The 72,089-nt window shown below is 45.4% G+C and overlaps 2 protein-coding genes and 3 pseudogenes across 6 annotated transcripts in view; all 5 read right to left on the bottom strand.

The window, feature by feature from the left end:
- Window positions 1-20,088: 20,088 nt before the first annotated feature.
- On the bottom strand, window positions 20,089-21,641 carry LOC117091352 (annotated as a pseudogene).
- Window positions 21,642-26,068: 4,427 nt separating this feature from the next.
- On the bottom strand, window positions 26,069-39,772 carry LOC117093621 (zinc finger protein 813). The gene is made up of 3 exons (XM_033228990.1): window positions 39,478-39,772; window positions 35,531-35,657; window positions 26,069-30,090 (listed from the first exon to the last, which is right to left on the bottom strand). Exons 1-3 carry the CDS (start codon window positions 39,490-39,492, stop codon window positions 28,382-28,384), a joined length of 1,851 nt encoding a protein of 616 aa, XP_033084881.1. The 5' UTR covers window positions 39,493-39,772; the 3' UTR covers window positions 26,069-28,381.
- A 3,309-nt stretch (window positions 39,773-43,081) lies between these two features.
- LOC117093638 lies at window positions 43,082-44,602 on the bottom strand (annotated as a pseudogene). Its single transcript, XR_004441179.1, has one exon. The product of XR_004441179.1 is annotated as a tropomyosin alpha-3 chain-like (transcript).
- Window positions 44,603-67,892: 23,290 nt separating this feature from the next.
- On the bottom strand, window positions 67,893-69,421 carry LOC117093640 (annotated as a pseudogene).
- A 48-nt stretch (window positions 69,422-69,469) lies between these two features.
- Window positions 69,470-72,089, bottom strand: part of LOC117093608 (zinc finger protein 845-like) — an 18,071-nt gene continuing 15,451 nt past the window's right edge. For 2 of the 4 annotated variants that reach the window (XM_033228952.1, XM_033228954.1), the window contains one exon: window positions 69,470-71,847. In XM_033228952.1, the coding sequence (XP_033084843.1) occupies window positions 69,506-71,847 (2,342 nt within the window). In that variant the 3' untranslated portion in view covers window positions 69,470-69,505. The other 2 variants (XM_033228957.1, XM_033228953.1) reach the window with 2 other exon arrangements.

The raw sequence follows: 72,089 nt of genomic DNA, 5'->3' as shown, positions 1-72,089 counted from the left end.
ACAAATGGGATCTAATTAAACTAAAGAGCTTCTGCACAGCAAAAGAAACTACCATCAGAGGGAACAGGCAACCTACAGAATGGGAGAAAAATTTTGCAATCTACCCATCTGACAAAGGGCTAATAGCCAGAATCTACAAAGAACTCAAACAAATTTACAAGAAAAAAACAACCCCATCAAAAAGTGCGCCAAGGATATGAACAGACACTTCTCAAAAGAAGACACCTATGCCAAGAAAAAATGCTCATCATTACTGGTCATTGGAGAAATGCAAATCAAAACCACAATGAGATACCATTGCACACCAGTTAGAATGGCAATCATTAAAAAGTCAGGAAACAACAGATGCTGGAGAGGATGTGGAGAAATAGGAACACTTTTACACTGTTGGTGGGAGTGTAAATTAGTTCAACCATTGTGGAAGACAGTGTGGCGATTCCTCAAGGATCTAGAACTAGAAATACCATTTGACCCAGCAATCCCATTACTGGGTATATACCCAAAAGATTATAAATCATGTTAATACAAAGACACATTCACACGTATGTTTACTGCGGCACTATTCACAATAACAAAGACTTAGAACCAACCCAAATGTTTATTAATGATAGACTGGATTAAGAAAATGTGGCACATATACACCATTGAATACTATGCAGCCATAAAAAAGGACGAGTTCATGCCCTTTGCAGGGACATGGATGAAGCTGTCCCTCAGAAACCATCATTCTGAGCAAACTATCACAAGGACAGAAAACCAAATACCGCATGTTCTCACTCATAGGTGGGAATTGAACAATGAGATCACTTGGACACAGGGCGGGGAATATCACACACCCTCCTTTTGGACAGTGGGGGCTGAGGGAGGGATAGCATTAGGAGAAATACTTAATGTAAATGATGAGTTGATGGGTGCAGCAAACTAACATGGCACATGTATACCTATGTATCAAACCTGCATGTTGCGCACATGTACCCTAGAACTTAAAGTATATTTAAAAAAATCAATAGTATTCCTATACACTAACAACTATTTGAAAAAGAAATCAAGGCTGGGCATGGTGGCTAATAGACAAATGAATTGCATCAAATTCAAAAACTTCTGCACAGCAGAGCAATCAACAGAGTGAAGAGAGAACCTATGGATTAGAAGGAAATATTTGCAAACCATACATCTGATAAGCAGTTAATATTCACGATATATAAGAAACTCACACGGCCGGGCGCGGTGGCTCAAGCCTGTAATCCCAGCACTTTGGGAGGCCGAGACGGGCGGATCACGAGGTCAGGAGATCGAGACCATCCTGGCTAATACGGTGAAACCCCGTCTCTACTAAAAAATACAAAAAACTAGCCGGGCGACGAGGCGGGCGCCTGTAGTCCCAGCTACTCGGGAGGCTGAGACAGGAGAATGGCGTGAACCCGGGAGGCGGAGCTTGCAGTGAGCTGAGAGCCGGCCACTGCACTCCAGCCTGGGCGGCAGAGCAAGACTCCGTCTCAAAAAAAAAAAAAAAAAAAAAAAAAAGAAACTCACACAACTCAAGAGTGTGAAAAAAATGTGATTAAAAATTGGGACAAAGGCAGGGCATGGTGGCTCACACCTGTAATCCCAGGACTTTGGGATGCTGAGGTGGGAAGATAACTTGAAGTCAGGAGTTCAAGACCAGCCTGGCCAACATGATGAAACCCCATCTCTACTAAAAATACAAAAATTAGCCAGGCATGGTGGCGGGTGCCTATAATCCCAACTACTTGGGAGGCCAAGGCAGGAGAATAGCTGGAACTTGGGAGGCAGAAGTTCCGGTGAGCTGAGATCACGCCATTGCACTCCAGCCTGGGGGTCAAGGGCAAAACTCCATCTCAAAAGAAAAAAAAAAAAAAAATATATATATATATATAGTATATTTGAAAATTGCTAAGAGAATAGAGTTTAAATGTTCTCATGACAAAAATAATTAGTGAGGGGATGGATACGTTCATCAGCCTGATTTAATCATCTCATAATGTATACATATATCAAAATGTGTACACAATAAATACAATTTATATTTGCCAATTATAAAAAAATTTTTTAAAAAGTCAAAAAAAAAACCTACTATAATAAAAAATAAACAAAAGACCAAAGATATCTGGTGTTTCCTTCCACGCAAAAATAAATCCCTTTCTGACCAAACCACACTGGAATATAAAGTGCTGGAATTAATCTCTTCTATACCATCAGATTCTTAGACAATTTGTAGACACTTTAGAAGAGGGTGGGTCAATGGAGAATACACGGAGGAATGACCTGCACAGCCCTGTCCCTCCCTTGGGGAAGAATTAGTGGGATAAATGGCTATTTGGGAAGACACGGACCCAAGGAAAGTAAATAGTCTTAAGTTGTATAAACACAAATCACTGAATGAACAAAAAGGTAACTCACCTGAAACTTGACTTTAGGACTGATACAGTTCTTCTTCCTCCGCCGGGATGCTTTTCCTGAAGGCCAGCTGGCCTGAGGGGAAAAGGAAGATACAATGAGGCACGAGGACCTTTCTGGATCACAAGCTACGTTAGAAAATAGCCAACACATCCAGGTGCGGTGGCTCACGCCTGTAATCCCAGAACTTCGGGAGGCCGAGGGGGCGCGGATAATGAGGTCAAGAGATCGAGACGATCCTTGCCAACACGGTGAAACCCCGTCTCTACTAAAAATACAGAAATTAGCTGGGTGTGTTGGCTTGGGCCTGTGGTCCCAGCTACTCGGGAGGCTGAGGCAGGAGAATCGCTTGAACCCAGGAGCCGAGATCGCGCCACTGCACTCCAGCCTGGGCCACAGAGCAAGACTATGTCTCAAAAAAAAAAAAAAAAACAGGGCACACCTGTCCCCAGACCACAGCTAAAATCATTCAGAAATAAGAGGGCACAGGCATCTGAGTTTTTCAGAGAAATGCTGGAAAGCTCTAGGAATTGGGGTTCTGAAACATGGAGCTGCTCCTCTCACCGCCTCCCATGTCAGGTACCTCTTTCTTCCCCAAAAGGAATTCTATTCCCGAGGTTACTTCCTCTTGTCGTCCAGGCAGTGTGCATGGAGAGCACTTCTGGCTCCAAAATTGTCATCTTGTGACTACTTGTGAAGTCTTCTTCTTGGTCATTTTCTTTTTTTTTTTTTTTTTTTTTTTTGAGACGGAGTCTGGCTCTGTCGCCCAGGCTGGAGTGCAGTGGCCGGATCTCAGCTCACTGCAAGCTCCGCCTCCCGGGTTCCCGCCATTCTCCTGCCTCAGCCTCCCGAGTAGCTGACTACAGGCGCCCGCCTCGTCGCCCGGCTAGTTTTTTGTATTCTTTAGTAGAGACGGGGTTTCACCGTATTAGCCAGGGTGGTCTCGATCTCCTGACCTTGTGATCCGCCCGTCTCGGCCTCCCAAAGTGCTGGGATTACAGGCTTGAGCCACCGCGCCCGGCCTCTTCTTGGTCATTTTCACAACAGTGTCGAGGCTCTCACGTCACTTTGGAACCACTGCTCCCTAGCAGGTACCACGTGGCTGGAAGGCGAAGGCACAGGAAGCCACGGAGACACTAGAAAGACAGGTGACACGGTCGCACACACCTGTGCTCACTCAAAAGGCCACGCATCCAGGCCCGATCCCGACCCGTCACAGCTGCACACTCGCTGGTCCTTTCACACCCACGGACGCTCACAATAGAGAGACACCGCCCGTCCCAGTCAACCCGACAGAAGTGCAAAGGCACATTTCAGAGACACGGAGACCCGTCCGGGCCGTGTCACCCCTGCAGAACCCACCAGCATTGACCTCGCACAGAGCGGAGGTGCAGAGACACAGCCCGGCTGTGGCATCCCTACAGATGCCCTTACAGCCCGGCGCTATGGCCCTCATAGACGTCCATACACGCCTGTGTCACAGTTTAAGGGGACAGAGCCCAGCCGCGTCAACCCCGCGTGCATCACAGCTACGGGAAAGGGGCTTGTTCGCATTACCCCCACAGATGAAGACAATTATCTCAGTCACTGGGCCACGGCGGGGCCCCGCCAGGCAGCCTCTCACTCATTCACACACACACACACACACACACACTCCCACTCCCCTGCCCGCTGCTCCGAAGCCTCAGGCCGAAGCTTTTTCATTTTAGGGCCTCCTCGTCCCGAGTGGCTCCCTCACCGCCATTCCCCGCGGAACCCTGCCCTGCCTTCCTCCTGGGAGGCAAATAGCTCCCGGCTCGAGGTCTAACCACACCCACGACATCAGGAGGTGAAACAAGGTCTCAGGCGCAGGTGGGATATGGTCCTAGCAAAACCATTTTTTTTTTTTTTTGAGACGGAGTCTGGCTCTGTCGCCCAGGCTGGAGTGCAGTGGTGCGATCTCGGCTCACTGCAAGCTCCGCCTCCCGGGTTCCCGCCATTCTCGTGCCTCGGCCTCCCGAGCAGCTGGGACTACAGGCGCCCGCCACCGCGCCCAGCTAATGTTTTGTATTTTTTAGTAGAGACAGGGTTTCACCGTGTTAGCCAGGATGCTCTCGACCTCCTGACCTCGTGAACCGCCCACCTCGGCCTCCCAAAGTGCTGGGATTACAGACGTGAGCCACCGCGCCCGTCCCAAAAACATTTTTAAAAATCCCGCGAGCATGAAGCACGCCTCTCAGCCGGCCACCCGGCTCGCTCCTCATTGGACTGTGCCCCAAGGCCCTCTGGGAAATGTGGTCCGTAACCAGAGAAGCTTCGACGTAGGTGGAAGGGCGCCCGTCAGTGTTTCCAAGCATGCAACTCTACACGGTGCTAATAGAGCCGTGACCCAGAGGCCTCGGGGAAATGTAGTCCGTAACCCGGTAATCCACAGAGTTGGAAGCGGCCCTCAGGGTTTCCCAGCATGCAACTCTACGCGGCCCTAAGGACGTCGTGCCTTGAGGGCTTCTGGGAAATGTAGCCCATAACCCGGGAACCGACGTGTCTGGAAGGGCGCCCCTCAGTGTTTCCCAGCATGCAACTGCACACGGCCCTAATGGAACCATGCCCCAGAGACCTCTGGGAAATGCCCACTGCCCTGGAATCCTTAGCGCTTTAAGCGCTACTTTCAGAATGCGCTTCGTCTGTGTTTCCTTGCACTGTTAGAGCAGCTGCTCCTCATAGACTTCTGGGGAAGAGTATATCAGATTGAGAGAATCTTCAAATGCTGGAAGCCCTGTCGGCCTTCTCTCGCCCTGAAACTTTTCTTGCTCCTAAGGCGCACCACAAAAAATTCCTGGGAAAAGTGGTTCAGGCTCTGGGAGCCTACAGTTCTAATTGCTTACAACTTGCATTTGGGATCCGTCCATAGGGAAGGCGTGTTCCCGCGTCCTGCTGGGAAGGAAATGTAGTCTGAAACGACCAGAAATCACGCCTGTAATCCCAGCACTTTGGGAGGCTGAGGCAAGTATATCAGCTGAGATCAGGAGTTCGAGACCGTCCTGCCCAACATGGTGAAATCCCGTCGCTACTAAAAATGCAAAAATTAGCCAGGCGTGGTGGTGTGTGCCTGTAATCCCAGCTACTTGGGAGTCTGAGGGAGGAGATAGCTTGAACCTGGGAGGCAGAGGTTGCAGTGAGCCGAGATTGCACCACTGCACTCCAGCCTGGGCGACAAGAGCAAAACTCTGTCTCAAAATAGTAATAATACACCCAGAAAGCTTAAAAGCTCTGATTTGGGAAAAGTTCAAAAATTTCCCAGCACGCAACACGGCCCTCCTTCAAAAAGAGCTGTGCCTCCAGAGGGTTCTTGGAAATACAGCCACACGCTGGAAATGCCTCTAGAAAGTGTTAGGTAGGGTGTTCACGCGTGAGATTTTGGGGACGTTTCAGCACTGCTCTTCCCCCCCCGCCCCCCGTAGATTGGGGAGCTCCAGGCGCGTGTGTAGGGACCTTGAGTAGGTCCCACGGGAGTGACCCAGTCCTGACTGGGTCTGTGTGAAGGCTGTCTCTGTAAGGGCAGGACTTTGCGTTTTTTTGGATGTTCTCCCAGGCTTGAGAGCACCACCTGGCTCTTCGAATGTCTGTGAGTGTTATCTTGGTATGGGCGGGAGGGTCCTGGGCTGTATGGCTTGCTGCCCGGTAGGATATTGACAAGATGTTCTTACGATCAGGCGGTTATGCCCTTTTTCCGGTGGGATGTCATCAGGGTGTTCCTTGGACCTTTGCCCAGAAAGATATGATAGGGATGGTTTTTTAGTTGGGCCTTTTCCTGGTAGGATATGATGAGAATGTTTCTTTAATTGGGTCTTTGTCCACCTTGTAGTCAGGTGGTTAGGCAGGATGTTTCTCACTGCCTGAACCCCTGTGAAATGTCTCACTTTGACCAAGGTCTGCGAAAGAGCAGGAGGCTTACAAAATGGTGCAATTTAGACTAACATGGGGGGGGGGGGTGGTGCTTTGTCCTCAAAAATATATGCTGTTGTTGGGAGAGAACCATTGGTGGATGTGACTGGATTTGTGATTGTGTGGACTCATCAGGGAGCCTCGTGGAGTTGAGGAAAGGGAGGGCGCCTGTGAGGTTTTTGGCCATGATTATGACATGGATGAGATTGTGTGTTTCTATGAATGTGTGGGTAATACTACTGTATAGGTCATCCTTGACATAAGTAACTCCATCTTAGAAAAAGACTCCATCTTGTATTCCACAGGGCACTTTGCCAACAAGGACAAGATGTTTTGATTAATAAATAAATAATAAAGACTGCATCCAATCAGATAAGGACATAAACAAGCACATTCTTGCACCATCTGTCCTCCCCAGAGGACTCTGTGGCCATAAAAGGACTCTGTGGCTTGAAATAATCATCGTAACTGACAACCATCCTGCTGTCATTTGTGATGAGCACTTGGCATCTGCTGCTGAAGCCTCAAAGACTTCTCCTTGTGAGACCAATGGGCCTGCCCAGCCCTGACCAAGAGATTCTTTTTGTCTTTGTTCCTCTCCCTAGATTGACTTATTAATCCTTTCTCCTATCTCTTTTCTCTTGGTGTTAAACATTATTTTGTTTATTGTGAAATGTTTAATCTATAACATTTATATATATTTATTAAGTACACTACTATGTATGGTTTGCAATATTGACTGACTTGTGAAGTGTCTTGAACCTGTGTGCCTGCGGCTCTGACTAGCAAGTGAAGGGGCAGTACCAAAGAGAATTGCTCGTCAGGGTTCTCCAGAGAGACAGAACTAATAGGGTATGTGTCTATACGAAAGGGAGTTTATTAGGGAGAATTGGCTTACATGATCACAAGGCCAAGTCCCATGACAGGCCATCTGCAAGCTGAAGAAAAAAGAAGCCAGTAGTGGCTCAGTCCAAGTCCAAAAGCCTCAGAAGCAAGGAAGCCAACCATGCAGCCTTTGGCCTGTGGCCAGAGGCCACAGAGCCCCGGGCAAACCACCATTGTAAGTCTAAGAGTCCAAAGACCAAAGAACCTGGAATCTGATGTCCAAGGGCAGGAGAAGTGGAAGGAAGCATCCAGCACAGGAGAAAGATGAAAGCCAGAAGACTCAGCAAGCAAAGGTATCCCACCTTCTTCTGCCTTCTATGTTCTACCCGAGCTGGCAGCCAATTGGATGGTGTCCACCAACATCAAGGGTGGGTCTTCCTCTCTCCATCCACTGACTCAAGCATTAGTCTCCTCTGGCAACACCTGCACAGACACACCCAGAAACCTTTACCAGCTGCCTAGGCTTCCTTCAATCCAATCAAGTTGACACTTAACCATCACATGCCTCTTTGGGAACTCCAGGCAGCTCATGACTTTTGTGATTGAAATAGCATCAATCAAAGCCTGACACTGTGGAAAGATACAGATGTGTGTGGACCTGGTTATCTCTGGACCACTGGTGGTTTGCTGGGGGCTCGGGCCTTTGGCCACAGGCTGAAGGCTGCCCTGTTGGCTTCCTTGCTTCTGAGGCTTTTGGACTCGGACTGAGCCACTACTGGCTTCTTTCTTCCTCAGCTTGCAGATGGGTTATCATGGGACTTTGCCTTGTGATCGTGTGAGCAAATTCTCTCTAATAAATTAGAGATAAACCAAATCTCAGCAGATTTGAACCTGCGTAGGGAGAGAGAGGACATAAACAGTCTCCTGGTCTGGGCTGAGTCGTCTGTTGATCTTGCAAGGAAGAATCTTTGATGTGGGTAGAAACTTTGGCAGCAGATGTCAAGTGCTTATGACAAATGACAGCAGGACGGTTGGCAGTGAAGATGGCCATGTTGAGCTGCTGAAGCCCAGCTTCTTTTATGGCCAGAGTCCTCTGGGGAGGACTGATAGTGGAAGAATGTGCTTGTTTATGTCCTTATCTGCTTGGATGCAGTCCTTATTATTTATTTACTAAGCAAAACATCTTGTCCCTGTTGGCAAAGTGCCCCATGAAATGCAAGATGGAGTCTTTTTCTAAGATGGAGTTACTTATGTCAAGGATGCTCCGTACAACTACTAACAGCTTTACAACTATTATACAACTCTATACAACAACTGTTTTCATTTTGATGGTTGTGCTATTGTGTGCATTTTCTAGTGGTGTTATAGAACTCTGTTGGGGGATTTGTCCAATGGCATTGCAAGTCATTACTGTCTGTGATGATCTTAGCCCACTCTACCACGTGTGCCTGTGGAATTATATCTCTGTGAGTGTGTCATTGTGAACATAAGCCCAGTCTCATCTGAAATAAAGTGAATAATGCTGTTTCTTTTGAGAACATCAAATTTGTTAAAATTTGGCAAACAAATTCTCAATTTATCTGGCACTAAAGTAGAGATTTCATATTGAATCAATATATTGTATTTTTATGGAGAAGTATGTAAGTCAACACAACCTGTTTTTTAATCTTTAAATAAGAAGATAAAAAAGATGCCACTTTAATCCGAAATAAGCAACATAAAAGCAGCAGCTGCTTTGTCTCTTTCGCAAGTTGTAAGGAGTTAGCTTCCATTTTCCTGTGCCATTTAGGGGCCTGGATAACGATGTTTAAAAAGCTCTGGACTACACATTTAACTTTCCTCTTGGACATAGGTTTAGGGCGTAGAATCAGGAAGTCAGGGACCCTCCTGGATGTTAGGTGAGGCATCTTGATCTTTTCATTCTCTGAACAAGAAAGGTTGACTCAGAAAACACAAGTACTATGTTTACGAGTGTTCAGTTTATCCTTCAGAAACTACTTGCTTTTTTTAAAACCATAGGCAATTAATACTTTTTTTTTTTTTCAGACGGAGTCTCATTCTGTTGTCCAGGCCAGAGTGCAGTGGCGCAATCTCAGCTCACTGCAATCTCTGCCTGCCAGGTTCAAATGATTCTTCTGCCTCAGCCTCCTGAGTAGCTGGGATGACAGGCATGCATCACCACGCCCAGCTAATTTTTGTATTTTTAGTAGAGGCAGGGTTTCACTATGTTGGCCAGGCTGGTCTCGAACTCCTGACCTCAGGTGATCTGCTCGCCTCGGCCTCCCAAAGTGCTGGGATTATGGGTGTCAGCCACCATGCCTGGCCCAATAAATACATATTTTAATGAGCAGTCTGAAATGCAAAACTAGCCTGCCACATCTTAGTCAGGACCTGGATTCTGAAGCCTCCCCAGAAATGAAGAAACGAATATCATGCAATATTTCTCTTTCTGTGTCTTCTTATTTCTCTTGGCATAACATCTACCAGCTTTTTGCCTGTTGTCACAGATAGCGGGATTTCTGTGTTTTCGTGGCTGAATAATATTTTTTTTTTTTGGCCGGGCGCGGTGGCTCAAGCCTGTAATCCCAGCACTTTGGGAGGCCGAGACGGGCGGATCACGAGGTCAGGAGATCGAGACCATCCTGGCTAACACGGTGAAACCCCGTCTCTACTAAAAAATACAAAAAACTAGCCGGGCGAGGTGGCGGGCGCCTGTTAGTCCCAGCTACTCGGGAGGCTGAGGCAGGAGAATGGCGTAAACCCGGGAGTCGGAGCTTGCAGTGAGCTGAGATCCGGCCACGGCACTCCAGCCGGGGCGACAGAGCGAGACTCCGTCTCAAAAAAAAAAAAAAAAAAAAAAGGCGCTTCAAAAGAAATCAGTGCAGCCAGGCGCAGCGGCTCATGCCTGTCATCCCAGCACTTTGGGAGGCCGAGGCGGGCGGATCACCTGAGGTCAGGAGTTCGAGACCAGCCTGACCAACACAGAGAAGCCCCGTCTGTACTAAAAATACAAAATTAGCCGAATGTGGTGGCGCATGCTTGTAATCCCAGCTACTCAGGAGGCTGAGACAGGAGAAATCGCTTGAACCCGGGAGGCGGAGGTTGCAATGAGCCGAGATCGCGCCATTGCATTCCAGCCTGGGCAACAAGAACAAAACTCCATCTAAAAAAAAAAAAAAAAAAAAGTCAGTGCTCAACACTGAACGAAGGATGGAGGGTGATGGAAATGCCCCCACGTTACAATGACTCAAACGCTGCTGTCTTACTGCAGTGTGGTACTCTCTGTGGGATAGACAATTTTCGCTTTGTTCTGTGGCTCTGGTAAATTTCAGGAGTCTAAAATGATTGATTTGAGTGACTTTGCTAGTATTTTCATCATTTTGCCGAGGAGACTTGGTTTCTTGTGGTTTGCATTCATCAATGTCAGAAGCTGATCTCTCTATTCAATCTTGCAGTTTTAAGTAATGCATTGAACAGTCACATAACAGAACGTTGAGCAGGAGAACTAAATTTCTAATGCAGTCAGAATGGCAGGCACTAAAGGAATTATTTTACAATAAGCCTGTGTCCTTTTTATTAACTGTTCAGCGGAGAAGTTTGGAGTCTATAAACTTGTAATAAATGTGGCCTGCAAGAACTACAGATACTGGAAAGCTTCTCTGAGGATGTAATTTCTAATTTGATGAATAAAACATTCTCTTTAATTAACTTGGCAAGGAGAAGGCTTTGGCCGGGTGGGGTGGCTCCCGCCTGTAATCCTAGCACTTTGGGAGGCCAAGGTGGGCGGATCATGAGGTCAGGAGATCGAGACCATCCTGGCTAACACGGTGAAACCCCGTCTCTACTAAAAAAAATACAAAAAATTAGCCAGGCATGGTGGTGGGCGCCTGTATTCCTAGCTACTCAGGAGGCTGAGGCAGGAGAATGGCGGGAACCCGGGAGGCACAGCTTGCAGTGAACTGAGATCTGGCCACTGCACTCCAGCCTGGGCGACAGAGCGAGACTCCGTCTCAAAAAAAAAAAAAGAGCAAAGGGGCTGGGCGTGGTGGCTCACGCCTGTAATCCCAGCACTTTGGGAGGCCGAGCAAAGTGGATCACCTGAGGTCAGGAGTTTGAGACCAGCCTGGCCAACATGGTGAAACCTCATCTCTACTGAAATACAAAAATTAGCTGGGTGTGGTGGCTAATCACACCTCCCTGGGAGGCGGAGGCTGCAGTGAGCCGAGATCGTGCCATTGGACTCCAGCCTGGGCAACAGAGTGAGAGTACATCTCAAAAAAAAAAAAAAAAGAAGAAGGGGGGGCGCCTGAATAGACTAATCATCAGGAAATGCGAATGAAAATCGCAGTGAGGTATCACTTCCCATGTCTGAGGATTGCTGGTATTAAAAAGACAAAAGATATGAGGATGTGGAGGGAAAAAAAAAAAATACCCCTGTACACTGTTGTTGGGACAGTCAGTTGGCAGAGCAATTATTTCTTAAAAAATCATAAAAACCATCGAGTTGCCTCAAGTTATAATCTAACTTTACTCAAAACAATATGAGAATTAAAATTTTTTAATTTAAAAAATCAAAATGACCATACAATCCAGCAATTCCACCTCTGAGTGTGTAGCTGAAGGAAATGAGTATTTCCAAGAGATATCTGTACCCCCGTGCTTGCTGCAGTGTTACTCGCATTAGCCAAGGCACGTCACCATATGAGTGTCCTTCATGATGCACGGATGAAGACGCTGTGAGACAGACAGATTTCTCAGCGGCTGAGAGGGTTTTAGAGCTCCTGACACCCAGAGAGGAATTGGGGACTGAAGAGGATGCAGCTTTTCATTACCAAAGCTGAGGAGGTCCAGAAGGGAGAGGCCAGTGGGCTCACCTCCAGGCGCCTGCTGAGACTCCAGAGCAGGGTCCGTGGGAACGAGTCTGATGTTTCTCAACCACGTGCTTCCTTAGCAGAGAACTGTCTAGATTAGCGGTTCCCAGCGTTTTTGGCACCAGGGATTGGTTTGTGGAGGGCGGTTTTTCCACAGACAGGGGAATGGTTTCAGGATGAAACTGTTCCGCCTGAGATCATCAGGCATTAGTTGGATTCTCATAAAGAGCGTGCAACCCAGATGCCTCGCATGCGCCCTGCACAGTAGGGTTCCCACTCCTCTGGGACGCAGGGGCTTTGCTGATCTCACAGGAGGCCAGCTCAGGTGGTCACACTCTCTCACCCGCTGCTCACCTCCGGCTGTGCGTTCTTGTTCCCAACAGGCCACCCACGGGGACCGGGCCGCAGCCCATGGGTGGGATCCCTGGTCTAGATTAGTGCAGCTTGACTTTGGAAAAGAAAGAAAAACCCTCTGATGTGGGCACAGCAGCCACATCACGCAGACCCATGATTTCCGCCTTCAGAGCTCCCCGCGGGCCCTCACTGGGTAAGGACAGTCAGCAGCCCAGGTCCTGCTCCCCAGGGGACCACCGGCCACCACTTCAGAAAAGCCAGGGGATCTCCCTGCACTCTAGGTCTGAGGCCATTTGTGAAGACGTAGCTCAGGTGCAGATTCAGCAGGCACAGTCCCCGCAGACCCCAGAGCAGCTTTCTGGGCTCACCCAGCTCCGGGGCCTCTGTGCACCATGGTGCAGACCTTCCAGGCCTCGGCCACCCACGCACTTGTGTCTTCCCTGCTGAGGGGGCCTCTCCCAGCCCCACTGGCAGGTCCTTGGGGTCCATCTCTGGATGAAGGAGAAGCTCAGAGCTCCTCCCAGGACGGAGACAGGCCTGCCTCTTCCCTGGACAGTAGATAACGGACCCTGTCAGTGGATGAGACTGGGCTTGAGATGGGGTGCCCGGCCCTGTTCAGCAGAGGGTGCTGCTCTGAGAGTTACAACAAAGACCTGCCCCTTCTCAGATTGCTCCAGATGCCCAGCAGGGAGGACTTTAGACACACGGTGTTAATACATGTTAGATCCTGGGGAAGGAAAATAGGAAAATAACTTGAACGATATACTCAGAATGGTGAACTCCGTCTTTCATTGAGGATGAACATTACTATTGTTTCATGTGAGATATTTGCTGTCTTTTGGATGTATCCTGAGAGTCATGCATTTCTGTAGAACCACAACAAATATTAGGGTGTAATCATCCATATGTGTTTGTATATTATAAAGTATAGGGCCGGGCGCGGTGGCTCAAGCCTGTAATCCCAGCACTTTGGGAGGCCGAGACGGGCGGATCACAAGGTCAGGAGATCGAGACCATCCTGGCTAACACGGTGAAACCCCGTCTCTACTAAAAATACAAAAAAAACTAGCCGGGCGAGGTGGCGGGCGCCTGTAGTCCCAGCTACTCGGGAGGCTGAGGCAGGAGAATGGCGTAAACCGGGAGGCGGAGCTTGCAGTGAGCTGAGATCTGGCCACTGCACTCCAGTCCCGGCGACAGAGTGAGACTCCGCCTCAAAAAAAAAAAAAAAATAAAGTATAGCAAAAATTAATATATATAGTTGTATCCTTCTACTTTAATTCAGAAAAGACTGTCTTTTCAGTCTCTCACCTGCAGCTCATGCAGGACTCACACCCACAAACGTGAAATGCATCTTTATTGAGAAAAGCTTATCTTTTTACGCTTGATGACATCATGGAAAAACCATCTCATTGTTTGATTTTTACTTGCTTTATATATAAACTGAGTCAAGATGTATTAAATGCTTATTGATTATGTTCATTTAGTTTTTGGTTGACTCATATTTTTGCTTGGATTTAAACTTTCTTCTATTTTATAGTTTTAATTTAGCCTATTTTACTATAGGGTATTAAATCTAACATACATATTGTCACTTGCTTTACATAGTTATGTTTTATGTATTTTCCTATTTTCATTTTACATGGTGATCATGCAATCTTTTACCATATAAATGTATATATGTTGATGTAGGGAATATAAAAGTAATTGGGTATATCTTTTCCTTATAATTTCCATATTGTATAGTATGAGATAAATGTTAATATTTCTAGGTATTTTATACTTTAGATAATTACCTATTGATCCATAGGGAGCTTGTTTTGCCGCATGTGTGGGTTACAGAATGTTTTCTCTTCGCTTTTGCTTCATCTCCACCCTGATTTCCCTCAACCCAACAGCGCTTGTTGTGGATATGGAATAGTAGTCATTCCAGTGAATGGGGAACATTGAGGGGTTTATGTTACAAATCAGTTTGAACCCATGACATGGCCTTAAATTCCACACGGCAGGTACTTACATATATATGAAATCATAATTTACAAGTTAGATTTGGGGTGGGGAACGAAATTACAAAATGATAATAAAAGAAAATATACTTTGGAATTTTAACAAATATGTGAAATGTATATAAGAAATAAGTAGAAAATTTCTGAAATACATGAACATACACATAAGAAGTTACAGCATGGACTTGGGTAAAAAATTCAATATTATAAATATCAATTGTTCATAAACTCATTTATAAATTTAATTTGGTCCAAATATAGATACATTCAGTTAGGAATTATGGATGTTATTGCAAGAATCTCATAGATGAAAACACAAATGAGAATAACCAAGAAAACTCTGGAAAAGACTGAAATGAGGGTAGCTACCCCTGCAAGACGTGTTGGTTGATGGACAGACTGATAGATGGGTGGAGCTCAAAACTCAGAAATAGACTGTAGTGCATAAGACACATTACAAAGTGACAAAATAGATTCTTTACAAAATATAGCAAAATAAAACTCTGATTAAAAATAAAGCTATATGGCAAAAAAAAAAAAAGTATGTTTCAGTCAGGTTAATTCTGACAGGTTGTGCTGGGCCTTCTGAGATTTCTGTGGATGGACAGCTCCCACTCCCGCCCCGAGTTCCCTAATGTGTCCTTTTTGCTGAAGTCACTCCCCACCATCACTCGAATTGGAAGTGGGTAACATTTTCCTCTGAATCCTTTTTCAAGAAACTCAGAATAAAGAAAGCCTATCTATACATGCTCCTCAAATGATGATTGTCAGCGCTTCTCTGCCAAGAAAGAGCAAAGACTGTCACGCCCACAGAAGCAGGATGTGCCGTCACATAGGACACTTCTCCATGAGCTCTAACATGGTTTGCGCTGTGTCTCCACCCAAATCTCATGTCTAATTGTAATCCCCACGTGTCAGGGGAGGGGCCTGGTGGCAGGTGATTGTATCGTGGGGGCAGATTTCCCCCTTGCTGTTCTGCTGATAGTGAGTGCGTTCTCATGAGATTTGATGGTTTAAAAGCGTGTGCTTTTCTTGTCTCTCTGTCTCTCCTTTTCACAATGGTAAGACATATGTTGCTTCCCCTTCTGCCATGATTGCAAGTTTCCTGAGGCCTCCCCATCCGTGTGGAACTGTGAATCAGTTAAATCTCTTTTCTGTACAAATTGCCCACTCAGGTAGTTCTCTGTAGCAGTGGGAAAATGGACCAATAGAAGCCCAGAGTTTCATCTTCCACGTGTGATTACAGCTTTTCCAGGCTCTGCATTGCTCTGCAGATCAGCCCTACCACAGAGGCTTAGCTGTGAGCGTCTGACCTCGGAAGTGGCTGCTGAAACTGTGTCCTGCTACTCTGCTCTCCTGCAGGGATCCGGCCCGCTCTAAATAATCTCTTCCGGGGCTCTAGGATCTTTCCTGGATCCATCTACCTCCTGTAGATACACCTGTAGTATCAGACACAACCTTTGATTCTCGTTAGGACTCCTGCCATCTCCAACCGCCTTCTCAAGACGTATGGTGTTGCCATCTGTTCTCAGAGACCCCATCTCAGGGATTCTCTCTGCACCAACATAATGAAATTAGTTCACTGGGAAAAGGAACAGAAAAGAATCCGGCTATGCTGGGGGTTGGGTCTGGGGTTCCGTGACTTGATTTGTTTCTCTGGTTTATCCAAATGGAATAAACATACATTCATCTCTACGAGGAACAAAAACAGGAGGAGACGCAGTTCACAGGGCAAGGAGGACAGGTGGGCACTGAAAGAGCACACTCCTCACTAGAATCCCACACCTGCATCCCAGAGGGAGGAAGAGTCGCAAAGGATTCCTCCAGGTGACGTGGAGACCAAACGCACAGGAACCCCCAGCACGTGCCCTGCCATCTGGCTTAACTGGAACTAACACAGTCCTGGCCCCACACGATTTCCAGTGAGACTCTTTCTGGGACTCACGGAGGTGATTACGGGAGACAAAAGGCAATGAACGTCCCTCCATTCTTCAGAGCTCCTAGGACCTAAGCTGATTGCTCTCCAGGTTTCAGGTTGTCACTCTCCCTCTCCCTCCACAGAATCAGTCAGTCCCATTCCGGTACCTAGAATTTCACCTTTATTCTCATCTTCACCTACTGTCTCCAAGACACTTGTCCCTAAGAGCAAGGTGAAATGGGGATAAAGATTTTTGTATAAACCTTAATTGGAACTGACTTCGCGTCCCATAAGCTCGCTTTTAGCTGGGCTGCCACTCATCGTGGGCAAAGTAGACTGGCCTGGGGCTGCTGTTCAGAGAAAGAATGACAAATTGTGCCAAGGAATGGCCAGAGGGAGAAATCTCATACTTTGGAAATAGATTCATAGCCCCCAGTGATTTCATGTGATCCTGGAGGCTGTCAAGAACAGATCGTTTCTTTTGGAGACAGCCACATTCAATCAACAAATTACCTAAACAACGTTGATGGATTAAGAGGGGAGACAAGGACGTAAAATCAGACAGATGGCCCATTTTCAGTAGATCTGGTGATTAAAGTCTCAGTATGTCAGAGTGAAGATGGTCCCAAAAGTCTAAAAGGTGACATGAATGAGTTTCAGGGGACAGGTGGTGTGGTTGGAGTCAGCTGGCGTGACGCTCAAGGTGGCGACAGTGGTGAGACATGACTGAAACCTCCAGAAGTGGGTCAGAAGTCCAATGCACTCATTCTGCCAGGAATGGTCAGGGGCCTCCCCAACCGCGAGGTAAACCGATCGACTTTCCCCAAGAACCACAAGCCTGGCCTGCAGTGACAAGCTTTGCATGACACACATTCAGGCTCCGTCCAGAGCTTGATGATGGGCAGGTGCTGCAGAACACAGTCCCTTCCCGTGGACTCCTAAATGAGGGATGCGACTGTCAGATCAGCAGCTGAGACTGTTTCCAGTTTGCACCCTCAAAGAGCATGTGCTTCATCAGACAGTCTCTGGTTTGAATGGGGATGAACGAATGGCTAGAATGTGGGCAGTGGCCAAAACCCTGAGTTTTGACGATTTTTTTTTGTAACCTCCATGTTCAAGCAATTCTCCCCTCTCAGCCTCCGAAGTAGCTGGGATCACAGGTGCCTGCCACCACGTCCAGCTAATTTTTTGTATTTTTGGTACAGATGGCATTTCGCTATGTTGGCCAGGCTAGTCTCAAACTCCTGGTCTGAAGAGATCCACCCACCTCAACCTCCCAAATGACTGGAGTTACAGGCTGGAGCCCCCACGCCCGGCCCCGAGTCTGACCATTGAGCAGAGAGGCTGCCCCTGCTGCAGGTTCCACATGGCTGGCACTGAGCCTGAATAGTCTCTGTGGTGGACACCACGAGGAATCTACTTCTCTGACCCACCAGTGAACGTGGACCAGACATTTAGGGAGCACGTGCTAAATTTGGGACCCCATAATGCCACAGCTTTGCTTCCGACAGTGGAGAAGGACATAACATTTTCACCGACAATAGATCTTGATTTTTCCTTTAGCGCTCAGATGTTCCTGGACTGGTCCATTTTCCTTCTGGAATATACCATGTCTGTATAATAAGCAAGGCCTTCGGGGGCTTTTGTAGAGTTCGGACTAACCCATTTCAAAATCGGAATATCAAGTTGGGGAGCCTCATGCTGTCTGTGGGTCAGGATTTGGTGATGACAAGAGCTCACTAGCAAGCTGGCAGATATAATCCAAATCCGTGTGACCATTATTGTGTCAGGGTAAGTAGGACCCCACGGGCACCTCTAGGTGGAGGCTGCCTCCCTTTCCAGAGGCTGCAGATGACAAAATCATCAGCCACAACTGTTGTCCACCACTGGAATCACTGAGCAACGTAAGTCAGCTCACACAATTTCAATAAACCTTCCCCGGAAAACAGAAGGTTGCATTTCTTTGGGTTCTGTCAGTTACCTCTGCTGGCAGAGCGGGGATCACACCCCACACAGGAAGACTGAGAGCAACTCCTCTCACCTGCCGAGACACAGAACATGATCTGCATAGTGAGGATTTGGGACAGCAGAGGCTAGAGGCAGTCATAGGAATCCTAATGACTCGCCCCCAACTAGTGGCAAATGGCAGGAGAGTTAGTCTCACACGTCCCTGCCTGCACCCCACCCAGATTAAGAATTTCCTCTGGGACATATGGACAGGAAGCCCCAAAACATGCAACACACCAATTCCTGCTGTTGATTCTGATGCAGAAACTGAACAGGACATTGAATTAGCACAAACCCTCTCTGTTGAGTTTGGTTCTTGTTTTTGTGTTCTGTATTTTTCTCTATGTAAACACAGACTAATAAGTATATGCTATACAATGGCATGGGTAAGGGACTCCGAGGGTCCAGTAGACCAGAGGAAGCTAGGATAGGAGTGTGTGTGTGTGTGTGTGTGTGTGTGTGTGTGTGTGGTAGGGGCAAGGACAATGGGGAGGTGTGCTTCTTTTTTAGCTTTTCAGAGCGTGGTCGTGCGGCATTTCTTTTCTTTCTTTCTTTCTTTCTTTTTTTTTTTTTTTGAGATGGAGTCTTGATCTGTCATCAGGCTGGAGTGCAGTGGCACCATCTTGGCTCACTGCAACCTCCGCCTCCCAGGTTTAAGTGATTCTCCTGCCTCCACCTCCTGAGTAGCTGGGACTACGGGCGCCTGCCACCACACCCAGCTAATTTTTGTATTTTTAGTAGCGACTGGGTTTCACCATGTTGGACAAGATGGTCTCAATCTATTGACCTCATGACCCGCCCACCTTAGCCTCCCAAAGTGCTGGAATTACAGGCGTGAGCCACCACACCCGGCCTATGCTGCATTCTTAGCATTGCACCATCCAGCATTTGGTGACTGTTCAGGGTCACAAGCTTGTCTCTTTCTGCCTGTTTGCAGCCACACTTCACCCCACCATCCTTAGCACCTTTGCCCACTCCTGCACCTACTGACCCTTCTTCCTGGAATCCACTTAGGTTGGTGACTTAAATCCTTGCATGCAACAGGACTAAAAGCATTTCAGGCCAGGTATGGTGGCTCACGTCTGTAATCCCAGCATTTTGGGAGGCACAAGCGGGCAGATCACTTAAGCGCAGGAGTTCGAGATCAGCCTGGGAAACATGGCACGAGGCTGAGATGGGAGGATTGCTGGAGCCCGGGGCAGGAAGGTTGCAATGAGCCAAGATGGCACCATTGCACTCCAACCTGGGCGACAGAGTGAGATTCCATCTAAAAACAAAAATGAAAACAAAATAAAATGAAAAAGCGTAGTTTCAGTGTCTTCCTCCCAAAAACCTTTAAGCTGATTCCACTTATCCACAGAGCTGCTGCAGTGCAGTGTGGGTGGAGGGAGGGATCAGGAGGTACAGACGGAAACAGTGACCCCTGCTGGCAAGCGCAGCACTAACAAGCCTCGTTTCATTAGAGTTGAGCACGGCCTCTTGGCCGCTGTCAGCTTAACCCCATGAATTCAGTGTCAGGGTCACAAGCTTGTCTCTTTCTGCCTGTTTGCAGCCACACTTCACCCCACCATCCTTAGCACCTTTGCCCACTCCTGCACCTACTGACCCTTATTCCTGGAATCCACTTAGGTTGGTGACTTAAATCCTTGCATGCAACAGGACTAAAAGCTGTCAGCTTAACCCCATGAATTCAGTGTCAGCTTCGGGGACTCCTTGTTCTTTTTCCTCCTACTAGCAGGAGAATGAGCAACAGATAAATCACATTCGGACAGTTCATTTCAATCCTCCCTCTCACACAACAGCCCCATTCAAGGGTTAGAGAGTGGAGGAATCTTACTCTCATTTCACTCCAGTTTGGGTGAGAGAATTTGCTGCTTGTTCCAGAGAGCGGTTTTCTGTCTGCTAACCACGCCGGTGAAGAATCTTTCTACCTTCCTCTTACACAAAGTCATACCTGTCTCAGCATCACCAGAACTATCAGAAATTGCAAAAGGTTTTGTATTTTAACCTTACTTGCAAGTCAACAAGTAAGATTGTCAGTTTATGGATGTTGGCTGAGGGCATGTGATTTCTGGATATGAGAAAATACATATTTTATTATTCATCAAGAAAATGGCAGCAAGAACTTTGCATGTGCACACATTCCCCCGTCTACTCCAAGGGACACAGGGATGAGGCATGTGTGCTTGTACACCGTTACTTTCTTATAACGTTTACGTTTCAGTGTCTTCCTCCCAGAAACCTCTAAGCTGATTCCACTTTTTCCACAGAGCTGCTCCAGTGTGGTGTGGGTGGAGGGAGGGATCAGGAGTTAAAGAAGGAAACAGTGACCCTTGCTGGCCAGCACAGCACTAACAAGCCTTATTTCACAACCGTGTTTATGGGTCTATAGACATCAATGAAGAAACATAAACATTGTACAAACATGTACAATTCACATGTTTCTGAAAAGATTAGGGCGTTTTGTGTTACTCAGCCAAGCAGAGCAAAGCTTGGATACACTGGAGTCTCCACTGATGAGAATAAAGGGGCTGACATTTGGGAAAGTTGCATTGATCATTGCAGAGATGTTCACCACCAACTGACTGGGATTATTCAAAAGACCCAAACAAACTTGAAAGGTGAAGACAGAGTGTAAAAGGACACAAAGGTGCTCACCAGGAGGATGGTTTTGGTAGCTCTGGACTCGGGAGGATGTGGGGGAGACGCTGCTTGTGCCTGTGCAGGATGCAAACGATGGAGCTGCTGCCCAGAGCGCGAGCCCCAGACAGATCACATCAGGAAGGACAGCAGTGCCGCGTGCCGCGACTCTCTGGTGTCCTCGTGATGAGCAGCAGAACAGTGTCCCAGATCTTTGGTCTTTGTGGTATTTTTGCTAGGCCGCTTGCCAGTCACGTGCATGAGAACAATGCTATTCACCAGCACGTGGGGGAGCCAGCTGAGGAATACACAGGAGCCAGCGTGCTTGGGGGCGTTCCCTTTAAACTTTGCCCACCTGAGCTCCCGGGGCTGACGGTGATGGCCTGGAAGACACCTCAGGAGGCAGGTGCTGCCAATGGACACTCCCCCGCCCACTCTGTGGACATAAAAAGAAATTTACATCCAGAATCATTCAGGAATACCTAAACCCAAAAGCTGCCATTGTCTGTGGGACTCCTCTAGGGAGGAGGAATAAGGTGCTGGTTACAATTAGGTGTTTAATCAAATCTGTGGACCTTAACCTGCACCAGTGATGTAAAAGAACAGATAATGGTAAACAAGAGAGAAAATCCCCAGGATTCCAAGTACAGTCTGCGATAAGAACATCATTCCTTGCCCCATCCCAGCAGCCGTTCTGTCATTTCCCACAGGCTGCTACTTATCTTCAGAGACACAGGATCCTGCAGGGAACGTGATGCATGAGCGACATTTAAAAGGCAGCTGGTACTTGGTAGGGGCTGAGATGGGAGGATCCCTTGAACCCAGGAGGTTGAGGCTGCAGTGAGCCAAGATCCCACCACTGCCCACCAGCCTGGGTGACAAAGTGAGACCCTGTCTCAAAATAAATAAGTAAATAAATAAATAATAAAGTCAGCTGAAATGCAATCGAAATACTTCATAAAGTTACTTTCTATTATGAAGAGTTTGCCATCTTTGGATGTGTCCCATTTTAAGTGTATTTGCAATGAATTGCTCTTTGCTATGAAGAACAGACATGTATTCACCTCCTTAGTCTTCATAATCTATGAGCCAGGCACCACCATTATGAAGACCAAGAGGACTCAAGCACAGAGGGATGACATGATTTGTGTAAATTCACACCGTGTTTGGGGTAGAATGGGGACTGATCTTGTCTGGGCTGATTTCAGAGTGCATTAACCACCATGCTCTACTGTCAAAGCCAGTTAGTGGAGTTCTTCCAATAACGAACATACATATTCAATTTCTATTTAAAACTTTGTCTGTATATTTTACGCAGGTGACATTTAATTTTATAATTTTGGTTTTGACCAGTTTCCATTGATGTATACAATATTACCCCATAGACTGATAGCAATTATGAATAAATCTTTAAAGACCTTGATAAAATGTAGATCCACTGATTGGAGTATAAAATTACAGGAATCTGCCTCATGACTAAATTAGATTTAAAAGATTGACCCCATATCAGGACAGCCACAGAGAGACTCACTTCTTTTTATGCCAGGAAAGAAAGTACGATGGCACCTACCACAGGAATTAATGGACAATCTGATATGGTGTCCCAACTACGTAAAGTGAAACACTGGAGGATCATAAGATAGAGTCAGGTAGAAATTAAATTATCACGATATTCAGTTCATATACTCATCAATTAATGAGTACATACATTAACTAAAACAGTAAGTGTTGAGGCGAGATTTGTAAAAGGTGTTAATATAGAACATATATGAGGGAGGCCGAGACGGGCGGATCACGAGGTCAGGAGATCGAGACCATCCTGGCTAATACGGTGAAACCCCCTCTCTACTAAAAAAATAGAAAAAACTAGCCGGGCGCGGCGGCGGGCGCCTGTAGTCCCAGCTACTCGGGAGGCTGAGGCAGGAGAATGGCATGAACCCGGGAGGCGGATTTTGAGCTGAGATCCGGCCACTGCACTCCAGCCTGGGCGACAGAGCGAGACTCCGTCTCAAAAAAAAAAACAAAAAAACAAAAAAACAAACGCCACATCAGATTCCATGGTGATTGTGAATAAACCATGGCATTGCAACACTCCCGTTCACACATCGACAGAGCTGAGTGTGTCCGTCTGTGTCCTGCCAGAGCACACATCACAGCATGTGGATCACGCTGACTGAGCACCTGTGGTGACCTGTGTGGTCCTTGGATAGATTATTATTGCACCATGGTGACTGCACATTCTCCCCAAGACAGACAACTGATAACAGACCTTGCGAGTAGCCATAAAATATCACATCCCAACAAATGCGCACCCAGGTAACTCCACCCAGTACTGCCACCTCTAGGCCCCTGTCATCCTGTAGAAGGCCAGAAAAGAATGGGATTTGCACGAAAATCTAAGGTCGTTCTCACTGGGAGCCCGCAGTTTGTGGAGGGAAATGGGAACTGCTTTATATGGGCTTTTCGCGGGGCGTCAGTCCATCCCATATCCCCACTGCTGTAAGAAAATTTGGGGGCATCTCTGGGAAGGCACCTGAAGACAGAGTAGAAACTCACATTCTGATTTCCAGGTAGGAACTTACCATAACTGATTCTCTTCCGTGGCAAAGAATTATTATAAGATATGATCATTGCTGGAATTTTTTTGTTTTTTTTTTGAGATGGAGTCTCACTCTGTCACCCAGGCCGGAGTGCAGTGGTGTGATCTTGGCTCACTGCAAGCTCCATCTCCTGGGTTCAAGCGATTCTCCTGCCTCAGCCTCCCAAGTAGCTGGGATTACAGGCACACACCACCGCACCCTGCTGATTTTTATATTTTTAGTAGAGACAGGGTATCTCCATGTTAGTCAGGCTGGTCCCAAAGTCCCAACCTCAAGTGATCCACCCACCTCGGCTTCCAAAAGTGCTGGGATTACAGGTGTGAGCCACTGTGCCCGGCCTCTATGTAGCTTTATTTTCGTCTTTGTAGCTATCTCATTTAGAAATAAAATGGGAGGCAGGTTTTTCTGATGCAGTTCTCAGGTTGACCTTTCTCTTTGAATTAGTAATTTTTATTTTCCTTTCATGAGCTTGTGACAGACATAATGCTTTGACACACTGATACTGCTTTATATAGATTTTCCATAACAGTAAAGTCCAAGGATCTGTCATGAATTGGGTTAGAAGAGACGAGAAGATTCCCAGGAGACTCCTGGTCTCAAGCAATCCTCCCACCTCGGCCTCTCAAAGTGCCAGGACCACAGGTGTGATCCACTGAACCCAGTGGAGTCTCGATCTCAAAAAAAAAAAAAAAAATTTTAAAAAAGGCAATACAGAAATTAAGGTACTCTATGGAATTATATAATTTCCCTTTTTTATTTTGAAATGAAAAATCTCACATATTTATTACTGAACCCAGCCAACCAATGGGTTCATAACAGATTCAGAGAGAAAAAATATATTCCCAATAAAACATGTCCAACTCTCCAGACAGTGGTGACATTTCCAGCTTGATATGGTAACGTGATAGTGACGCCCAGACGGCATAAATATATGTGCCATCTCATGTGCACTTCCTTATAGACCCAGCTTGGTTCTTCTCTGATGTCTCCTGTCGGAGTTGTACCTGATTTTCTTACCAGTTTTCATCTGAGTCCACTGGGGAATGGAACGATTTTGCTTTTGTTTCTTGGCCAGGAATCGCTTAATCCTGAAAGTCCTGTGAGAAGATCTGGCAAGAAGTGGGGTCAAGTACACAACCACGAGAGGAGAGGAAGAGAGGGGGCTTGACATCTTTTTTTTTTTTTTGGGGGGGGGGACAAAGTTTCGCTCTTGTAGCCCAGGCTCGAGTGCAATGGCACCATCTTGGCTCACTGCAACCTCCGCCTCCCGGGTTCAAGTCATTCTCTGGCCTCAGCCTTCTAAGTAACTGGGATTATAGGCGCCCGCCACCACACCCAGCTAATTTTTGTATTTTCAGTAGAGATGGGTTTTCACCATGTTAACCAGCCTGTTCTTGAACTCCTGATTATTGTTTCTGCTGTTACCTGTCAGTCCTCTTCATTGTGGCACAAACAAGATTTTTTTTTTTTTTTTTTTTGTAAAACTGATGTGGAGGGGGCACGGTGGCTCACGCCTGTAATCCCCAAACTTTGGGAGGCTGAGGTGGGCAGATTGCAAGGTCAAGAGTTCAAGACCAGCCTTGCCAATATGGTGAAACCCCGTCTTACTAAAAATACAAAAATTAGCTGATGTGGTGGCGGGCGCCTGTAGTCCCAGCTACTAAGGAGGCAGAGACAGGATAATCACTTGAACCTGGGAGGCAGAGGTTGCAGTGAGCCAAGATCGTGCCACTGCATTCCAGCCTGGGAGACAGAGCAAGATTCCGTCTCAAAAACAAAACAAAACCAAAACAAACAAAAAAACTGATGTGGATGCTGTGCCTGCCACTCCATGCATCACCTTCAACATTGTCTTGTCCCAACTCAAAATAAGTTATCCATTTACAAACTGTTGATTTCTTTTACGCATCGTCTCCATAAACTTTTCATAAAGCATCAATGATTTCATTATTCCTCTACCCAAACCTTACTATAAGTATTCTTTTTCTGAGCCAGTATCTTGCTCCATCACCCATGCTACAGTGCAGTGGCATGATCACAGCTCACTGCAGCCTTGACCTCCCAGGCTCAAGCCATCCTCCCACCGCAGACTCAACAGCAGCTGGCCCTGCACGCATATGCCACCATGCCCAGCTAATGTTTGTATTTTTTGTAGACAAGGGGATTTCACCATGTTGCCCAGGCTGGTCTTGAATACCTGGGCTCACGTGACCCACCTGTCTCGGCCTCTGAAAGTGCTGGGATTACAGGCCTGAGCCACTGCATCTGGTCTCATTGTACATTTGATGCTTCTTTTTGTTTCAATTTTAGCAGGATTTATATTGCTTTGATAGAGTCTCTCTTTTTTTGGAGACGGAATTTCGCTCTTGTTGACCAGGCTGGAGTGCAATGGCACAATCTTGGCTCACAGCAATCTCTGCCTCCCGGGTTCAAGCCATTCTCCTGCCTCAGCCTCCAGAGTAGCTGGGACTACAGGCATGTGCCACCACGCCTGGCTAATTCTGTAATTTTAGCAAAGACGGTGTTTCTCCATGTTGGCGAGGCTGGTCTCAAACTCTGGATCTCAGGTGATCTGCCCACCTTGGCCTCCCAAAGTGCTGGGATTACAGGCGTGAGCCACTGCATCCAGCAGATAGAGTCTCTTTTCAAACTCATGTCTTATCCTTCTGAGTGCCTCAAACTAGATCCTCTTCAGACATGTTATAACAGATTTGTACCAGTTTATTTTGGTGCAAAAACTGGGAAATTCACACACGATTTTTCTCTTAATATGCAAAATACGTATTTTTCCATGAACTTCTTGAAGACCCCTTGTACTAGCAAACTGTATTCAAGAGGATATAGAAAGGATTGTAGATATTCAAGTGCCACTTATTTCTGGAATGCAAGGATGGTTCAACATATTCAAGCAAATCAATGTGATATTTCACTTGAACAAAATGAAAGATGAAAACCACATCATCTCAATAGATGGAGAAAAAGTATTTCACAAAATTCAACATCCATTCATCATGGAAATCCTAAACAAAATAGATAGAAAAGGAAATTTACTTCAACAATAGAAAGACCATCCATGAAATGACCAACAAGTAGATAACAAAGCAAGGAACATGGAATGCTTTTCCTGTAGGATCTCACATGATGCAACAATGCTCTCGCCCCTTCTATTCAATCAATAGTGGCTGTCCTAGCCAGAGCAATGAAATAGCAAAAGAAATCAAACCCATCCAAATCAGAAAGAAAGAAGTCAAATTATATTTGTTTGTAGATGACATGATCTTCTGTGTAGAAAATCACAAAAAGTCAGTCAAAATACTACTGGAACTAACAAATACATTCAGTGTATCTGCACAATACAATATTAGCACCAAAAAGTAGCTGAATTTCCATACATTAACAATAATCAATTTTAAAACAAAATTGAAAAACACTTCCATTTGCTAGAGAACTTAAAGAAATACTTAGGAATAAAAATAAAAAGGTGAGAAGTTTGTACCTTGATATGTACAAACATAGATCAATATGATTAAAAACATATACAGAGATATAACCCATATTGATGGTTTGGAAAAATTAATGTTGTTAAATAATTATATAACCCAATGTGATTTAGATTCAACACAATACCCATAAAAATCCCTATCAGTTTTTGTTAAAGAACAAAAAGCAAACTGAGAAAAGTGATTCATGTCCGTTGGCCAGACTGATCTGAAACTCCTGACCTCAAGTGATCTACCTGCCTTGGCCTCCCAAAATGCTGGGATTACAGGCATGAGACACTGCAGCTGGCCCAGTCCTCTTAACATAAACACTTTAATGTCAATTAATGCTTGATGGTTTGCTATACTCATTGCATTTGGAACAATTACCTAAAAATGAATTTTCTGATATTCTGCAAGGAGTGAAGTCGGCCTGAAAACCTTGCCACACTGATGCCATTTGTAAGATTTCTGTCCAGTATGGATTCTCTGATGTGTAATGAGGTGTGAACGTGAAGTAAAGGCTTTGCCACAATCATCACACTTGTTAAGGTTTCTCTCCTGTATGAATTCTCCTATGTTTTGCATACGATGAAGCATGACTGAAGACCCTACCTCAGTGATGACATTTGTAAGATTTCTCTCCAGTATGCGTTTGCCAATGAACTGCAAGGTATGGACGATGTCTGAAAAACTTGCCAATTATTACGCTTGTATGATCTCTCTTCATTATGGGTTCTCCAATGATTTGCAGCGGTTGTAGCCTTACTGAAGCCTTGGTGACAATCATTACATTAGTAAAGTTTCCTTCATCATGGATTGCCTGATGGTGAATAAGTGTTGACTGCTCATTAAGGCTCTGCCAGACTTATTATGCTTGTAAGGGTTCTCTCCAGTATAAATTCTAGTATGTTGTACCAGGTATGAATCACGCCTGAAAGCCTTGACACAAACTCTTACAATTTTATGGTTTCTCTCCATTATGAACTTTTATGTCTTTCATGGTTTGAATTGTGACTGAAAACTTTGTCACATTCTTCACCTTTGTAAGCTTTCTCTCCAGTATGAATTCTCCTGTCTTTCGAGGCTTGATTTGCTACTGTAAACTTGGTCACATGCTTCACATTTCTAAGGTTTCTCTCCACTATGAAGTCTATAATGACATGCAAGATTTGCTTTTTGATTAAAAATTTTGTAACATTCATTACACTTGTAAGGTTTCTCTCCAGTATGAATTATGAACTACAAAGACTGAATTGTGATGGAAGGTCTTGCCACACTCATTGCACTTGTAAGATTTCTTTCCAGTATGAATTGTATTATGATGTGCAAGCTTTCCTTTTCAATTAAAAACTTTGCCACACTCATTAAACTTGTAAGGTTTCTCTCCAGTATGAAGTCTATGATGACGTGCAAGGTTCGCTTTTTGATTAAAAACCTTGCCACATTCATTACACTTGTAAGGTTTCTCTCCAGTATGAAGTCTATGATGACGTGCAAGGTGTGCTTTTTGATTAAAAACCTTGCCACATTCATTACACTTGTAAGGTTTATCTCCAGTATGAAGTCTATGATGATGTGCAAGGTGAGTTTTTCGATTAAAAACCTTGCCACATTCATTACACTTGTAGGGTTTCTCTCCAGTATGAAGTCTATGATGACATACAAGGTGTGCTTTTCGATTAAAACCCTTGCCACATTCATTACACTTGTAAGGTTTCTCTCCAGTATGAACTGCTGTATGAATTACAAGGGCTGAAATTCGACTGAACTTCTTGCCACACTCATTACATTTGTAACCTTTCTCTCCAATATGAATAGCCTTATGAATTACGAGGGCTGAATTTCGACTGAATGTCTTGACACACTCAGTACACTTGTAGGGTTTCTCTCCAGTATGAAGTCTATGATGACGTGCAAGGTTCGCTTTTTTATTAAAAACTTTGCCACATTCATTACACTTGTAAGGTTTCTCTCCAGTATGAAGTCTACGATGGCATTTAAGGGTTAACTCCTGACTGAAGGTCTTGCCACACTCATTACACTTGTAAGGTTTCTCTCCAGTATGGAGTCTACGATGGCATGTAAGGGATGACTTCCGACTAAAGGTCTTGCCACACTCATTACACTTGTAAGGCTTCTCTCCAGTATGAAGTCTACGATGGCATGTAAGGGATGATGTCTGACTAAAGTTCTTGCCACATTCATTACACTTGTATGGTTTCTCTCCAGCATGAATTCTCCTATGTCTTTTAAGGTTTGATTTGAAACTGAAAGCTTTGTCACATTCTTCACATTTGTAAGGTTTCTCTCCAGTATGAAGTCTACGATGGCATGTAAGGGAATATGTCTGGCTGAAGGACTTGCCACACTCATTACATCTGTGAGGTTTCTCACCAGTGTGACATCTACGATGGCATGTAAGGTTTCGCTTCCGATTAAAGAGCCTGCCACATACATCACATTTATATTGTATCTCTCCTAAATGGATTATCTGATGTTTCCTTAAGAGTGAGCTACAATTAAAGGCTTTGCCACTCTCATTACATTGGAAAGACTTTTCTCTCATGTGTACCTCCTGTTTTTGTGTGAGTAATGAAGAATTCACGAAATTATTCCCATAGTTATTAGAAATACAGGTTTTGGGTCTACAAGAAATTATTTGAGATGTTGGAACTGAGGAAGCATCATTGATAGACTTCTCGACTTGGCTACCAATTTTCCCTTCAGTCTGAAATATGTGCAGTTCAGGCAGATGTGAATGAAAGCTTGATCCAGGCTGATCTTTAATAGGCTTGTTTCCAGCATGACTATGATCATATCGGTCTGTACTACCAGTCAACTTTTTGATTTTTGTCATGGGTGCTTCATGGCTATTTCTTTCATCTTCTTGCCACTGAAACTCAAAGTTATGAATATCTTTCTCAATTTCCTGAAAGCAAAAGTCTCCAATGTGATGACTTTCATGTCTTTCCAATGTTCCTATGTGGATCACTTCTCTATTGTTTTGTGCAGTTGACAAGAACTCCATCATGCATTTGGAAGAGATATCTACAAAATATAAACACCAGTAGGTGCACAGATGGTAAATCATACTGAAATGTGTAAATATGACACAAAAAACAATACTTATTTTAAACTTCCCAAACATGATCTTCAAAGTTTAGAAACACAAAAGGAGTAAGATTCTTTAATAAATAAAGGGCTATTACATGTGCTTCAAATCATTTCTACGGAAGCCTATTTCCAATATCATGACAAAACACTGACAGGGCACAAACATGTGTAAGCCTAAAGTAAGGAGTATTTTTCCACTGTGACCCTAAAGTGTCTAACAGTTTGCAAAAAACGTATCACTGTCAATCAATAAAAAGTATATACTGTTCATATTTACAGCATATTTACTGTATGCAAATAAATGCTAAAGGACCACAGGATATACGGTATTGGTAAACAATCCACAACAAGCTCACGTGAGGATAACCAAAATCAATGGAAATTCTGTATTGTCAAACAATCATAGCACTGAGAAGATAAGAAAACATTACAAAATTTAGCCAGGCGTGGTGGCCCACGTCTGTAGTCCCAGCTACTCAGGAGGCTAAGGCACAAGAATTGCTTGAACCCAAGAGGCAGAGGTTGCAGTGAGCTGAGATTGCAACACTGTACTTCAGCCTGGGTGAAAAAGTGAGACTTTATCTCAAAAAAAAAAAAAAGTTAATACAATATTTTCCTGAATAACTGTCATAAAATTACCTATATCTATGCAGAAAAGGCACATTGTGACTTTTTTTTTTAAATTTTGTATTTTTATATTTTTGAGATGAAGTTTCACTTTGTTGCTGGAGTGCCATGGCCCGATCTCGGCTCACTGCAACCTCCACCTTTTGGGTTCAAGCCATTCTCTTGCCTCAGCCTCCTGAGTACCTGGGATTACAGGCATGTGCCAGCATGCTTGGCTAATTTTTGTAATTTTAGTAGATATAGGGTTTCACCATTTTGGCCAGGCTGGCCTCAAACTTTTGACCTCAATGATCCACCTGCCTCAGCTTCCCAAAGTCCTGGGATTGCAGGCGTGAGCCACAGTGCCCTAGTTAATGTGACATTAATGCCGGGCGCAGTGGCTCACACCTACAATCCTAGCACTTTGGGAGGCCGAGGCAGGTGGATCACCTGAGGTCAGGACTTTGAGACCAGCCTGACAAATATGGAGAAACTCCATCTCTACTAAGAATACAAAATTAGCTGGGTGTGGTGGCTCATGCCTGTAATTCCCGCTACTTGGGAAGGCTAAGGCAGAAAAATCACTTGAACGCAGGAGGTGGAGGTTGCAGTGAGCCAAGATCACGCCATTGCACTCCAGCCTGGGCAACAAGAGTGAAACTCCATCTCAAAAAAAAAAAAAAGTGACATTAACTAGTGGACTGTGTCAGTTATGTTGCATACCACATACCGAAAAGCCTTATGTACAATCATAAAAATTAGTAAATTATTGTAACCCATAAAACTAGCAAGCAAATAACAAGTACATTTATACAACCTGCAGAATTCCAAACAACTCCCTGTTAAGAAAAAAGCCACAACTTCTATTTACCACTAGCACACAATATAAGAACTGAAATACGGCCAGGCGCGGTGGCTCAAGCCTGTAATCCCAGCACTTTGGGAGGCCAAGACAGGCGGATCACGAGGTCAGGAGATCAAGACCATCCTGGCTAACACGGTGAAACCCATCTCTACTAAAAAATACAAAAAACTAGCCAGGCAAGGTGGCGGGCGCCTGTAGTCCCAGCTACTTGGGAGGCTGAGGCAGGAGAATGGTGTATAAACCCAGGAGGCGGAGCTTGCAGTGAGCTGAGATTCGGCCACTGCACTCCAGCCTAGATGACAGAGCAAGACTCTGTCTCAAAAAAAAAAAAAACAAAGAACTGAAATATATGTTAAGATCACTACCTTCTGATGTATGAGGTCAAAAAAATACACAGCGTTATAAGGAATAGGAATTAACTAATGGCAGGGCACAGTGGCTCACGCCGTAATCCCAGCACTTTGTGAGGTCGAGATGGGCAGATCATGAGGTCAGGATTTCGAGAGTAGCCTGGCCAACATGGTGAATCCCTAACTCTACTAAAAATACAAAAACATTAGCTGGGCATGGTGGCGTGCACCTGTGATCTCAGCTACTTGGGAGGCGGAGGCAGGAGCACCGTTTGAACCTAGCAGGCCAAGGTTGCAGTAAGCCAAGATCGCACCATTGCCCTCCAGCCTGAGTGAAAGGGTGAGACTTCGTCTCAAAAAAAAAAAAAAAAAAGAATTGACTAACAGTGTCAGAGGGTGCAATTATGATGTCACAGCTACAATTATGAAACAGCCAGGCAACGCAGCAATTCTAAATACATGCATTGCCCTTAGTTACCTAGTTCACTAGCATAAAATATAAAACATAGAATGTGCACTGGGAAAGTTTATAAACTGAGATCAGAGAAAACATTGTATATAACAAGATGCACAATAAAAACAAACAATATGATGCAGGCTCCCTGGTCTGAATGTTCTTATTGACCAAAAGCCGTGTTCAGAGTTCTTATTCTCCAATAGAATGTTCCTGCAGATGGGGCCTTTGAGAGAATTTGGTCATGGGTGTTGACGACTCGTGAATAGGACCAGTGCTTTTATAAAAAGAGATATTAAAGAGCTCATTTCCTGTTCCTCTTCCCACCATGTCAGGACATGGCAGGAAGATGGCTGGACTAAACCATGAAGAAGGCTCTCACCAGGAACAATTTGCCTGGCACCTTGCTCTTGGATTTCCCACTCTCCAAATTCATGAGAAATAATTTTCTGTGTCTGAAGCCTCCCAGTTTATTTCTTTTTCTGTTTGTTTTTGAGACCGAGTCACACTCTATCACCCAGGCTGGAGTGTAGAGATTCTCCCGCCTTAGCCCAGAGTCTTACTTTATCGCCTGGACTGACTGGAGTGCAGTGGGGCAATCTTGGCTCACTGCAACCCCACCTGCCGGATTCAAGTTATTCTCCTGCCTCAGCCTCTCCAGTACTTGGGATAAGAGCCGTGCGCCACCATGCCCAGCTAATTTTTTTATTTTTAGTAGAGATGGGGTTTCACCATGTTGGCCAGGCTGGTCTCAAACTCCTGAACTCAGGTGATCTGCCCATCTGGGCCTCCCAAACTGCTGGGATTACAGGTGTGAACCACTATACCTGGCCAATGTTTTGTATTTAGTAGATTCAAGATTTCACCATGTTGGCCAGACTGGTCTCAAACTCCTGATTTCAAGCGATTTGCCCACCTCGGCATCCCAAACTGCTGGGATTAGAGCCATGACCCACCTTGGCTGGTCAGTCGAAGGTATTTCTGAGAGGACAGTGAAATGACTGGGACATGAAAGGAAGCATCTCATCAACATCACCGAAGACTGACAAATCTTATTAAGCAAAGGAAGTTTAGAGCCTGTACTACAAATCTTGCAATACTTGAAGCCATCTAATAGCAACAACATGTTTTAAAAACTTTGAGGCCAGCCGGGCACAGTGATTTACGTCTGTAATCCCAGCACTTTGGGAGGCTGAGGCAGGAGGATCATGAGGTCAGGACATCGAGACCATCCTGGCTAACACTGTGAAACCCTGACTCCGCCTCTACAAAAAAAAAAAAAATTAGCCGGGTGTGGTGACACGTGCCTGTAGTCCCATCTACTTGGGGGACTGGGGCAGGAGAATCACTTGAACCCGGGAAGCAGAAGTTGCAGTTAGCCAAGATTACGCCACTGCACTCCAGACTGGGCAACAGACTGAGACTCCATCTCAAAAAAAAAAAAAAAAGAAAAAGAAAAGAAAAAGAAAGAAAGAAATGAAAGAAGTCTAAAGAGTCACTCCAACCCACAAATATATATAAAGTTCTGCAGTAAAGGTAAACTAAAAGACACCTGTAATCACAGTAGTTTTGGAGGCTGAGGTTGACGGACCACCTGAGAGCTTTTGAGATCAGTCAGATGAAAAAGGAGAAACTGTGTTTATTAAAATACAAAATTAGCCAGGCGTGGTGGCACATGCCTGTAATCCCAGCTACTCGGGAAACTGAGGCAGGAGAATCACTTGAACCCGGGAGTTGGAGGTTGGAGTGACCCGAGATTGTGCCATTGCACTGCAGCATGGGTGACAAGAACAAAACTTCGTCTCATCAATCAATCAATCAATCAATCAATAGGCAAATAAAAGGACAGATACAGACACTGTTATAAGTACACCTTTTCTTCATCATTCAACTTTTTTCCCTGTTATTTAGAAGAAAAAAGCACGAAAACACAATATACGCATATGTTGATGAAAACGCAACATACACAGAAATAATTCTGACATAAACAAAGAATTCTGGTAGAGAAACAGTAGTTTTTGCAGGTTATGGAATTTTTTTTTTTTTTCTTGAGACACAGTCTCATTCTGTCGCCCAGGTTGGAGTGCAGTGGCACAATCTCAGCTCACTGCAACCTCTGCCTCCCAGGTTCAAGTGACTCTCCTGTGTCAGCCTCTTGAGTAGCAGGATTAACACAGGTGCTCACCACCGTGTCCAGCTAATTTCTGTATTTTTAGTAGAGATGGAGATTCACCATGTTAGCCAGGCTGGTTTTGAACTCCTGACCTCAGGTGATTTGCCCACCTCGGCCTCCCAAAGTGCTGGGATTACAGGCATGAGCCACTGGTGCACAAGGATCGGTTGAGCTGGAGAGGCGGAGCCAGTTGCAGTGACCCAAGATGGCGCCACTGACCTGTAGCCTGGGCGACCCAGTGAGACTCCGTCATAAACAAATAAACAAAAAAGTAAGTAAGAAGGGAGCCAAACACGTCTGCACAAAAAAGCAATTAAACACAAGAAGTAATAAATGAGAAATGAAGAACAAAAAAAACCTACAAGAAATACAGATAATAAGTAACAGAAAGGCAACGGCAAGGTCTTCTCCATCAGGAATACTTCAAATGCCAATATTTAACTCTGTACTCAGAAGGCAAAGACTGGCTCCATCAACAGGAACCAACTACGTGTTCTCTGCAGAAGACTCATATTGGCCTTAAGGACACACGTATGCAAAAATGTTTAAAATAAAAGCCAATAATCAGTTATGGGGGTTGGCGCCTGTAATCCCAGCTACTAGGGAGGCCAAGGAAGATCTCTTGAGCCCAGGAAATCAAGACCAACTTCAACAACACAGCAAGCACCTGTCTGTTAAAAAAAAAAAAAAAAAAAAAAACTAAACTAAAAAAGTAGCCGGCATGGCAGCATGCACCTGTACCAGCTACTGGTATTGGCTGAGGTGGGACAATCACCTGAGCCCAGGAATTCAAGATTGCAGTGAGCCCTGATCACACCATTGCACTCCACCCTGTGGGACAGAGCAAGACACTGTATCTAAAAAAATGAGAAAATACAAAGATATACAAGGGCGCATCCCCACTTCTGGAGGGAAGTTGTCCTCACCCAGGGAGACCAGGTTCCTATAATTCTCCAGCATCACGTCTCTGTATAGAGTCCTCTGAGCAGAGTCCAGGCATTTCCACTCCTCCTGAGAGAATTCTATGGCCACGTCCCTGAATGTCAATAGACCCTGAAATGAAAACACATTTTAAGCAGATGGTTATGGGAGGAGTTCTTATCTTTACAGAAAATGAGAAGAGGAGAGAGGGGAAAGCAGGGATTAATTGCAGTGAATGTTCTGACAAATCTGAGTGAGGGATTTCCCACCACGTTTTGTCTTCCCAGTTGTGTTTTACTGTACTTTTTTTTTTTTTTTTTGAGGTGGAGTCTCACTGAGTTGCCCAGGCTGGAGTGCAGTGGCGTGTTCTCGGTGCACTGCAACCTCCACCTCTCAGGATCAAGCGATTCTCTTGCCTTAGCCTCCTGAGTAGCTGAAATTACAGGTGTGCACCACCATGACCAGCAAATTTTTGTATTTTTAGTAGAAATGGGGTTTCACCATATTGGCCTCAAACTCCTGACCTTGTGATCCACCTGCCACAGACTCTCAAAGTGCTGGAATTACAGGCGTGATCCACCGTGCCCGGCCTAGAAACTTTTTTTTTTTTTTTTTTTTTTTTTTTTTGAGACGGAGTCTCGCTCTGTCGCCCGGACTGGAGTGCAGTGGCCTGATCTCAGCTCACTGCAAGTTCCGCCTCCCGGGTTCCCGCCATTCTCCTGCCTCAGCCTCCCGAGTAGCTGGGACTACAGGCGCCGCCACCTCGCCCGGCTAGTTTTTTGTATTTTATTTTTAGTAGAGACGGGGTTTCACAGTGTTAGCCAGGATGGTCTCGATCTCCTGACCTCGTGATCCGCCCGTCTCGGCCTCCCAAAGTGCTGGGATTACAGGCTTGAGCCACCGCGCCCGGCCTAGAAACTTTTATTGACACATCAAGTGACATTCAGTATCTAGATGAGACAGAGTATGAGTGATGTCTTCAGAGATGACAGCGTCCATAGTGCAAGATCAGAAACTAAAATCCTTCTGGGCACAGTGGCACATGCCTGTTATCCCAGCCACCCAGGAGGCTGACGCAGTAGAATTGCTTGATCCTGGGAGGCAGAGGTTGCAGTGATCCGAAATCATGCCACTGCACTCCAGCCTGGGCAACAGAGACTCCATCTCAAAAAAAAGAAAATTAGCCGGGCATGGTGGCAGCCACCTGTGGTTCCAACTACTTGGGAGCCTGAGGCAGGAGGATGGCTTGAGCCTGAGGGTGGAAGTTGCAGTGAGCTAAGACCGTGCCACTGTGCTCCAGCCTGGGCAACACAGTGAGACCCGGTCTCAAAATAAAATAAAATACATGAAAACTAGATTACTCAAAGGATGAAAATCCATTATATATATATATGTCAACAAAATAACGAAACCTACACACATACAAAACTAGATGTTAATACAAAGGGTTGTCATATTCCCCAGATTTTCAAACTGTAAAAGTTGTTCAAAATATATACATTTGTGTGTGTGTATATGTATGTATATGTGTGTGTGTGTAATGTGTGCAGGTGTGTGTGTATATATATATAAAGTGTTTAAAAATATAAAAAGTAGCAAGTTTTGTTTAACTGAAGAGGAATCTCATCTTGCTGGAAAAGGACACTTTGGCAGTTGGGGGCAGGTGGGATCTTGTGGGATCTAAGAAAACAGGAAATGCCTCATCCTAGAGGAAGCAATCACCTTTCAACTGCCTGACCTGGAGGAATCTTCAGATATCTGTAGTAATGCGGGGCGTGCGCAGAGGCAGCCACTATGGCACTCTTTACACAGGGAAAAATCGCAAAGGACCCACATGTTGTCATTCAGTCCATTTCCAATGCAGATGGCAAAGAGCAAGGTAGCCATGTTTACTAACAGGACAACATGTGAATTCACAACCGGCAGAATCAAATATCAAAGTAAAATATTTACTGGAACACAAAGAAGAAAACAACAGACCCTGGGGTCTACCTGAGAGTGGAGGGTGGGAGGCAGAAAAAATAAATACTGGGGTTGGATGCAGAGGCTCATGTCTGTAATCCCAGCACTTTGGGAGGCCGAGGCGGGTGGATCACTTGAGGTCAGGAGTTCAAGATCAGCCTGGACAACATGGTGAAGCCCTGTCTCTACTAAAAATACAAAAACTAGCAAGGCGTGGTGGCAGGCTCCTGTAATTTCAGCTACTCGGGAGGCTGAGGCAGGAGAATCGCTTGAAGCCGGGAGGCGGAGGTTACAGTGAGCTGAGATCATGCCATTAATAACTCCAGCCTGGGCAATAAGAGCAAAACTCAGTCTCAAAAAAATAAATTAATTAAAAATAACTATTGGGTTCAGGGCTTAACACCAGAGTGATGAAATAATCTGTACAAAAAACCCCGATGACACTAGTTTACCTGTGTAACAAACCTTCACATGTAGCCCCAAATCTAAAGTGAAAACATAAATATAAAAACTTTTTTTCTCTTTTTTTGAGACGGAGTCTTCTCTGTGCCCAGGCTGGAGTACAGTGCCACAATCTCAGCTCACTGCAACCTCTGCTTCCCAGGTTCAAGCAGTTCTCCTGCCTCAGCTTCCTGAGTAGCTAGGATTACAGGCATGTGCCACCACACCCGGCTAATTTTTGTAAAAAAGTATTTTTTTTTTAATTTACTGCAGCATTTTTTTCTAAGTCTCATAATGATGCAGAAATACACGTGTACAAGACTTGCTCTGACACCTGGCACAGAACTGACAGTAGCGGCTCCCCAGTGAGGCTGGAAGGAAGGTGGAGGACGTGACAGGGAACAGAGATGCCTATGGCCAAGGGTCTAAGCTGCAGCTTTGCTTGGAGTTTTACCACTAAACAAATATATTCATCACGTGATGTTTAAATATAAAAATATGTATTTAATAATAATTGGTGGGGCTGGGCACAGTGGCTCATGCCTGTGCTAATCTTAGCACTCTGGAAGGCTGAGGTGGGCAGATCACCTGAGATCAGGAGTTTGAGACCAGCCTGGCCAACATGGTGACACCCGTCACTAATAAAAATACAACAAAATTAGCTGGGCATGGTGACACGTGCCTATAATTCCAGCTAATTGGGAGGCTGAGGCAGGAGAATCTCTTGAACCCGGAAGGTGGAGGTTGCCATGAGCCAAGATCATGCCACTGCACTTCAGCCTGGGTGACAGAGCAAGACTACATATATTTAAAATATAATAATATCATGACAATATAATAATAATGATAATACAAGTTATAACCATGTTTAATGAAAACATCTGTTTCATAAGCCTCTCCACAGTAACACCACAGACTCCATGAGCTTAATGCACTAAGAATGGTTTAATGAATCTCCTGTTACTATTTAGGTAGATTTCCTGTTCTTAATGATGGAGAAAAACACCTTCTATCATTCATGTCTATGTATGAACTTTCCATTCTAATTAGTAAGATTTTTGAAGTCAGAAACACAGTAACTCACTCAATTACCTAAAAATGTAGTATAAAATCAGGGAGAAAAGATTTCCCCATAATGGCCGCCATTTCTAGAATGTACCAGGTACTTTGTGCACATGAATACGTGACTTCCATTGGCAGCTGCTCTACTCCTGGTCCACAGAGAGCTGACAGTGCATCCAGATGTGGCCCCTGAACAATCCCTGCTGCCCAACAGCACTCACACCATGGGACCCTCACCCCATCTCCATCCATGTCTGGTGTGAGCCCTTCCCAGGACCATGCCCAGTGCCGCCTCTTCCCAAGTTCATGTCACTGGGTCACGAGAGATGGAATCTAAGCGAGATGAGAGGGACTGAGGGAAGGCACGGGTGAGTGTGAGCAAACCTGTCAGGCAGGACGCTTCAGACTCAGAGAAGATTCCCAACTCCAAGGCCCAGCGTTTCTGAAAGGAAGGAGACAGAACAATCCACCGAGAATATCATCTCACCTGAGGAGGAGCCATCCCTGACTCCTCTGCTTTCCTCTTCCTCTTCTGGGTTTCTTCCTCATGGACCGAGAGTGTTTAGAAGTCAGTCCTGAATGTTAGAAACACGTTGCTTATTGCTCAGAATCAAGACACCCCCTCCCTGTAACACAATGAAACATACAAAGGAGACCTCACCCTGGGAAATATGGTCCCTTGTGCTGTCCACCGCACCAGGGATGATAAACTCCTACAGGAAAACTCCCACTTCTCTCCTGAAGGAGCCCACACATATGCTGCAGCAGTGGGGAGCTGGGCTGGAATAGGCTTTCCTGCCTGACCCAGCCCTGGGTCCCCAGACCCAGCCCTGACCAAACCCCATGCAGATACTGAGTGTGATGACTCACGCCTGTCATGCCAGTACTCTGGGAGACTGAGGCAGATAGATCTTTTGAACTCAGGAGTTTGAGACCAGCCTGGGCAACATGGTGAAACCCCATCTCTACCAAAAATACAAAAACGTAGCCAGGCATGGTTGTGCACGTGTGTGTCCGTGGTCCCAGCTACTTAGGAGGCTGAGGTGTGAGGATCACTTGGGCTCAGGAGTTCGAGACCAGCCTGGCCAATACAGTGATACCCTGTCTCTACTAAAAATAAAAACTGAGCCAGGCACGGGGGCTCATGTCTGTAGTAGTAGCACTCTGGAAAGTGAAGGAGGGTGGATTACTTGAGGTCAGAAGTTTGAGACCAGCCTGGCCAACATGGTGAAACCCCATCTCTACTAAAACTAAAAAAAGTAATTGGGCTTGGTGGGTGTCTGTAATCCCAGCTACTCAGGAGGCAGAGGCAGGAGACTCGCTTGAACCCAGGAGGTGGCCGTTGCACTGAGCCAAGATCATGCCACTGTACTTCAGTCTGGGGTGACAATGTGAGACTCAAAAACAAAATAAAATAAAAATACAATAATTAGCCAGGTGTGGTGGCACACTCCTGTAATCTCAGCTACTTGGGATGCTGAGGCACAAGAATCATTTGAACTCAGGAAACAGAGGTTGCAGTGAGCCTTATTTGGGTTTTTCACCACGGTGGGGATGGGGGTGTGTGTGGTGGGGTCAGTCCATCCTATATCTCCACTGCTGTAGGAAAATTGGGGGACATCTCTGGGAAGGCATCTGAAGACAGAGTAGAAACTCATATTTTGTTCTCTCCTGTGGCAATGTATTTTTTTTTTTTTTTTGAGACGGAGTCTGGCTCTGTCGCCTGGGCTGGAGTGCAGTGGCCAGATCTCAGCTCACTGCAAGCTCCGCCTCCCGGGTTCACCCCATTCTCCTGCCTCAGCCACCCGAGTAGCTGGGACTACAGGCGCCCGCCACCTCGCCCGGCTAGTTTTTTGTATTTTTAGTAGAGACGGGGTTTCACCGTGTTAGCCAGGATGGTCTCGATCTCCTGACCTCGTGATCCGCCCGTCTCGGCCTCCCAAAGTGCTGGGATTACAGGCTTGAGCCACCGCGCCTGGCCATGACTGCTTTAGATTTTGCTGTGATATCCTAACACAGAGAAAGGCCCTGAAGATGGTCTCTGTGTTTGAGTCTATACCTCTGTTTCTTCCATTCTTTTGTGTTTTATTTATTTGTCATTTTTAGGGTACTGCATCCCATTAAAAATTCTAATTACAATTGGACACTCCCCTCTCCCAGAAGAAAAGCCACACCCAGACACACACTCTATTTTGCCAATCATTTCAGGGGCCAGGGTCACTCGCGATGAGCTTTTCTGGTCTAGCCCCTCATCTCCAAGTTGCAAGGAGGCTCCCTGGGACTCAGAGAAAGAGAAATTTTCACCAAGCTACCCTGAGAAGGTCTGAGATGAGTGAGAAGGTGTGCCTGAATTCTTACATGGGGGTCTGGAAGGGCTAATGGGAAGGGCTGGTCTTTAACACCCCATCCTTGAAAGTTAGAGCAGCATCTTTCACATGCCTGGGCTAAACAAACTTCTTTTGCAAGGTTCTGATGCCACTGATTCCCGACATTTAATTCTTCCTTACAAGAAAATCACACTTACAGTTATAAAATGCAGAAGCGTGAACACACAGCTATTGACCTTGAAAACTGCGAAAAGAAGGTCAGCTGTAGAACTAAGACGTAAGCAAATTTTTTCAATCAAGAATACATGGGTGGCCAGGTGCAATGGATCATGCCTATAATCTCAGCACTGTGGGAGGTAGAGGCAGGTGGATTACCCAAGGTCAAGAGTTTGAGACAAGCCTGGCCAACATGGTGAAACCCCGTCTCCACTAAAAAATCCAAAAATTTAGCCAGGTGTGGTGGCGGGTGCCTGTAATCCCAGGTATTCGGGAGGCTGAGGCAGGAGAATCTCTTGAACCCAGGCGGCAGAGGTTGTAGTGAGCCTAGATCGCATCATTGCACTCTAGCCTGAACAACAAGAATGAAACACCATCTCAAAAAAAAAAAAAAAGGCCGGGCGCGGTGGCTCAAGCCTGTAATCCCAGCACTTTGGGAGGCCGAGACGGGTGGATCACGAGGTCAGGAGATCGAGACCATCCTGGCTAACATGGTGAAACCCCGTCTCTACTAAAAATACAAAAATCTAGCGGGCGAAGTGGCGGGCGCCTGTAGTCCCAGCTACTCGGGAGGCTGAGGCAGGAGAATGGCGTGAACCTGGGAGGCGGAGCTTGCAGTGAGCTGAGATCCGCCACTGCACTCCAGCCCGGGAGACAGAGCGAGACTCCGTCTCAAAAAAAAAAAAAAAAAAAAAAAAAAAAAAAAAAATACATGAGTGCTTTTAGAATAGCATTCCATGTTGGGGAAAACCTGAGGCAGGGCTTGCTAGTCTGATATAATATAAAAAGAGTCTTGAAATGTGCTGGGGTCCAGGGTTAAAACCCCTTGTGGCCTTTGGAACACCAAGCTCTGTGCCAAAGGGTGGAAGGTTGCCCTGCTGCACCACAATCTAAGCCCAGGGCATAAAATGCCTCATGGCTTGGATGGAATCCAGGTCTCAGGGCATAAAACCCCTTGTGGCCTCTGGAATGTGCCCAGACTTGCTGGTTCCTTGCTTCTACCACTCCTAGGCTCATAAAACGATTATATCTTAAACTAGAAGAACATGTTCCCCATGATCTCAAGTAGCAGAACATGTTCCATATAAATGCTAAACCACACACCTATAGATCATGTGCTTGATGCACCACTTCCTTTCAACACCCACAGTCGCACCACCTGCTTCTTTGTTTGACCACCAATAACTAGTGTGGGCTTCCAGAGCTCGGGTCTTTTGCAGCCTCCATACTAGCGTTGGTCCCCTGGACCCACCTTATGCATCCTTAACTTGTCTTTTCTCATTCCTTTGACTCCACCAGACTTCATAGCCCCCGTGGCCTGGTGTTGGGTGTGGCCATCCCAACAGTTCCATGCCAATCCAGCCCATCTTTCAACGTTAGTCCAGAAGGGACCAGAGGGCCTTGAGGGAAGCATGCACTTAATAGCTCACACTCAAGATGTTCACAGATGACATAAGGAAAGAAAACTGAAAAACAGACTAACTGGTTAAACTGCATTTTGACGTTAAGGTAAAAGGTCACTGACATCATTACCAGGTACACACGGACACAACCAACCTTCTGTATGAGGTACCAAAGATTTCCAATAAATAATGAAGACTGGAAAGCATACAGACCTTGATCTCAACCGGACACAACTAGTTTCAAACAGAAACTATTTTGAAATTGTTTTTAAAAAAATCTAACAAATTCTGGGGTCAACAGGAAAATAACTGGAAAATGTACAGAAAAAAATGATGTGAGCTGATTATAGGATGTGACAAAGGCATCTTTCAGAAGTGATTATTTATTTTTTTAATCACAACATGCTTTTTACAGACATTATGCATTATGCTCACATTCCATTAAATGTTGTTTCCAAAGGTTCTCAGTCTGTAGCCCAGCTGGAATCTCCAGGAAGAGGCAGAGAATGTTTGGCGAAAAAGACACAGGGGAGGAGGGGGCGGTGCAAAGAGAAAGCAGCCTTCCAGTTAAAGATCAGCCCTCAGGTAAAGGTCAGCTTCGGGCAGGCTGGCCTCAGGTGGAGTCAGGGTCAGAGGGAGGAGCAGCAGCAGGTGGGGACCGGGGCATTCTACATCTCATTCAGGTCAAGCAGAGTCTGGTCCCGCATCCTTTGCGTACAGAAGTGTTCCTCTTTGGTGCATTTCAGTTTATCTTCCAAGTCATCAATTGTCTTTTTGAGCTTGGCTACTGATCTGTCATCAAACTCAGCACAGGTCTCTGCCTCCTTGAGATTATCAGTAAGAATCTTCACCTCTTCCTCACATTTGTCTTCTTTTTGAGAGTACTTTTCTTCAGCTGCACTCAAGACATTTCAGGTTCTGGTCCATCAGTCTGATCTGCTCATCCATCTCTCGGCAACAGGAGTCAGCCAGCTCAGCTTGTTCTTCTGTGCCTTCTATGTCTCCTTCAATGATCACCAACTTACGAGTCACCTCTTCATGCTTCCTATCTGCCTCTTCTGCAATGTGCTTAGCTTCTTTGAGTTGGATTTCCTGGAATTCCATCTTTTCTTCAATTTTTAAGGCCTGGTTTTCAATAACCTTTATACCTCTTTCACTCTCATCAGCAGCTTTTTCCACCTCTTCCAGCTTTTGCAGGGCAGTGGCCAGGCGATCTTTAGCACAGTCCACCTTCTATTCAATCAGCTGGATCCTACCATTCAAGGAAGCCACCTCAGCCTCAGCCTGTTCCTGGGCCCACCTTTCTCCCTTACCTTCTCTCTGGAGGCGCTCAGCTCGCTCCTCTGCATCATCCACCTGCTGCTGCAGAACCTGGATCTTGCGCTTCACTGCCTCAATGGTGGAGACCCCAGCCATGGTGCCCACCCAGCTACACGTGTGCTCCGGTTCCTGCCTCCTCCATTTGGCATTGCAGCCTCCTCTCCCATGATTATGTATTAAAAGAGAAATTTTGAAAACTAAGATTTATCTCAGCCGGGTGTGGTCGCTCACGTCTGTAATCCCAGCACTTTGGGGGGCTGAGGTGAGTGGATCACCTGAGGTCAGGAGCTCGAGACCAGCCTGGCCAACATGGTGAAACCCCATCTCTGCTAAAAGTACAAAAATTAGCTGATTGTAGTGGTACGGGCCTGTAGTCCCACACACTCGGGAGGTTGAGGCAAAAGAATCGCTTGAAGCCAGGAGGCGGAGTTTGCAGTGAACTGAGATCATGCCACTACACTCCAGCCTGGGTGACTGCGCAAGATTCTGCCAAAAAAAAAAAAAAAAAAAAAGAGTAAAGAAAGAAATGAAGAGGAAACAAAGAAAATAAAGTAAATCTATTACACATGAGCACAAATGGACTTTTGATGTTCCTTTTGTTTTTTATTTTATTTTCTATTTGCTTGTTTGCTTTTGTGAGATGAAGACTTGCTCTGCCACCCAGGCTGCAGTGCACTAGCACAATTTTGGCTTGTTGCAGCCTCTACCTCCCAGGTTTAAGTGATTCTTGTGCCTTAGCCTCCCCAGTAACTGTGACGACAGGTGCACACCAGCACGCCTTTTTGTAATTTTAGTAGAGACTGGGTTTCACCATGTTGGCCAAGCTGGTCTTGAACTCCTGACCTTAGGTGACCCACTCACCTCTGTCTCTCAAAGTGCTGGGGTTACTGGCAGGAGCCACCATGTTTTGATGTCCCTTGTAAAAAGTTCTATGTAGGCCAGGTGCGGTGGCTCAGGTCTGTAATCCCAGTACTTTGGGAGGCGAAGGCAGGAAGATCCTTTGAGCTCAGGATTTTGAGACCAGCCTGGGAAACATAGTGAAATCCATTTCTACAGAAAAAAAAATTGAAAACTTGCCCGACTTGGTGGCTCATGTCTGTGGTCCCAGCTACTCAGGAAGCTGAGGTAGGAGGATCGCTTGAGCCCAGGAGGTCGAGGCTGCAGTTAGAAGAGATCACGCTGCACTTCATCCTGGGTGATAGAGCCAGGCCCTGTCCCAAAATATTAATTACTAATTAATTTAATGTTAATTAATTGCATAATTATCACATAACAATTGTATTATGTAATTATCACATAACAATTGTATTATGTAATTATTACATAACAATTGTATTATGTAATTACATAATAATTGTATTATAATTATAATTATAATAACAGAAATGGATTTTTTTCCCCCACATCACTGCACCACTTCCTACCCCACCCTGCAAAAAGGGAATAGAGTAATTCACAACTGAGTAAGTCACTGCCCTCTGGCTGAATAGGGATTCCAAGTGGAAGCTGACCTCTATGCCAAGATTTATAGAATGTACATGCCTTATAGATAGGAATTTTAAAATTCTCAATCTCATCTGTATAATTTAAACAGATTTTAAGTTATTAGATTATATACACAGAAGTCAACATGTCACAGGTAATCATATCCAACGAACTCACCCACTCATCTGAACCCAAAGTCCCCCATCCCTTTATTCTTTTGAGACAGGGTCTCGCTCTGTTGACCAGGCTGGAGTGCAGTGGCATGATCCCAGCTGACAGCAGCCTAGACTTCCTAGGCTCAAGTGATCCTCCTGCCTCGGCCTCCAGAGTAGTTGGGAGTACAGGGTGCTCCATCATGCCTGGTTAAATTTATTTGTTTATTTATTTTTGGCCGAGACGGGGGTCTCACTATGTCGCCCAGGCTGGTCTCGAACTCCTAGACTCAAGCAATCCCCTTGCCCCAGTCTCTGAAAATGGTGGGATTACAGGAGTGAGCCACTGCACCCAGCCCCTTTTTCAGGCACCAATGCAACCTCACACTCAAGAAGAAGAAAAATTATTATTTCAGTTAGTTAAAGAAATTCCTGGAGTACAGGCTGAGGATAACCCACCTGGGTTAGCTGTAAATCATGCACCAGTAGCAGAATTAAAACTAGGAGCAACTCCCGTTCGGGTTCATCAGTACCCAGTTCCCCAAAAGTCCATACAGGGCATCTGCAAACATTTAGAATGGCTCTATAGACATAAGATTTTAGTCCAATGCCAGTCGCCTTAGAACACCCCACTTTTGCCAGTTCAGAAGCCATTGCCAGGGCCAGGGTCTAATGAATATAGGCCGGTGCAAGATTTGCATGCTGTAAACCAGACCACGGTAACTATCCATCCAGTGGTACCTAACCCGTACACTTTGACTGGACTTATTCCAGCAAGAGCTAGTTTACAGTCTTAGACTTAAAGGATGCTTTCTTTTGTATCTGTCTGGCAGCAGTTAGTCAGCCAATGATTTCATAAGACAAAGAAGTGTCACAGTTCACCTGGACTAGACTTCTACAAAGGTTTAAAAACTTTCCCACAATCTTTTTTTTTTTTTTTTGAGATGGAGTCTTACTCTGTCACCCAGGCTGGAGTGCAGTGGTGCGATCTCAGCTCACTGCAACCTCTGCCCCCCGGGTTCAAGCAATTCTCCTGCCTCAGCCTCCCGAGTAGCTAGGATTGCAGGTACCAGCCACTGCACCAGGCCAGTTATTGTATTTTTAGTAGAGATGGGGTTTCACCATGTTGGCCAGGCTGGTCTTGGACTCCTGACCTCGTGATCCACCGCTTCAGCCGCCCAAAGTGTTGGGATTACCGGTGTGAGCCACCATGCCCGGTTCTCTCCCACAATCTTTAGAGAAACATTGGCCTCAGACCTCATGGCCTATACCCCACCAAATAACAACTGCGCCTTGCTGCACTCTGTAGATGAGCTTCGTTTGCCGGCCCCAACCTCAGAGGGCTGTTATCGGGGAACCCAGGATCTCCTCCATCTCCTACAGAAAGTAAGTTACAAAATATCAAAAAGGAAAGCCCAAATTTGCCATGAAGAAGTTACATATCTAGGTGTCATAGCGAGCCACGAGGAACACTGGCTTGGCTATGAGAGGAAGCAAGCCATTTGTGCGCTTCCGACCCTGACCACCCAATGACAAATAGGAATTTTCAGAGGCAGCAAGATTCTGCCGCATCTGGATTCCAAAGTTTTCACTGATGGCTAAGCCGTTATATGAGGCCACAAGAGGAGGAGAAAAGGAGCCCCTCCTTTGAAAAACTAAGCAAGAAATAGCCTTCAAACAGATCAAGGAAGCTTTAACCCAGGCCCCAGCCTCAAGACCACCAGACATATAAGTAAGTCTTTCTTTCTCTATGTTCATGAACACAAAAGAATGGCTACAGGACTCTGACTCAACTTATAGGATCATGGCGTCGCCCAGTGGCGCATTTCTCCAAACAACCCGACTCCGTGCTGTTAAGACGGCCTCTTTGCCTTAAGGCATTAGCTGCCACCCTCTTGTTAACACAAGAAGATAGCAAATTCACTTTAGGACAGCAACTAAGCATCCAGGTGCCACATTCAGCCATCACTTTGATGGACCAAAGAAGGCATCATTAGTTATCAAACCCGAGGATGACTCGGTACCAAGGGCTTCTATATGAAAACCGTTACATAACTTTAGAACAGTAAACACCCTAAACCCCGCAACCCCGCTCCCAGTCAAACCGGGAGCTCCCCGTATGACTGTGTGGAAACAGTAGATGAGGTGTTCCCCAGTGAGAAAGATCTTACAGACAGACCTCTCCGAGACCCAGATGTCAAGTACTTCACAGGTGGAAGCAGTTCTGTGCTACAAGACGTTCGGCGTGCCAGGTATGCAGTGCTAACACTAGACTCAGTAGTAGAGGCTCAGCCTCTGTCTACTGGAACATCAGCTCAAAAGGCAGAATTAAAAACCCCGACAAGAGCACTGTTGCTAGAAAAGACAAGAAAGTCAATATTTACACTAATTCTCAGTATGCTTTTACTACATTGCATGTACATGGAACTATATATTAAGTGAGAGAGGAAACAGCTAGAGGATAATTAACAGCTAGAGAAAAGAAATAAAGTACAAAGAAGAGATTCTATGGTTCTTAGAGGTGCACAGGCTACAGAAAAAGTAGCTGTAATGCACTGCAGAGGGCACCAAAAGGCAAGGATGCCAGAAGCCAAAGGAAACAGAAAGGTAGACAGAGAGGCAACGCGGGGAGCAATGATCACGCCACATTTTAAAGAGGAAGCCTTAGCTATGCCTCTCCTCCCAAACCTCCTCTGCCAGAAGGCCCAAGTTATACTCCAAATCAAAGAGCCTGGTTTGCCCAAGAAGACAAAAAATATATTAAAAGAAGGTAGTAAATTATCTTGGATAGGAGACTAGCCATTCCAAAGATGTTAGCTCCTAAGTTTGTGAAGCAAATTCATCAGAAACTCATATAAGAAAAACAGCATTTGAAACGTTATGAAAGTGCCATTCCTTTTTTTTTTTTTTTTATTTTGAGACGGAGTCTCGCTCCGTCACCCAGGCTGGAGTGCAGTGGCGCAATCTTGACACACTGCAACCTCTGCTTCCTGGGTTCAAGCGTTTCTTCTGCCTCAGCCTCCCTAGTAGCTGGTATTACAGGCGCCTGCCACCACAACCGGCAATTTTTTTTGTTTTTTCAGTAGAGACCGGGTGTTAACATGTTGGTCACACTGGCCTTGAACTCCGGACCTCGTGATCCGCCCACCCTGGCCTCCCAAAGTGGTAGGATTACAGGCGTAAGCCACTGCGCCTGGCCACGAAAGTGCCATTTCTATGTACCATGGCTCTGTGCTGTCATTGGAGCCGTTTGTAAACAATGCTTAACCTGTGCTCAGAACAACCTGTGACAGGGGCCCACTTGGCCCCCAAGAATTCAAGAAGTAGGAGCCAGGCCTTGTGAAAACTTGGTTATAAACTTTACCGAACTGCTCCGTGCCAGAGGCTATGGGCATATGCTAGTGCTTATTTGCACCTTTTCAAGATAGGTTAAGGCTTTCCCCATCAGGACAGAAAAAGCAGGCGAAGTGACTAAAATACTGATAAAAGACATTATCCCCAGGTTTGGACTGCCTCTAACTTTAAAGTCAGACAATGGGCTGGCATTTGTAGCTGAAACAGTGCAAGATTTAACAAGACTGCTAAAAATAAAATAGAAGTTATGCCTAGCCTATTGGCCAGAAAGTTCAAGAAAAGTAAAATGTATGAACTGGACACTAAGCTGCTACTGAAGAAATCTTGCCAAGAAACTCATCTAAGATCAGGTGTTTCCTATGGTCGTCCTCTGAGTCAGGTGCACCCCCACCAAACAAACTAGGTATTCACCCTATGAAAGTTTCTTCAGTCGGCCTCCTCCAATCATAAGTCAAATTAAAAGTGATCTCCAAGAACTAGAGGAATTAACTTTAAGAAAGCAAATGCAGGCTTTAAGAATACCCATGCAAAAAGTCCATAACTGAATACGAAAAAGAATGCCCATAAGTCTGACAGATCCAGTACACCCCTTTAAACCTGGAGACTCTGTTTATGTTAAAAAGTAGAATCCAGCTTCTCTAGGACCCATATAGGATGAGCCCTATACTGTAATCTCATCCACACCCACTGCTGTTAAACTTGCAGGAATCGTGCCTTAGATCCACCACAGTCAGCTGAAACCGGCAGCTCAGGACAAGTGGACCAGCCAGCAAGACCCAGATCATCCAACTCGGCTGATTCTGAGAAGAGACCAAGCTGCTGCTGAGGACAACAGCCCTGCTCTGGTCACTCCGGAGGCTGACCAGTCTATGCATGGCTGAAGCTGGAGGGGATGACAAGCCCTGCTCTAGTCACACATTGGAAGCTGACTAGTCTTCTACACAGCCAAAGCTTGAGGACTCATCATGCAAGTAAATGTGGTTAGAAATCTTAAGACTAGTAGTTTTCCTTGTAACACTAACTGTTTTATGATTGTTCTGTCGCTGTGCTCAACCTCCTCCCCCAGGCAAGGCCCTCTTCTGTCCTTGCTGGATGTGAATATGCTGCACATTGTTTTGCTGTTGTTACCCCCCTTAACCATGTTAGAGGAAGCACCTATAGAAACGTGTCCCCACTGTACACATACTACCTGCTCAGGGAAGAGGATAACTAAGACTCTATTGTTCCATAGTTATTAGGAGTGTATAAGCCCTTGCTTAAAAACTTGTACTTATAAAGGCCAGGCACGGGGGCTCATGCCTGTAATTCCAGCACTTTGGGAGGCCGAGGCGGGTGGATCACCTGAGGTTGGGAGTTCGAGACCAGCCTCACTAACACGGAGAAACCCTATCTCGAATAAAAAGACAAAATTACCCAGGCATGTTGGTGCATGCCTGTAATCACAGCTATTCAGGAGGATGAGGCAGGAGAATCGCTTGAATGCAGGAGGTGGAAGTTGTGGTGAGCCATGATCATGCCATTGCACTCCAGCCTGGGCAACAAGAGTGAAACTTCATCTCAAAAAAAAAAAAAAAAAAAAAAGACTTGTACCTATAATCAGACCATCTACTCAGTTTGTGACCCAGGAAATAACCAACCTTATGTATGTTATAACCCCAAATGTTCACTTGGTGAATAGTTTAAAATTCATGCAAGGTCAAAAGAAAGTCCCTTCTTGAACCAAACCAAGGTCCCTCCCTTTTACTGATGGCCAGCAGCAGACCTAGATTCACCCATCTGTGGTAACCTACCTGTACAAAGATACTATAGAAATGACTACAAATATGTATGTGTGCCACCTTGTCCCCCTGGGACCCAGCAAAAGATGGTGAGTATTGCATATCGCGGCACCCCAGCACACAACAAAGGCCAATTATGCTTACCGAAATGCCGGCAAAACCAGATTGTCAAACAAAAACCTGTCGTCCTGTAAATTTCACCATTCTAAAGCCAGATTTACCAACGTGGACTGCGGGTTACCCCACACATGTCTCTACACACTTACCCAGCAACCTACCTATATGTTATCAAAAAGGAACCTGGACCAGCAACAATTCCGAGTCTTTAAATCATTCCATAAGCACGTAGACCAGAAGTTACCAGAGCCTCCTCCTTTAGCTCAAAACCTGTTTGCTCGGGTAGCTGAAAACATTGCCAGCAACTTAAGCATTTTCTCATGTTGTTTGCAGAAGGACTAACATAGGAGACCAATGGCCTTAAGATGCAGAAGTGTTAATGTCACAAGATAATTTAACTCTAACTGACTCTTCCCCCGAACCGATGCCCACAAGTTCAAGCGCCTCGCTCTTAAAAACTTCCATGATCAGGAGATACTGTGTTGCTCGCTAAGGAAAAGCTTTTACGGACTCAGTAGAAGAATTCACTTGTTTAAGACAGCAATATTATAATAAAACACTAAAGAAAACTTTGTGGCAAGGCAAAGATGACTCCAGATCACCTCATCCAAATCCATTTTCCCATTTCTCTTCCCTAAACCACACCTAGTATCAGCTTGAAGCTCCAAATAGCTGGCAAGCCCCCTCCGGTCTCTATTAGATCTGTGGGCCGTGTGCCTACCGACAGCTGCCAGGACAGTGGACAAGGGCTTGTGTACCTGAAACAATTAGACCGGCTTTCTTCTCACTCCCGCTGCAACAGGGAGAAACTTGAAGGTATCCTGTCTACAATAACATTAAAGAAAAAAAACAAAAGAGATATAGACATAAGAAAAGACATAAAATCGAAGATTAGAAAGACACAGATTGGCCCCTGAAAGACTAATTCAGTACTCTAGGCCAGCTACCTGGGCACAAGGTAAGTCATAAAGCTACCGCACCCCAATTTACACGCTAACTGCATCACAAAATTGCAAGCAGTACGTGAAATCATCACTAATGAAACAGAAAATGCATTAGACTTACTGACCCAGCAAGTCATGAAAATGAGAAATGCCATCTACCAAAATAGATTAACTTTAGACTACCTCCTAGCCCAGGAAGGAGGAGTATGTAGAAAGTTTAATCTAGTTGCTGCCTAGAAATCCAAGACAATAGGAAGGCTATTAGAGAAATAACTGCCAGAATGAAAAAAATTAGCCCATGTTCCAGTCCAGACTGAGACAAAGTAGACTCCTGAGTCCCTCTTTAGAGGCTGGTTTTCCTCCTTCAGTAGGTTCAAAACCTTAATAGGAGTAGTTCTAGCCATACTAAGAATTTGTTTAATACTCCCTTGCCTCTTACCTCTCCTTGTTAAGAACATTCAATCAACGACAGAAGCAATTGTAACCACGCAGACTACGACTCAACTAATAGCTCTATGTGAGTATCAGCCTGTGCCTAAAGAAGAAAACCTGCTCTTTCAAGAGGAATCCAGTAACAGTGATGCTTTCTATTAAAATCTTGTTTTTTTTTGAGACGGAGTCTGGCTCTGTCTCCCAGGCTGGAGTGCAGTGGCCGGATCTCAGCTCACTGCAAGCTCCACCTCCCGGGTTTACGCCATTCTCCTGCCTCAGCCTCCCGAGTAGCTGGGACTACAGGCGCCCGCCACCTCGCCCGGCTAGCTTTTTGTATTTTTTTAGTAGAGACGGGGTTTCACCGTGTTAGCCAGGATGATCTCGAACTCCTGACCTCGTGATCCGCCCGTCTCGGCCTCCCAAAGTGCTGGGATTACAGGCTTGAGCCACCGTGCCCGGCCTAAAATCTTGTTTATAAAAAGCACCAAAGGGAGAAAAGTGAGGCAGAAATTTAAAAAATAAATATGCATTCATTCACTCCAGGAAAAGTAACAGGCAAGGCAAGGGTTAAAAAGAAAAGAACAAGTTTTCCTCTGCCTAGCAAGCTCACTTCAAGGACAGTTATAACATAACGCTGTTTGAGAAGTCTAAGCCAAAGGAACGGGCTCCAGACACCTCCCCTTTAGAGCAAGAGTGAAAAAAGAAAGAAAGAACGAATGAACAAATGTGTGTATTTAGCTGTTCTTGTTTTTCTTTCAATGCAGATACAAGGCCACCAGCTATGCAAGGCCACAAGTTATGCTATGGTATAGATTACATGACCTATCACTATATGATTAACTGCTTTTATTTTGCATCTGTAAGCCTGCTTATAAAACCCCACTCTGTCTTTGTTGAAATGCTCAGCTTTTTAGATGTAAATCCACTGAGCCGGTGTGTACCTTAAATAAACATCCTCCTTTCTCCCCCATATCAGTCTCTCTAGTCCTCAGTTTGCCACAACACCATCTCTGTGCCTCCTCTGCTCTCCCCGTTAAATTATCTCTTCCCTTTATACCCCTCGTCCCCACTCTCTGGCAGCCTAGATCCCCAGGTGTCCTCCCTGCTGTGGTTCTCCCTCTGTTCTCCTTGCCACCAGCACCACTCTGCTCCATCTGCCCTGGCTCCAAATCCCTCCTTCTCTCCCTCACTCTGATGAGCCTCCCTCTTTGCTGTCCCTCTCCCTACTTTGCTGTCCTTCATCTGTCTGTCCTCCTTTTTTTTTTTTTGAGACAGAGTCTCGCTCTGTCACCCACGCTGGAGTGCAGTGGCATGCTCTAGGCTCACTGCAATCTCTGCCTCCTGGGTTCAAGCAATTCTCCTGCCTCAGCCTCCCCAAGTAACTGGGATTACAGGTGCCCGCCACCACATCTGGCTAATTTTTGTATTTTTAGTAGAGACAAGGTGGCCCAGGTTGGTCTCAAACTCCTGACCTCAAGTGATCCACCTGCCTCAGCCCTCCAAAGTGCTGGGATTACAGGCATGAGCCACCGCACCTGGCCATCTGTCTGTCCTTCCAGCTTTTCTCTGCATTTCTTCAGTTGCTTTTCTCCTCCTGCTTTATTATTATTATTATTTTTCACTTTTGCTATCTCTTGGCAAATCCCTACCCATTCTCTACTTTGCCATGTCAGTCTTTCTCATTCTTTTCTGTCTCAGGTTTTCTACTGGTCTCTCTGTCTCCTGATCCCTTTGGCCCACACAATCACAGAAGAGTTTGGAGTAAGACGCCTGCGTCCCAGGGGAGCGCATTTTCAAGGGGCTGGAGCTGGGCAGGGAAGAACAAACACCCTGTGTCACAGGATGTGGGGAAAAGAAAGAGAGATCAGATGGTTACTGTGTCTATGTAGAAAAGGAAGACATAAGAAACTCCATTTTGATCTGTACTAAGAAAAATTGTTTCTGCTTTGAGATGCTGTGAACCTGTAACTTTAGACCCAACCCTGTGCTCACAGAAACATGTGCTGTATTGAATCAAAGTTTAATGGATTTAGGGCTGTGCAGGATGTGCCTTGTTAACAATATGTTTGCAGGCAGTATGGCTGGTAAAAGTCACCGCCATTCTCCATTCTTGATTAACCAGGAACACAATGCACTGCGGAAAGCCTCTGCCCAAGAAAGCCTGGGTATTGTCCAAGGTTTCCCCCCACTGAGACAGCCTGAGATATGGCCTCATGGGAAAGGAAAGACCTTACCATCCCCCAGCCTGACACCCGTAAAGGGTCTGTGCTGAGGAGGATTAGTGAAAGCGGGAGCCTCTTTGCAGCTGCGATAAGAGGAAGGCTGTCTGTCTCCTGCTCGTCCCTGGGATTGGAATGTCTCGGTGTAAAGCTGACCATTCCCATTCCTTCTATTTTCAGATAGGAGAAAGCCGCCCTGTGGCTGGAGGTGAGATATGCTGGCAGCAATACTGCTCTGTTGCTCCTTGCTACACTGAGATGTTTGGGTAAAGAGAAACATAAAGCTAGCCTGCATGCACATCCGGGCACAGTACCTTTCCTTGAACTTATTCATGATACAGATTCCTTTGCTCACATGCTTCCCTGCTGACCTTCTCCCCACCTGTTGCCCTGATACACACCCCTAGCTAAGATAGTAAAAATAATGATCAACAAATACTTAGGGAACTCAGAGGCTGGCACCGGTGCAGGTCCTCCCTATACTGAGCGCCGGTCCCCTGGGCCCACTTTCTCCACATTTTCTCTCTGTGTCTTACTTCTTTTCTCAGGCTCTCGTCCCACCTGACGAGAAATACCCACAAGTGTGGAAGGGCTGGCCCCCTTTAACAGGACAGGCCCTGGCCACCTCCCCAATGTGAGCTCAGGGGAAGCCGTGACTGCGGAGGGGAGACCTAGGGCGCATCAGGGCCCCGGCAGTCGGAGGGAGGTGGGGGCGCGAGGGCGCCTTAAGACAAGGGTGGGGTCTGCAGGATCCCAGGACCAGACAGAGGAGGCGGCCTTCCCGGGACTGGGGCCGCGGTTCTACGCTCCACGGGCGGAAGAGGGTGAGAATCCACCTATCGAGTGAGGACTTTAAAAAGCGCGGGGCGGGAGGAGTCAGAAAAAGGTTCAGAGCAGAAAAACTGCGCCATAGAAAGTGTATACACTGCCCTACAGCAGCAAGACCCGGGACGGGGCCAGCCTCAGGGCGACCTTAAACCCCAAAGGAAGTGACCCCCGGACTCTCACGGGGTCGTCTCAATTTGCTCTAGGTGAAGGAAGATGGCTGAAAATCTCCAGGTTTGTGGCGACCCCACACCCCAGGTACAGAAGCGCCAGGGACCCGGGAAGCGCAGACTTAATACAACACAGAGCGAAACTCACGCGCTGCGATGGGACCGTCACTCCACGCGATCCGCTTCCGGGTTTTCGCCAATCTGAGCGCAGGACAAAAGCCAGGCCTGGGTGGGCCCCGTGAGGAGGTGGGCGGGGCCTAGGCGAGGTAGGGGCGGGGCGCGGGGCGGAGAGACTTTGCTCTTTAGAACTGGCAGAGGGCGGGGCCGGGGCGGGACCTGTGAGTTCCTCACCTTGGCTCTAGCGCCTGTTTTAGGGTTTTGGAGTCGAGACCCACCAGAAAGGCTGAGGCATGATTTAAAAACCCTGGAATTGTCTGGAATGGCATGTAAACTAGAATGTGAAATGCAAATCCCTGCCTGGGCCAAAGGTGCAATTTCATGCTGACGGCCCACAGAACAGAATAGAAATTCTCTCTCTTTCTATTCTCCATTCACTGGGTGGGGGGAAAATCCACCCTGTGCTCAGCTTCAGGGACTTCCCTAAAGCCACCGCCTGGGATGCGGGACGGAGTGCTCAGGCCGGCGAGGAGTGAGGTGACCACCTGCTGAATAAACACAGCAGGGATGCTGGCGCGGGGGCGGGAACCTGAGGTCCCAGCTACTCAGGAAGCAGCGGCGGGAGGATCGCTGAGCCTGGGGTCCAGGCCAGCCTGGGCGACAAAGTAACACCCGCTCCCGCAGGGCTCCCTTCCTCCTCTCTCTCTCTTTTTTCCTTTTTTTTTTTTATAACAAAAATACAATTTTGATTGCGTGAGATAGGGATCCAACATTATTCTTTTCCATGTGGATATCCAGTTAGGTGTCTCAGCACATTTGTGGAAGAGATTTATTACTTTTTTTATTTACTTATTTCTTTTGTTTTGAGGCAGAGTATTTCTCTGTAGCCCAGGCTAGAGGGCAGTGACGGGATCTTGGCTCATTACAGCCTCTGCCTCCTGGTTTCAGGCGATTCCCCTGCCTCAGCTGCGGAGTACCTGCCATGACAGGCGCGTGCCACCATGCCCGGCTAATTTTTGTAGACGGGTTTCACCATGTTGGCCAGGCTGGTCTCAAACTCTTGACTTCAACTGATCCGCCTGCCTCGGCCTCCCAAAGTGCTGGGATTACAGGCGTGAGCCACTGCGCCTGGTCCAACAAATACCTTTTACTTCACTTTCTAATTGTTGAGAAAATATAATTGAAAACAAAACAAAATCTTCCCCCAAATGACAAAACATCTGCACGACGATAATAGAGAAAGAAATAAAAAAGTTATTAATAAATAAGCCTTAGACCAGAATGTGATGGGAAATAGAAGCAAACAGCTGAGAGGTTGAAAAAAGAGAAACTTAACTGTTCTGTACAACACAAGTTCATGTTTTCAAGATAAACACTAATGAGTCCTCAGGGAAGAGGACTTGACAACGCCCTTGGTCACACATAGTTCCTCCTGGCTCTACTTGGTAATGGAGGTGACCATCTGTGTCCGCTAATGAGCTTCATCCAGAGGGAGGGGGAGAAACCCTAACCCATGTTTCTTTGACAAGTGTGAGTTTTACAACATGGCGACAGGTGCCGTCTCTAGTGAGGCTGCTAAAATTCAACAGAAACTGATGTCAGCAGTAAATAATAAAATTTAGAATTTATGATTAAGTATACAACTTATCTGAACACAAAGCATGAGGATAGCCACCTGGAAACATCAACTCCTAATGAATGGGATCAGCATTCCAAAGTGGAGACATTAAGGTTTCACACACAGGGAAAGACAGAGAAGCTTTAGCAGAAGCACCATATTTTCCATTCAAGACCAGTGCATAGAGTACAGCAAGTTGATTGGTGACGGATTAATACACTTCAAGGAAGGTTATTTTATCACTCCATAAGAAGGGACAATGATCCCAGGAGGTCTTATCTTTGGGGCTGCTTAGTCTTCCTATTTACTTTATTACTTTACTTTATTATTTTATTAAATAAAACTCTTTTCCTGCAAATAAGAGCAAGACTCGCCCAGGTTGGGGTGCAGTGGGGCGATCTCGGCTCACTGCAACCTCTGCCTCTCGGATTCAAGCAGTTCTCCTGCCTCAGCCTCCCAAGTAGCTGGGATTACAGGTGCACGCCACCATTGTTTTTTGTTTATTTATTTGTTTGAGATAGTCTCGCTCTGTTGCCTAGGCTGGAGTGCAGTGACACGATCTCAACTGCTTACTGCAACCTCCGCCTCCCGGGTTCAAGTGATTCTCCTGGCTTAGTCTCTTGAGTAGCTGGGAGCCTAGCTAACTTTTGTGTTTTTAGTAGAGATGGGGTTTCACCATGTTGGGCAGGGTGGTGTCAAACTCCTGACCTTGTGATCCACCTGCTTCAGCCTTCCAAAGTGCTAGGATTACAGGTGTGAGCCACCATGCCCAGCCTTTTGTTTTGTATTTTTAGTAGAGAGGGGGTTTCACCATGTTGGCCAGGCTGGTTTTGAACTCCTGACCTCAGTGATCTGTCTGCCTCGACCTCCCAAAGTGGTGGGATTACAGGTGTGAGCCAGCACACTTGTCTGGGAAAACTCGTAGAAGTTACGCCTGTATTCCACTTGACTCAAGTTGCATGAACATAGTCCTCTCAAGGTGTAGCAGGATCAGCCATGGACAAAAGCCCTTGGCAACCGGTTAAAGAAGGAAGTGGCTTTATTTGGCTGGGAGCATCAGCAGACTCGCGTTTCAAGAACTGAGCTCCCTGAAGAAAGAGTTCCTGGCCCTTTTAAGGGCTTACAACTCTAAGGGGTTCCACGTGAAAGGGTCGTGATAGATTGAGAGCACATGTGGCTAGAGTTGGGCGTTTAATCTTTAACCTCAGGCCTGGTCATCAGTGGCACCGGCTGGTCTTGCCACTGACTTTATTCCTGTTGTTTTTCAGCTTTTACTTCCTCCTCTTCAGAGACAGGGGACAGTAAGAGAAATGGCCTCTCTCTTCAAAGCCTCAGAATTATTTAAAGGCCATAGCTTTAAATTGGAATTATTTGATGTTTGAATTATTTAATTTCCTACTGAGATACAGGTACTATCTCCCTTGTATTTTGCCTTTCAAAGAGAGCTCCAAAGTCCTTCAGAAATACATCCCTGGGTCATCAAGCTGAAAAATGGTTTAGTTAGTTTCTAAAAAGTACCACTTCAGACCAGGTGTGGTGGCTCTCACCTGTAATCTCAGCACTTTGAGAAGCTGAGGTGGGCGAATCACTTGAGGTCAGGAGTTCGAAACCAGACTTGTACCTGGAAGTTGAAGGCTGCAGTGAGCCGAGATCATGCAATTGCACTCTAGCCTAAGCAACAAGAGCAAAACTCCATCTACAAAACAAACAAACAAACTAAAACAAAACAACAAAAAAAAACCTCAGAAGACAGAAAAAATCCATTTACAAATTTTCTAAATAAGTGTCCTAAGAAAAGAGACGAAAGGAAAGCAAATCTCTTATTTTCAAAGGAGGAATTACAGCTCTCATTTATTTGCTTGTTTGTTTGAGACAGGGTCTAGTTCTGACACCAGCTAGAGTGTGGTGGTGAGATCAGGGCTCACTGCAGCCTCCAACTCCCTAACTCAAGTGATCCTCTCACCTCAGCGCCCCAGCAGCTGGGACCACAGGCGTGCACCACCACACCTGGCTGATTTTTTTTTTTATTTTTAGTAGAGACCACGTCTCACTACATTGCCCAGGCTGATCTTGAACTCCTGGGCTCAAACGATCCTCCCGCATCGGCCTCTCAAAGTGCTGGGATTACAGGTGTGAGCCACCGCTCTAAGACCTGACTTTATTTCCACGAAATATGAAATTATCCTGCACTCCTGCGTATAATAGTTTTGCACGTCACCTTTCAGTTTCCATTATCCACTCAAACAACCCAGGACCTTGCTTAGTTCAATAAGCCGCGCTAATTGTCAGTCCTCGCTGCAACCAGCGCCCCACTCCACCCCTTTACCGAGGTCCCTGCCCCAGACTGAGGAGAGCTTGACCCGCCTGCAGGACGCGCGACTCTACCTGCTCCAAAAAGGTTCTTTGCATTAAAACTGTTTTCAACTCAAGAGGAAAAACGATTCAACGTTCAATACAGGTGGCCCACTACAATATGTTGTTTTACCTTCGATTGTTCGAAATACGAACTTAAAAGGGACAGGAAGCATCCCTGTGATATTAGGGGTAATATCATGGCACATCAGAAACAATCCACCAATCAGAACCCAGAGGATCCAGTCCTGGAGGGCAAGAGGATGAGCGAAGGTGACATCCATGGCCCAGCTGAGGAAAGAACCCGGACCCGCCCCCTCCAGGACCCGCCCTTCAGGGCCAAACCCCTTCCAGACCCCACCCCCAAGATGACGATAACTCTCTGGTCCCGCCTTTCCCTGCTGTCCAGCCCGGCCCCCAGGCAACCTCCTCCCTCTTACCCCGCCCAGTCCCATTCCAGGCCCCACCCCCACCGTCTAACCAGGCCGGGTTTCCAAAGCGGCCTCCATCCTCTCTCCCCGACCCAGCACCTGTTCTGGCCCCGCCCCCTCGGCGACCTTTTCCCCTCCCCTTCTCTCCCAAGGGTCCAGAGCCGGCCCACGGTTGTTCTGCAGCGCCCGGGGTTGACTCAGGTGAGTGTTCTTTTGTCTTTCTGCTTCAAACCTGCCTTTCGCAGCATCCCAGCCCCGAGTCCCGCTACACCAGAAATCTTGGTGCTTGGGGATGTTAAAAATCTCCACGCGACTGCCTCAGTGACTGCATTTTTACATAAATAGGGCAGGGGAAGCAATCAGATAGGCATTTGTCTCAGGTGTGCAGAGGGATGGGTTCTGTCCCACACCTGTGCAGATAAGCTACCAGTTTACATTGCCAGGGAGAAATGCAAAATAACTATTTTAGGGTGGAGATCTTGAGGTTCCCAGTTTGTGAGGGGGAGTATATAGCTTTTCTCTCTCTCTCTCTCTCTCTCTCTTTCTTTCTTTTTTTTTCTTTTTTGAGACAGAGTTTCACTGTTATTGTCCAGGCTGGAGGGCAGTGGCGTGATCTCAGCTCACCACAACCTCCGCCTCCTGGGTTCAAGTGATTCACCTGTCTGTGGGGAAAAGAAAGAGAGATCAGATTGTTACTGTGTCTATGTAGAAAAGGAAGACATAAGAAACTCCATTTTGATCTATACTAAGAAAAATTGGGCCGGGCGCGGTGGCTCAAGCCTGTAATCCCAGCACTTTGGGAGGCCGAGACGGGCGGATCACGAGGTCAGGAGATCGATACCATCCTGGCTAATACGGTGAAACCCCGTCTCTACTTAAAAATACAAAAAACTAGCCGGGCGACGAGGCGGGCGCCTGTAGTCCCAGCTACTCGGGAGGCTGAGGCAGGAGAATGGCGTAAACCCGGGAGGCGGAGCTTGCAGTGAGCTGAGATCCGGCCACTGCACTCCAGCCTGGGTGGCAGAGCAAGACTCCGTCTCAAAAAAAAAAAAAAAAGAAAAAGAAAAATTGTTCTGCTTTGAGATGCTGTTAACCTGTAACTTTAGCTCCAACCCTGTGCTCACAGAAACATGTGCTGTATTGAATCAAAGTTTAGTGGATTTAGGGCTGTGCAGGATGTGCCTTGTTAACAATATGTTTGCAGGCAGTATGCTTGGTAAAAGTCATCGCCATTCTCCATTCTCGATTAACCAGGGACACAATGCACTGCGTAAGGCCACAGGGACCTCTGCCCAAGAAAGCCTGGGTATTGTCCAAGGTTTCCCCCCACTGAGACAGCCTGAGATATGGCCTTGTGGGAAAGGAAAGACCTTACCATCCCCCAGCCCGACACCTGTAAAGCGTCTGTGCTGAGGAGGAGGAGTGAAAGAGGGAGGCCTCTTTGCAGTTGAGAAAAGAGAAAGGTTTTTGTCTCCTTCTCGTCCCTCGGAATGGAATGTCTCAGTGTAAAGCCGACCGTTCGTTCTATTCTGAGATGGGAGAAAACTGCCCTGTGGCTGGAGGTGAGACATGCTGGCAGCAATACTGCTGTTACAATTTGCTACACTAAGATACTTGTGTAAAGTGAAACATAAATCTAGCATATGTGCACATCTGGGCACAGTACCTTTCCTTGAACTTATTCATGATACAGGTTCCTTTGCTCACATGTTTCCCTGCTGACCTCCTCCCCACCATCACCCTGTTGCCCTTTGCTGCACTCCCCTCACCAAGATACTCCATTGTAATGCTAGGAGATTTCAGCATCCCACTTCAGTAATGGGTAAAACAACAAGAGAGCTGATCAATAAAAAAATAGAGGGAGACTGGGCATGTGGCTTATGCCTATAATTTTAGAACTTGGGAGGCCAAGGTGGACAGATCACCTGGGATCAGGAGTTTGAGACCAGCCTGGCCAACATGCTGAAACCCCATTTCTACTAAAAACACAAAAATTAGCTGGGCATGGTGGTGCATTCCTGTAGTCCCAGTTACTTGGGAGGCTGAGGCAGGAGAATCACTTGAACCCAGCAGATGGAGGCTGCAGTGAGCCAATATCGCACCACTACACTTCAGCCTGGGTGATAGAGCAAGACTCCATCTCAAAAAAAAAAAAAAAAAAAAAGAACCTGATGATTAAATCCTTAAAATCTTAGCATTGCAGCATCCAGCATTTGGTGACTGTTCAGGGTCAGAAGCTTGTGTCTTTCTCCCTGTTTGCAGCCACACTTCACCCCACCATCCTTAGCACCTTCACCCACTCCTGCACCTACTGACCCTTCTTCCCGGAAACCACGTAAGTTGGTGACTTAAATCCTTGCATGCAACAGGAGTAAAAGAGTTTTAGGCCAGGCTCAGTGGCTCACATCTGTAATCCCAGCACTTTGGGAGACCCAAGTAGGCTGATCACTTGAGCCCAGGAGTTCAAGACCAGCCTGGGAAACATGGCAAAACCTTGTCTCTACAAAATACAAAATACAAAAAAAAAAAAAAAAAAAAAAAAGCCCATGGTGGTGAGGCACACCTGTAGTCCCAGCTACTTTGGAGGCTGAGATGGGAGGATTGCTGGAGCCTAAGATGGGGAGGTTGCACTGAACCAAGATGGTACCATTGCACTCCAGCCTGGCCGACAGAATGAGATTCCCATCTCAAATTAAAAAAAAAGAAAGAAAGAAAAAAGGAGTTTCAGTGTCTTCCTCCCAAAAACCTCTAAGCTGCTTCCACTTTTTCCACAGAGCTACTCCAGTGTGGTGTGGCTGGAGGGAGGGATCAGGAGTTAAAGAAGGAAACAGTGACCCCTGCTGGCCAGCACAACACTAACAAGCCTCATTTCACAACCGTGTTTATGGGTCTATAGATATCAATGAAGAAACATAAACATTGTACAAACATGTACAATTCACATGTTTCTGAAAAGATTAGGGCGTTTTGTGTTACTCAGCCAAGCAGAGCAAAGCTTGGATACACTGGAGCCTCCACTCATGGGAATAAAGGGGCTGACATTTGGGAAAGCTGCATTGATCATTGCAGAGATGTTCACCACCAACTGACTGGGATTATTCAAAAGACCCAAACAAACTTGAAAGGTGAAGGACAGAGTGTAAAAGGACACAAAGGCGCTCACAAGGAGGATGGTTTTGGTAGCTCTGGACTCAGGGGAGGATGTGGGGGAGACGCTGCTTGTGCCTGTGCAGAATGCAAACGATGGAGCTGCTGCCCAGAGCGCGAGCCCCAGACAGATCACATCAGGAAGGACAGCAGTGCCGCGTGCCGCGACTCTCTGGTGTCCTGGTGATGAGCAGCAGAACAGTGTCCCAGATCTTTGGTCTTTGTGGTATGTTTGCTAGGCCGCTTGCCAGTCACATGCATGAGAACAATGCTATTCACCAGCACGTGGGGGAGCCAGCTGAGGAATACACAGGAGCCAGTGTGCTTGGGGGCGTTCCCTTTAAACTTTGCCCACCTGAGCTCTGGAGGCTGATGGTGATGGCCTGGAAGACACTCAGGAGGCAGGTGCTGCCAATGGACACTCCCCCACCCGCTCGGTGGACACACAAAGGAAGTTTACATCCAGAATCATTCAGGAAATGTCTAAACCCAAAAGCTGCCATTGTCTGTGGGACTCCTCTAGGGAGGAGGAATAAGGTGTTGGCTACAATTAGGTGTCTGATAATCAAACCTGTGGACCTTAACCTGCACCCAGTGATGTAAAAGAACAGATAATGGTAAATACGAGAGAAATTCCCCAGGATTCCAAGTACAGTCTGCGATAAGAACATCATTCCCATTGCCCCATCCCAGCAGCCGTTCTGTCATTTCCCACAGGCTGCTACTTATCTTCAGAGACACAGGATCCTGCAGGGAACGTGACGCATGAGCAACATTTAAAAGGTAACTAGTACTTGGTGGGGGCTGAGGTGGGGGGATCCCTTGAGCCCAGGAGATTGAGGCTGCAGTGAGCCGAGATCGTGCCACTGCCCACCAGCCTGGGTGACAAAGTGACACCCTGTCTCAAAAAATACATAGAAATACTTCATAAAGTTCCTATTATGAAGAGTTTGCCATATTTGGATGTGTCCCATTTTAAGTGTATTTGCAATGAATTGCTCTTTGCTATGAAGAACAGACATGTATTCACCTCCTTAGTCTTCATCATCTATGAGCCAGGCACCACCATTATAAAGACCAAGAGGACTCAAGCACAGAGAGATGACATGATTTGTGTAAATTCAGACCGTGTTTGGGGTGGAATGGGGACTGATCTTGTCTGGGCTGATTTCAGAGTGCATTAACCACCATGCTCTACTGTCAAAGCTAGTTAGTGGAATTCTTCCAGTAATGAAGATACATATTTAATTTTTATTTAATACCTTGTCTTTATCTTTTACACAGGTGAGATTTTATAATTTTGGTTTTGACCAGTTTCCATTGATGTGTAAAATATTGCCCCATAGACTGATAGCAATTATGAATAAATCTTTAAAGACCTTGATAAAATGTAGATCCACTGATTGGAGTATAAAATTACAGGAATCTGCCTCATGACTAAATTAGATTTAAAAGATTGACCCCATATGAGGACAGCCACGGAGAGACTCACTTCCTTTTATGCCAAGAAAGAAAGTACGATGGTACCTACCACAGGAACAGTCTGATATCATGTCCTAACGATATAATGTGAAACACTAGAGTATTGTAAAAGAGAGTGGGTAGAAATGAAATTACCACTATTTTCAGTTCATATAGTCATCAATTAATGCATAAAATGTTGCTGTGAGGTGTGTAAATGGTGTTAATATAGAACATATACAGAAAATTAAATCTGTAAGGCATGGAATCTTGTGCATTTGATAAATTGAAGTGGCAGATTTGGAGATTAAGATTACATTTATTTACTTTTTTTTTTTGAGATGGATTCTCACTCTGTCACCAGGCTGGAGTACAGTGGCAGAATCTCGGCTCACCGCAACCTCCGACTCCTTGGTTTAAGCGATTCTCCGGCATCAGCCTCCCAAGTAGCTGGTATTATAGGTACATGCCACTACGCCCAGCTAATTTTTGTATTTTTAGTAGAGAACGGGTTTCACAATGTTGGTCAGGATGGTCTCAATCTCCTGACCTTGTGATCCACCCCCCTCGGCCTCCCATATTGCTGGGATTACAGGCATGAGCCACTGCGTCTGGGCACATTTATTTATTTATTTATTTTTATTTGGAGATGGAGTCTTGCTGTGTTGCACAGGCTGGAGTGCAGTGGTACCGTCTCAGGTCACTGCAACCTCCTCCTCTCGGGTTGAAGCGATTGTCCTGCCTCAGCCTCCTGGGTAACTGGGACTACAGGCGCGCACCACCATGCCCGGATAATTTTGTATTTTTTGTAGAGATGGGGTTTTGCCATGGTGGCCAGGCTGGTGTCAAACTCCTGACCTCAAGTGAACCGCCCACCTCAGCCTCCCAAAGTGCTGGGATTAGAGGCATGAGACACTGTGCGCAGCCTCTATGTAGCTTTTTAAAAATCCTTCTAGCTATCTCATTTAAGAAAAAAATGGAAGGCAGGTTTGTCTGACGCAGTTCCCAGCTTGACTTGTCTCTCTGGCTTAGTAATTTTTATTTTCCTTTCACAAGCTTGTGACAGACAAAATGCTTTAACACACTGATACTGTTTTATATAGATTTTTCCATAACAGTAAAATCCAAATGTCTGTCATAAACTGGGTTAGGGGAGATGAGAAGATTCCCAGGAGATTCCTGGTCTCAAGCAATCCTCCCACCTCAGCCTCCCAAAGTGCCAGGACCACAGGTGTGATCCACTGAAACCAGTGGAGTCCCGATCTCAAAAAAAAAAAAAAAAGAAGAAGAAAAAGAAGAAGAAAGCAATACAGAAATTAAGGTACTCTATGGAATGACATCATTTGACTTTGTTTTTTGAAATGAAAAGTCTCACATATTTATTACTGAACCCATCCAACTAACACGTTCATAACAGATTCAGAGAGAAAAAAATATATTCCCCATAAAACACACACAACTCTCCAGACAGTGCTGACATCTTCAGCTTGATATAGTAACATGATTGTGATGCTCAGACGGCATAAATATGTGTGCCATCTCATGTGCACTTCCTTATAGACCCAGCTTGGTTCTTCTCCGATGTCTCCTGTCGGAGTTGTACCTGATTTTCTTACCAGTTTTCATCTGAGTCCACTGGGGAATGGACCGACTTTGCTTTTGTTTCTTGGCCAGGAATCGCTTAATCCTGAACGTCTTGTGAGAAGACCTGGCAAGAAGCAGAGTCACGTACACACACCACGAGAGGAGAGAGGAAGAGAAGGGGCTTGACTTTTTTATTTTTTTGAGGCAAAGTTTTGCTCTTGTAGCCCAGGCTGCAGTGCAATGGTGCCACCTCAGCTCACTGCAACATCCGCCCCTGGGGTTCAAGCGATTCTCCAGCCTCAGCCTCCTGAGTAACTGGGATTACAGGCGTCCACCACCATACCCAGGTAATTTTTGTATTTTTAGTAGAGACGGGGTTTCACCACGTTAACCAGCCTGTTCTTGAACTCCTGAATACTGTTTCTGCTGTTAGGTGTCAGTTCTCTTCATTGTGGCACAAACAAGATTATTTTTTTTTTTTTTTGTAAAACTGATATGGGGTGGGCGCAGTGGCTCACTCCTGTAATCCCCGCACTTTGGGAGGCTGAGGCAGGTGGGTGACGAGGTCAGGAGGTCAAGACCAGCCTGGCCAAAATGGTGAAACCCCATCTCTACTAAAAATACTGCAGACATGTGCCACCATTCCCAGCTAATGTTTGCATTTTTTGTAAAGAAGGATGTTTCACCATGTTTCCCAGGCTAGTCTTGACACCTGGGCTCACATGACCCATCTGTCTCGGCCTCTGAAAGTGCTGGGATTACAGGACTGAGCCACTGCGTCTGGTCTCATTGTAAATTGTAAATTTGATGTTTCTTCTTGTTTCAATTTCAGCAGGATTTATATTGCTTTGACAGAGTCTCTTTTCAAACTCATGTCTTATCCTTCTGAGTACCTTAAACTAGAGCCTATTCTGACATGTTATAACAGATTTGTACCAGTTTATTTTGGTGCAAAAACTGTGAAATTTATGTACAATTTTCTCATAATACACATACTACATATTTTTCCATTAAATTCTTGAAGACCTCTTGTACTAGAAAACTGTATTCAAGAGGATATAAAAAGGATTGTAGATATTCAAGTGCCACTTATTTCTGGGATGCAAGGATGGTTCAACATATTCAAGCAAATCAATGAGATATACCACTTGAACAGAACGAAAGATGAAAACCACATCATCTCAATAGATGGGAAAAAAAGCATTTCACAAAATTCAAAATCTAATAATCATAGAAATCCTATACAAAATAGATAGAGAAGGAAATTTACCCCAACAATAGAAAGACCATCCATGAAATGACCAACGAATAAATAACCAAGCTGGGAAAATGGAATGCTTTCCTGTAGGATCTCATATGATGCAAGAATGCGCTCACCCCTTCTATTCAATAGATACTGGTTGTCCTAGCCAGAGCAATTAAGTAGCAAAAGAAATAAAACTCATCCAAATCAGAAATAAGTAAAATTATATTTGTTTGTAGATGACACGATCTTCTGTGTAGAAAATCACAAAGAGTCAATCAAAATACTACTGGAGCTAACAAACACATGCAATGTATCTGCACAATACAATATCAGCAGCAAAAATTAGTTGAATTTCCATACATTAACAATGAACAATTTTAAAACAAAATTATAAACACTTCCATTTGCTAGAGAACTTAAATAGGAATAACTGTAAAAAGGTGAGAAATCTGTACTTTGCAATCTAAAAACACAGATCAAAATGATTAAAAACATACATATACATATAACCCATATTGCTGGTTTGGAAAAAGTAATATTGTTAAATAATTATATAACCCAATGTGATTTAGATTCACCACAATACCCAGAAAAATCCCTATCAGTTTTTGTTAAAGAAACAAAAAACAGGCTGGGAAAATGGCTCCTGTCTGTTGGTCAGGCTGATCTCAAACTCCTGGCCTCAAGTGATATATCCGCCTTGGCCTACCAAACTGCTGGGATTACAGGCGTGAGCCACCGCGCCCGGCCCAATCCTCTTAACATAAACACTTTATTTTTTTATTTTTATTTATTTATTTATTTATTTATTTTGAGACGGAGTCTCGCTCTGTCGCCCAGGCTGGAGTGCAGTGGCCGGATCTCAGCTCACTGCAAGCTCCGCCTCCCGGGTTTACGCCATTCTCTCGCCTCAGCCTCCCGAGTAGCTGGGACTACAGGCACCCGCCACCTAGCCCTGCTAGTTTTTTGTATTTTTTAGTAGAGACGGGGTTTCACCGTGTTAGCCAGGATGGTCTCGATCTCCTGACCTCGTGATCCGCCCGTCTCGGCCTCCCAAAGTGCTGGGATTACAGGCTTGAGCCACCGTGCCCGGCCTTACATAAACACTTTAATGTCAATTAATGCTTGATGGTTTACTATATTCATTGCACTTGGAACAATTACCTCAAAATGAATTTTCTGATATTCTACAAGGAGTGAAATCAGACTGAAGATCTTGCTACACTCATGACATTTTTAAGACTTCTGTCCAGTATGCATTCTCTGATGTCTAATGAGGTGTGAACGTGAAGTAAGGGCTTTGCCACAATCATCACACTTGTGAGGTTTCTCTCCTGTACGAATTCTCCTGTTTTGCATAGGATGAAGCTTGACTGAAGACCTTGGCACAATCACGACATTTGTAAGGTTTCTCTCCAACATGAGTTTGCCAATGAACTGCAAGGTATGAATGATGTCTGAAAAATTTCCCGCAATTATTACACGTGAGATCTCCATTATGGATTCTCCAGTGATTTGCAATGGTTGTAGCGTTACTGAAGGTTGTAATGTTACTGACAATCATTACATTAGTAAAGTTTCCCTGTACCATGGATTGCCTGATGAGGAATAAATGTTGACTGCCCACTAAAGGCTTTGCCACACTCATTACACTTGTTTCTCTCCAGTGTGAATTCTAGTATGTTGTGCCAGGTGTGAATCATGCCTGAAAGCCTTGTCACAAACTCTTACATTTGTATGGTTTCTCTCCAGTATGAATTCTCCTGTCTTTTGAGGCTTGATTTGCGACTGTAAACTTCATCACATGCTTCACATTTCTAAGGTTTCTCTCCAGTATGAATTCTATGATGACGTGCAAGCTTTGCTTTCTGATTAAAAACCTTGCCACATTCATTACACTTGTAAGGTTTCTCTCCAGTATGAATTCTATGATGACGTGCAAGGTGTGCTTGTTGATTAAAAACCTTGCCACATTTATTACACTTGTAAGGTTTCTCTCCAGTATGAAGCCTATGATGACGTGCTAGGTTTGCTTTTCGATTAAAAGCCTTGCCACACTCATTACACTTGTAAGGTTTCTCTCCAGTATGAACTGCCTTATGAATTACAAGGGCTGCATTTTGACAGAAGGTCTTGCCACACTCATTACACTTGTAAGGTTTCTCTCCAGTATGAATTGCCTTATGAATTACAAGGACTGAATTTCGACCAAACGTCTTGCCACACTCATTACACTTGTAACGTTTCTCTCCAGTATGAACTGTCTTATGAATTACAAGAGCTGAATTTCGACTAAACTTCTTGCCACATTCATTACACTTGTAAGGTTTCTCTCCAGTATGAAGTCTATGATGACGTGTAAGGTTTCCTTTTTTATTAAAAACCTTGCCACATTCGTTACACTTGTATGATTTCTCTCCAGTATGAATTCTCCTATGACTTTCAAGGTTTGATTTGAATCTGAAAGCTTCATCACATTCTTCACATTTGTAAGGTTTCTCTCTAGTATGAGTTCGCCCATGAACTGCAAGGTATGAATGATGTCTGAAAAATTTGCCACATTTATTACACTTGTAAGATCTCTCTTCATTATGGATTCTCCAATGATTTGCAATGGTTGTAGACTTACTGAAGACTTGGTGACAATCGTTACATTTGTAAAGTTTCCCTAGACCATGGATTGCTTGATGGTAAATAAGTGCTGACTGCCCACAAAAGGCTTTGCCACACTCTTTACACTTGTAAGGTTTCTCTCCAGTATGAAGTCTACGATGGCATGTAAGGGATAACTCCTGACTGAAGGTCTTGCCACATTCATTACACTTGTAAGGTTTCTCTCCAGTATGAAGTCTATGATGGCGTGTAAGGGATGACATCTGACTGAAGGTCTTGCCACACTCCTTACACTTGTATGGTTTCTCTCCGGTGTGAATTCTCCTATGTCTTTCAAGGTTTGATTTGAAAGTGAAAGTTTCATCACAATCTTCACATTTGTAAGGTTTCTCTCCACTATGAAGTCTACGATGGTATACAATGGATGACATATGACTGAAGGTCTCGCCACAATCATTACACTTGTAAGGTTTCTCTCCAGTATGAATTTTCCGATGTCTTTCAAGGTTTGATTTGAAACTGTAAGTTTTGTCACATGCTTCACATTTGTAAGGTTTCTCTCCAGTATGAAGTCTACGATGGCATGTAAGGGTTAACTCCTGACTAAAGGTCTTGCCACACTCATTACACTTGTAAGGTTTCTCTCCAGTATGAAGTCTACGATGGCATGTGAGGGATGACATCCGACTAAAGGTCTTCTCACACTCATTACACTTGTACGGTTTCTCTCCAGTATGAATTCTCCTATGTCTTTCAAGGTTTGATTTGAAATGGAAAGCTGTGTCACATTCTTCACATTTGTAAGGTTTCTCTCCAGTATGAAGTCTATGATGGCATGTAAGGGATGACGTCTGACTGAAAGTCTTGCCACACTCATTACACTTGTAAGGTTTCTCACCAGTGTGACATCTACGATGGCATGCAAGATATTGCTTCCTATTAAAGACTTTGCCACATACATCACATTTATATTGTTTCTCTCCTAAATGGATTATCTGATGTTTCCTTAAGAGTGAGCTATAATTAAAGGCTTTGCCACTGTCATTACATTGGAAAGATTTTTCCCTCATGTGTACTTCCTGTTTCTGTGTGAGTAATGAAGAATTCTGGAAATTATTCCCATAGTTACTAGATACATGAGTTTGGGGCCTACGAGAAATTCGTTGGGCTGTTGAAACTGAGGAAGCATCGTTGATAGACTTCTCAACTTGATTATCAATTTTCTCTTCCGTCTGAAATATGTGCAGTTCAGGCAGATGCAAATGAAAGATTGATCCAAGCTGATCTTTAATAGGCTTGTTTCCAGCATGCCTTTGATCGTATCGGTCTGTACTACCTGTCAACTTTTTGATTTTTGTCATGGGTGCTTCATGGACAGTTCTTTCATCTTCTTGCCACTGAAACTCAAAGTTATGAATATCTTTATAAATTTCCTGGAAGCAAAACTCTCCAATGTGATGTCTTTCCAATGTCCTTGTGTGGATCACTTCTGTATTGCCTTGCGCTGTTGATGAGAAATCTTTCATCGTGCATTTGGAAGAGATATCTACAAAATATAAACACCAATAGGTTTCCAATTAAGTACAGACGGTAAATCATACTGAAATGTGTAAATATGACACACAAAAATACTTGTTTTAAACTTCCCAAACAAGATCTTCAAATTTTCGGAACACAAAAGCGTAAGATTCTTTAATAAATAAAGGTCATTATATGTGCTTGAAATTATTTTTACGGAAGTGTATTTCCAATATCATAACAAAACACTGACAGGGCACAAACATGTGT

This window comes from Trachypithecus francoisi, unplaced genomic scaffold (genome assembly GCF_009764315.1).
Source record: "Trachypithecus francoisi isolate TF-2019V2 unplaced genomic scaffold, Tfra_2.0 Lachesis_group12, whole genome shotgun sequence".
In the NCBI taxonomy this organism is placed as follows: domain Eukaryota; kingdom Metazoa; phylum Chordata; class Mammalia; order Primates; family Cercopithecidae; genus Trachypithecus; species Trachypithecus francoisi.
Note: the sequence above shows the minus strand (reverse complement) of the source record. Positions and strands in the feature narration are given on the sequence as shown.

Excerpts from the sequence above, each read along its gene's own strand:
- LOC117093621 (XM_033228990.1), bottom strand. Across the intron at positions 30,091-35,530 it reads TAGGAACCTGGTCTCCCTGG|ATATCTCTTCCAAATGCATG; the intron begins GTGAGGACAACT and ends TATATTTTGTAG.